General features: G+C 40.5%; 2 protein-coding genes across 2 annotated transcripts; one reads left to right on the top strand and one right to left on the bottom strand.

Annotated features, from left to right (window-relative positions):
- Positions 1–6,263: 6,263 nt before the first annotated feature.
- Positions 6,264–6,806, top strand: LOC115149600 (zinc finger protein 436-like; the record flags this gene model as incomplete). Its single annotated transcript, XM_029692554.1, has 1 exon — positions 6,264–6,806. A coding segment is annotated over one exon (543 nt), but the record flags the coding sequence as incomplete, so codon positions are not given.
- Positions 6,807–28,306: 21,500 nt separating this feature from the next.
- Positions 28,307–70,334, bottom strand: LOC115148380 (zinc finger protein 239; the record flags this gene model as incomplete). Its single annotated transcript, XM_029690281.1, has 3 exons — positions 28,307–29,175; positions 46,930–46,938; positions 69,956–70,334. Coding segments are annotated over 3 exons (1,122 nt in total), but the record flags the coding sequence as incomplete, so codon positions are not given.
- Positions 70,335–72,089: the final 1,755 nt, after the last annotated feature.

The following is a 72,089-nucleotide window of genomic DNA, read 5'->3' as shown; positions in this document are numbered from 1 at the left end:
TCCTGATCTGCTCCGCCACACGCGCCGAGCATGTGTCCCTGGTGCGTAAAGTGCTTGGGCGGCTGCTGGAGCATAACCTATACGTCAAGGCTGAGAAATGTGAGTTCTTCAAAAGAGCCGTCTCATTTCTAGGATATCGCATTTCCACCTCGGGGGTGGAGGTGGAGTGTGACCGCGTGACGGCTGTGCGTAATTGGCCAACCCCAGCCACTGTGAAGGAGGTGCAGCGGTTCTTGGGGTTCGCTAATTATTATCGGAGGTTTATCCGGGGTTTTGGCCAGGTAGCAGCTCCCATTACCTCACTGATGAAGGGGGGGGCCGGTGCGACTACGATGGTCAGCAGAGGCGGACAGAGCCTTTCATCGTCTGAAGGTTCTGTTTACCAATGCACCTGTCCTGGCGCATCCGGACCCCTCTTTGCCATTCATAGTGGAGGTGGACGCGTCCGAGGCTGGGGTAGGAGCTGTGCTATCGCAGCGTTCGGGCGTTCCTCCGAAGCTCCGCCCATGCGCGTTCTTTTCTAAGAAGCTGAGCCCGGCGGAGCGCAATTATGATGTGGGGGACCGGGAGCTGTTAGCCGTGGTCAGGGCTTTGACGGTGTGGAGACATTGGCTTGAGGGGGCACGTCACCCTTTTCTCATCTGGACCGACCACCGTAACCTGGAGTATATTCGGGCAGCGAGGAGGCTTAATCCCCGTCAGGCGAGGTGGGCCATGTTTTTCACGAGGTTTAACTTCACTCTCTCGTACATTCCAGGTTCCCGGAACCGGAAGGCTGACGCACTGTCGCGTCTCTACGACACCGAGGAGCGGACCATCGATCCTACTCCCATACTTCCCGCCTCCTGTCTGGTGGCACCGGTGGTATGGGAGGTGGATGCGGACATCGAGCGGGCGGTTCGGTCAGAACCTACTCCGTCGCAGTGTCCCGTGGGCCTGAAATACGTTCCGCTTGGTGTTCGCGATCGCCTGATCCGATGGTCCCATACTCTACCCTCCTCGGGTCATCCTGGGGTGGAACGGACAGTGCGGGGCCTGAAGGGGAGGTACTGGTGGCCCACCTTGGCTGAGGATGTCCGGCGTTATGTCTCGTCCTGTTCAGTATGCGCTCAGTGTAAGGCTCCTAGGCACCTACCTCGAGGGAAATTACAGCCCCTCCCTGTTCCACAGCGGCCATGGACTCACCTCTCGGTGGATTTCCTTACGGATCTCCCGCCGTCTCAGGGGAACACGGCGATCCTGGTCGTTGTGGACAGGTTCTCTAAGTCCTGCCGTCTGCTCCCTTTGCCCGGTCTTCCTACGGCCCTGCAGACCGCGGAGGCCCTGTTCACTCACGTCTTCCGGCACTATGGGGTGCCCGAGGACATCGTATCTGATCGAGGTCCCCAGTTTACGTCCAGGGTATGGAAATCGTTTATGGAGAGGCTGGGGGTCTCGGTCAGCCTGACCTCGGGGTTCCACCCCGAGAGTAATGGGCAGGTAGAGCGCATCAACCAGGATGTGGGCAGGTTCCTGCGGTCATATTGCCAGGACCGGCCAGGGGAGTGGGCGCAGTTCGTGCCATGGGCCGAAATGGCCCAGAACTCTCAGCGCCACTCCTCCACTAATCTGTCACCCTTCCAGGTGGTGCTGGGGTATCAGCCGGTCCTGGTGCCATGGCAACAGAGCCAGACGGAGGCTCCTGCGGTGGAGGCATGGGTCAAGCGCTCTCAGGAGACCTGGAACGCGGTCCAGGAATGTTTAAGGAGGGCGAGCGAACGACACAAAGAGAGCGCTGACCGCCACCGCAGTGACGCCCCCGTGTTTAACCCGGGGGATAGAGTCTGGCTCTCGACCCGGAACCTGCCTCTCCGCCTGCCCTGCCGGAAGCTGGGTCCGCGGTTTGTGGGGCCGTTTAAAGTCCTGAGGAGGATAAACGAGGTGTGTTACAGGTTACAACTTCCTTCGTATTACCGTATTAACCCCTCGTTTCATGTGTCTCTCCTCAGGCCGGTGGTAGCTGGTCCGCTGCAGGACAGTGAGGTGCTGGAGGCCCCCCCGCCCCCCCTGGACATCGGGGGGAGCCCGGCGTACACAGTCCGAGCCATCCTGGACTCCCGACGTCGGGTAGGGGGCCTGCAGTACCTCGTGGACTGGGAGGGGTACGGTCCGGAGGAGAGGTGCTGGGTTCCGGCGGCGGACGTTCTGGACCCCCCTATGCTGTTGGACTTCCACCGTCGCCGACCGGATCGGCCGGCGCCTCGCCCTCCGGGCCGTCCCCGAGGCCGGCGTCGGCGCGCGGCTGGAGCCGCGCGTCAGGGGAGGGGTACTGTCACAGGATCCAACGAAAGTGGCGCCCCTCCTCGGTCGGGCGGCGCTCGGCGGTCGTCGTCGCCGGCCTATTAGCTGCCACCGATCGTTGTTTCAGTTTCGTTTAGTTTTGTCTGTCTGTTCCGCACCTGTTTTATGTATGTCATTAGTGGGGACTTATTTAATGTGTGTTTTCAGTTGGGGATTTTGTGCGGGATTGTTTGATTGTCCGTTCAGGACGGTGGTCAGTGTTTCATTACGGTTTTTTTCCCTAACAGTCTATTGAAGAGAGGATTTACCGGGCTGCGCCCCGTGCCTTTTGTGCCGCTTATATATATTGTTTGTTCGCAATATTGGGAGTGTGTTTTTCCCAGGCAGTCTGTCTGTAGCGCCCTGTGCCTCGCGTTTTTGTTTTGTGTGTCGAATTATTAAAAGGACACTCAACTCCAGCACCTGTCTCCTGCATCTGATTCCACCTTGCACCAGTCCAAGTCAACTCTGACACTATCTAAATCTAAATGAAAATTATACAAGTCTAAAAGTAACTTTTATTGCCATTGCCAACTATGTAAAACATTGCCAACAAATAAAAACATTGCAAATAAATATCCTCTAAATCACATGGCCTGTCTACAACGAACTTGAAACATTGTATTAATAATTCAGGGCCCTCAGTTTCCCGCCAGTGAGTTCTGGACAGACACAGCTGTAGGCTATTTGTTAAAGGGATAAGAAGTAATCAGGTATTTTATGACATTTCCACTGGATCAGTGCATTACATTTTTCCCTTTTATGCTGAGTGATTATCGAAAGGGCGAGAGCTGGAAATGTTTTTCAAATACTTTGAGGAACTATTGTCATTTACAATTGATTTTGATTAGACTTTGTTTACTTGCTGTTTGAGGTGAAGAGAAATTTGCTTTGAGAAGCTCCACAACTCATTAGTGGTGGTGCATTAAGACAATCAGAAATACTATCAGACATCCCCAAATGGGCACATTTATAGGCCTACATTTGCACACAGGACAGGTAGACTAGTCCTACTTCTATATGCGTAATTAGGTGTGTGTCCTTACTCAACATCGACAGGAGTGTTTCAAACAAAAGACAGTGAATAAATTGACAAAACTGACATATCTTGCGGGGTAAGGTCTGGGTGGTCTGCCAGGGGCCGTTTCATTTAGTATCCATTTGGGTCAGTTGGGGAATGATTGTATTTCCCCATAGTATGTTGTCCCGAAGTTGACCGACTGAAAGGGAGTGTAACTTTATGACTATAATTACTGTTCCCTGAAGGAGGGAAATGAGGTACAACACTTGTTTGGCCTCAGTCTCATCACCTGTGGAAGGCGGGGCTTCCAGCGAGGCGTGGATTTAATAGTATGTTGTACCTAGTTTCCCTCCTTCAGGGAACAGTAGTTATAGCATAACATGTGGATTTAATAGTATGTTGTACCTAGTTTCCCTCCTTCAGGGAACAGTAGTTATAGCATAACATGTGGATTTAATAGTATGTTGTACATAGTTTCCCTCCTTCAGGGAACAGTAGTTATAGTCATAACGTGTGGATATAATAGTATGTTGTACAGTTTTCATGGGCACAGAAATCCTATATCATTTCAGAGTTTGCTAAATCCAATGGTTCTAACCTAGAGTCACCTTAACTTTATTGACAACACCCAAATGGATACTGTCATTAATGCGGTTCTTCAATAATTACACATAATACTTAATACTGTAGCTGTTTAGTTACAGTCACATGTTCAACTATCATCAGCTGATCCAGGAAATCATTTTCTGAATGACAGTCACATGACAAACGTCACGACATGCAACAACAACCAAAGTGCTTCTTCATTCATTACTCTGGTAAAGACAGTTATGCTGTGCTCCATGTTGGATCCAACATCCCTAACAAATGTATGTTTATAATGTGTTATTGTCTGGTTGATTTACAGTAGGGTCTCGTTAGTCTGTTTGCACACAGATACTTTGCTCATAATGTGTAGAGAACTATTCCTTGATGGATAGGCTATTGTTCAACACACAGAGCTATTTTCCTATATTTGTTATTAGGTGAAGTTATGGGTCCTACAGTAGGTCTATGTTGTTGTTAGGTGAAGTTATGGGTCCTACAGTAGGTCTATGTTATTGTTAGGTGAAGTTATGGGTCCTACAGTAGGTCTATGTTGTTGTTAGGTGAAGTTATGGGTCCTACAGTAGGTATATGTTGTTGTTAGGTGAAGTTATGGGTCCTACAGTAGGTCTATGTTGTTATTAGGGGAAGTTATGGGTCCTACGGTGGGTCTATGTTGTTGTTTGTTGAAATTATGGGTCCTACAGTAGGTCTATGTTATTGTTAGGTGAAGTTATGGGTCCTACAGTAGGTCTATGTTATTGTTAGGTGAAGTTATGGGTCCTACAGTAGGTCTATGTTATTGTTAGGTGAAGTTATGGGTCCAACAGTAGGTCTATGTTATTGTTAGGTGATGTTATGGGTCCTACAGTAGGTCTATGTTATTGTTATGGGTCCTACAGTAGGTCTATGTTATTGTTATGGGTCCTAGAGGACACTATGTGTCTCATGCAACAACAACCAAAGTGCTTCTTCGTTCATTACATAGGTATGTTTGTTGTTTGGTGAAGTTATGGGCCAATTTGGCAAACAGTGTACAAACCCTCATTGTCAGGCTGATGGAAAAGCTAGACAAAGAGCATTTTACTGTTTGAAGTGTTTTTTAAGTACAAAGCGGTTGATTTGCGATGATGACACAACCATTATATTAAGCAGGACATTCAAACGAGCCTTACAACTTTAATCCAAAGTAGTGTGAAATGTACTCATAAGCAACCTGGAAATGGAGGTTACTCCCCTGAGTTTTCCCCTATTCACATTCAGAATACATTGTGAAAAACTAAAATCTTTGCTCACCATTTTTGCTCCAGGCAGATATACTACATCCATAACTAGTGGTTTCCTCATTACCAGATATACTACATCCATAACTAGTGGTTTCCTCATTGCCAGATATACTACATCCATAACTAGTGGTTTCCTTATTACCAGATATACTACATCCATAACTAGTGGTTTCCTCATTAGCAGATATACTACATCCATAACTAGTGGTTTCTTCATTAGCAGATATACTACATCCATAACTAGTGGTTTCCTCATTACCAGATATACTACATCCATAACTAGCGGTTTCCTCATTAGCAGATATACTACATCCATAACTAGTGGTTTCCTCATTACCAGATATACTACATCCATAACTAGTGGTTACCTCATTACCAGATATACTACATCCATAACTATCGGTTTCCTCATTAGCAGGGAGGAGTTTCTACAACCAAATTGCCCTCGTGTCGCAATTTTAGCAAACACAGAAAGGGGCCTGTATTGGAGACCAAAAGTCGTTTGGCACACTGCTTAGGATTTCAACAACTTTAATAATTTATTTCTAGCCTACAATCATCAGTTTTACTACTAATGTGAAAACAAGACTAAATATTACTATTCTTGCTCATTTTAAGACAATTAAATAATTGTAACATTCATTACAGACGTCAATTGTTGTATATCATGGCTCCGCTGTTGGAATCACCTTTTACAGTGGATTCTGCTGTTTTGGGCCTTTAATCATCTGTCTGACTTTGTTATTCACACAGGAGAGAGACGTGACTATCGTGGATCCTCTGGGGAGCCTCAACAACCTCATGATGCTGAAGAGGCAGAGAAGAGTGTCTCCACATTCGAACACCTCAAGAAACACCCGCAGAGATCCACAGGGAAGAAACCTCACTGCTGCTCTGACTGTGGGAAGAGATTCAACTCGACAGCAGGCATTATAATTCATCAGAGAATCCACACTGTAGAGAAACCTTATAGCTGTACTCAATGTGGGAAGAGTTTTACTCATTCAACCAGCCTGATATCACACCAGAGATCACACACAGGAGATAAACCATATAGCTGTGATGAATGTGGGAAGAGTTTTACTGCATTTAGAAATCTGACTCTACACCAGAGAATACACACAGGAGAGAAACCTTATAGCTGTACTCAATGTGGGAAGAGTTTTACTCAGCTAAGCAACCTGATATCACACCAGAGAACACACACAGGAGAGAAACCCTTTGGCTGTGATGAATGTGGGAAGAGTTTTACTCGTTCAACCAGCCTGATATCACACCAGAGAACACACACTGGAGAGAAACCCTATAGCTGTGATGAATGTGCGAAGAGTTTTACTGGTTCTAGCAATCTGATTCGACACCAGAGAACACACAGAGGAGAGAAACCTTATAGCTGTGCTCAATGTGGGAAGAGTTTTTCTATGTCTAGCAAGTTGACTACACACCAGAGAACACACACAGGAGAGAAACCTTATAGCTGTACTCAATGCGGGAAGCGTTTTACTCAGTTAAGCAACCTGATATCACACCAGAGAACACACACAGGAGAGAAACCCTATGGCTGTGATGAATGTGGGAAGAGTTTTACTGGTTCTTTTAATCTGACTCGACACCAAAGAACACACACAGAAGAGAAACCGTATAGCTGTAATCAATGTGGGAAGAGTTTTACTCAGTCAAACAGCCTGGTACAACACCAGAGAACACACACACAAGAGAAACATCGTAGCTGTGACCAGTGATATTCTGATAAAAGATCTCTGATCAAATATTAGAAAATACATGCATGAAGGAGTTGTTTCATGATATCAATGAATTAATGTCACAATGTAGAATGTATTTTAATGATGTCACAATGTACAATAAACGTTTGTCCCCTGTTCAATTGATTTCAACATGATATGAATATTAGCCTCAGGGGGAAAATCCAGGCTCTGAATTGAACGAGTTACTACATTTACATTTACATTTGAGTCATTTAGCAGACGCTCTTATCCAGAGCGACTTACAGTAGTGAATTCATACATTTCATTTCATGCATTTTTTGTGTGTGTTTATGTGATTTAACAAAAAGTGACTAACAAAAAAAGAGTTGTGTTATACTTACGACGTTGGTGACCCACTGGAATCAAAATGCAACACTTCAAAATGTAGCTAGATGTTTTCTACAAATTGTCCTCTAACCAGGGATGTACACATTTTTCCCAGATTCCGTGTGGTTTTTGAGCTGTTAGTTTTAACAGGACGTGCAACCTCATCTCCCTCCTCTTGCACAAATGATTTTAGCATGATATTGATGAGTTATGACAAATAAGTTTTGCATTCCTTTGTTAAGCGACCCCTAAATTTAAATGCATCACTCCAAAATGTAGCTGACTGTCTTCTGCAGATTGTCCTCTAATCAGTGGGATAAAATATATCTCCCATTTCCATGTGTTTTTTTAGTTATGCTAGTTTCAACAGCACGTACAACCTGATTTCCCCCCTAATCGATATCAGTGATTTATTGCTACTTGTCAAAACAACAGTGTTTTTGGTTGTTGTGTCCATGGTGAGGACAATTTGGTTTGTAACTGTCTCAAGGTTGGGTAGTCAAAAAGTTTTGTGTTTTGCGTTTAGCCAGTGCGTTGCCATGGATCTTATTTTGACTGCACGTTTTTCCGCATTGGAGATGAGTTTTGTTTGGGCTCGTTCCAAGGGGACGAGAGTTCTAGAAGCTAGTGAGTTTTAGGAAGACGGGAGTTCTAGAAGCTAGTGAGTTTTAGGAAGACGAGAGTTCTAGAAGCTAGTGAGTTTTAGGAAGACGAGAGTTCTAGAAGCTAGTGGAGAAAAGATATGTTTTTTTTTCTTGTTTTTAATTGTTGACGCCATGTTTATATTGGTGAAGGTGAAGCATTGTAGTTGATTATAATGTGAAATGGATTTTTGCACGTATAGCTCGTTAGTACGTCTAGCTCGTTAGCACGTCTAGCCTCTTACATCTAGACGTTCCGCTAGCGGAACACCTGCTCCAATATCCAATAATGGGTGTGGCGCGAAATACAAAGTCCTCGATAATCCGAAAACTTCAATTTTTCAAACATGACTATTTTACAGCATTTTAAAGACAAGACTCTCCTTTATCTAACCACACTGTCCGATTTCAAAAAGGCTTTACAACGAAAGTAAAACATTAGATTATGTCAGCAGAGTACCCAGCCAGAAATAATCAGACACCCATTTTTCAAGCTAGCATATAATGTTATAAAAACCAAAACCACAGCTAAATGCAGCACTAACCTTTGATGATCTTCATCAGATGACACTCCTAGGACATTATGTTATACAATACATGCATGTTTTGTTCAATCAAGTTCATATTTATATCAAAAACCAGCTTTTTACATTAGCATGTGACGTTCAGAACTAGCATTCCCACCGAACACTTCCGGTGAATTTACAAAATTACTCACGATAAACGTTCACAAAAACATAACAATTATTTTAAGAATTATAGATACAGAACTCCTTTATGCAATCGCGGTGTCCGATTTTAAAATAGCTTTTCGGTGAAAGCACATTTTGCAATATTCTGAGTAGATAGCCCAGCCATCACAAGCTAGCTATTTTGACACCCACCAAGTTTGGTACTAACCAAACTCACATTTACTATAAGAAAAATTGGATTACCTTTGCTGTTCTTCGTCAGAATGCACTCCCAGGACTTCTACTTCAATAACAAATGTTGGTTTGGTTCCAAATAATCCATAGTTATATCCAAATAGTGGCATTTTGTTCGTGGGTTCAAGACACTATCCGAAGGGTAAAGAAGGGTGACGCGCCCGGCATGTTTCGTGACAAAACATTTCAAAATATTCCATTACCGTACTTCGAAGCATGTCAAACGCTGTTTAAAATCAATTTTTATGCGATTTTTCTCGTAAAAAAAGCGATAATATTCCGACCGGGAAACCCTGTTTTTCGTTCAAAGACGAAAAAATAAAACATGGTGTCGGCTCGTGCACGCACCCCCAGTCTCATTGTTCTCAGATCGACCACTATCCAAATGCGCTACTGTTTTTCAGCCATGTCCTGCAAAGTCATCATTCAAAGTTCTGGCGCCTTCTGAGAGCCAATGGGAGCGTTAGAAAATGTCACGTTATGCCAGAGATCCCCAGTTTTGGATAGAGATGATCAAGAAGGCAAAGAAATAGTCAGAGAGGGCGCTTCCTGTTTGGAATCTTCTCAGGTTTTGGCCTGCCAAATGAGTTCTGTTGTACTCACAGACACCATTCAAACAGTTTTAGAAACTTTGGAGTGTTTTCTATCCAAAGCTAATAATTGTATGCATATTCTAGTTTCTGGGCAGGAGTAATAATCAGATTAAATCGGGTACGTTTTTTATCCGGCCGTGAAAATACTGCCCCCTATCCATAACAAGCTAGCTCGTTAGCACGTAGGACGCACTGATTGGTGTCACCTCATTAGTCAGTATGTGTTACACCTGTGTGCTGGGTTGTCCATCTCATTAGTGGGAAGATGTTTCACCTGAGCTGGTCCAGGTTCTATTTAAGAGTGTCTGGCCCAGTGCTTCAGTTGTCTTGATAGATGTGGAGAGTCAACACCTTTAGTTGCTCCACTTCCTGTCTTTAAGTTTGGTGTGGGTTTTTCTTTTGTTTGCCTCTTCTTGGGAAGATTTAGCGGGTCTCATGGTGGGTGTCTTTTAGGTCCCAGTTGTTGTTACAAGTCAACTTTCAGTTTACACTGTGAGAGCAAATCTGCAAGATTGTTGTAATACTTTTATTGCATCAAATGGTTGTTTTATGCAACAGAATTGAGGGTTCTTAGAACTATTGTGTCTGTGTGTTCTACTGAGGATGGGCCTCTGGGAGAAAACACTGACAGGAGATTTACAATGTATTTTGGGTGATAAAACCTAAAGAGACCGCATTCCAGAGCATGAGTTAATGTTTCTGTTCTATATGGTACCAGGGAGAGATGACCCCAGGGCCAGACCCTGGTCTCTACACAAAGAGTACTGTTTTTACAGCAGATACTGTCTGCTGAGAATTATAAGTATCTTTCATACAAATCTTAACCTTGTGACCCGTTCTATACATCTGTTGTTCATCATGTAGGTTGAAAGGGCTGTAAAAGAACTTTGTACTTTTGTCCCGTGGGTCCACCAGCCATCATTATCGTAGAGCACTCAATTGATTCACTTTATATGTGTACGTTGTATTGACCTGCTCCCTTATAAGTGAATAAAGATTTAGTTTAAGAATAACTCTGACTTGTGTGATAAGTTTGTCTCTTCGCATTTGATATTAAAGAAAATAACCACATTTGGCGATGGGGATGTGAATCTTCACTTGGTGACCGCTCCTGGTGACCTGGACCTCATGGTGCACCAGGGATCCCTCTAACTTGGGATCTCAGGGAGACCACACTGCGGGAACGGAGCAAATGGACCCACCTTTGATCTGAGAGGCAGCGAGCCGAGTGGATACCACATCTCCAACGTAGTTTTAAAAAAAAGAAAGTGAGCGAAACATGCAATGTGGAGTTTTTAGAAAAGCCTCGTAGGCTCTGAGTGTGTATTCCTGTGTGGAGGTGTAAACAGGGCCCAGTCAGGAGGCTCTGAGTGTGTATTCCTGTGGGGGGGGGCACCTTGGCGGTGTAAACAGGGCCGAGTCGGTGGAGGATGATCTGAGAGTCAGTCGACTCAGACACCTATCATTGGTCGGTTGCGGGCGACCTAGAGCTGTCCTGACACTGAATTGATCACAGTGGGGATTGGTCTGTAGGGGTGAGGGGCCAGGGTGACTGTGGGTTCTGTGTGAAACACGGTACCTGGTGAAACTCTATTGGAAGAAGGACCTCATTCTGAAAAGTGTCTGTGTGACCCTCAGAAGTGGTGAATTCCAATGATTTTAAATGTGCTGCCAGGTATGCCCTGGGTTCAGTCATTTAGTGTTAAATATCTAGAATCTGTGTGAACTAGATGACAACTAGAATCTGTGTGAACTAGATGACAACTAGAATCTGTGTGAACTAGATGACAACTAGAATCTGGGTGAACTAGTTTTGGCCATTTAACGTTAAAACATCCGGAATCTGTGTGAACTGGATGAAAACTAGAATCTGTGTTTACTATTTAAGACTATTTATGATATAGTATAAGCTAGTAAGGTGCACCTGTAATTATTTTAAACATATACTTGTTTTAAACCTGTAATTGTTTTAAACCTGGACCCCATTTTAGAAGTATTGAGAGATGTAAATGTATGAGTTTCATTATCCTAGGAACTAACCATGAGATAGAAATGAGAAAATACTCCTGCAGGTTAAAATATTGTTGAAAAACAACTGTTACGGATACAGGTATCCTGTGCATGTATTTTCTTTCCTTCTGCCCTATTCACAGGTGCCGCAAATCAGAAGACACCTGCTCCTTTTCTCTTACCCAATCACATCCCCTTTCCCTTGGTTTAAAAGTATCCCAATCAGTTCTCTCTTTTGTTTTTGCAACTACATGTCACTTTGTCCGTTATCCTGTGAGTGTTGTTTTGTTATGGTGTTTGACTGTTTGTTTGTTGGTGGGAAAAGGGGTACCAAGACAAGTCGCCCATGGGCATACATTACCCCTGGGGTAAATATTATACATACATACACTATAAATATTGTCTAAAGAACACTAGTTAGAACTGGCCAACCACCCACTGTATTTTATCGGTTAGTGAGCTAGCTGTTGTTGAAGCAGGTAGACTAGCTTAGGGGTGTTTTTGAATACTTATTATTTCTTTCCTTGGGTCCAGCTCAGCCCCTTTTCCCACCCCCCTTTAAAAATAAACCTGAAGTGTTTGACAATACATTTAAGTTGTCTGTGGTTTTTGTTCTCACTGTTCCTTTTCACTGTTATAATTTGCGTGAGATATGTTACGGGTCTCGTTTCCATCCCCCCCTAGACTGCAGGGACAAAGGGATTCGTAACAACAACTAATTGATTAGTTATGTTTGGGAATAGCACTGTGGTATGAGAGTTGTGTGACTGTGATATGAGAGTTGTGTGACTGTGATATGAGAGTTGTGTGACTGTGATATGAGAGTTGTGTGACTGCAATATGGGAGTTGTGTCTTAATCTGAAGTTTGGATAGAAACATAGAGATCTGTAGTTCCTCTCAGAGATCTGGACTGTCAAAATAGCAGGATGATGTCCTCACCCCTGCCTCGCCTCTCTACCTCTGATAGTCCTTGGATTATCTTGTCTATATCCATTCCATGGACTTGATTCATTTCTGACAAGATAATTTGCACACATTTGAATGCTAATAGATTTCAGTTTGTATTGACTGCTATGTAGGTTAAATGTACACTTCAAATGCAGCTGTCCTACAACATATCTGTACCTTCTTCTTGATCCCAATTGCATTGTGTCCATGTTCTGTCCTATAAAAATGTAGCAAAGGAAGAGAGAATGTGTCAAAGAATAGTCTTACAAGCATTAATATATATTAAATAAATATTGAAAGATAAATGGCATCGACATATAATGTAAAATAGAAGAACATATTGGAGAAAGCACTAGCCAATACAGTACTGCCATACAGTAACAGTACTGTCATACAGGCCTAATATCACATTTCAAGATATCTTTGTACACAAATTGTTCAATCATTTCTCAGGCTGACTTGAAAGATTATACGCAACATTTTGCTGCGTGGCAATACTGTGTTTGGATTCTGAAGGGCATTAATACAAAAGAGGTAGTCTAGACACTGTATTAATACCAAATCAAATGTATTTATAGAGCCCTTCTTACATCAGCTGATATCTCAAAGTGCTGTACAGAAACCCAGCCTAAAACCCCAAACAGCAAGCAATGCAGGTGTAGAAGCACGGTGGCTAGGGAAAAACTCCCTAGAAAGGACAAAACCTAGGAAGAAACCTAGAGAGGAACCAGGCTATGAGGGGTGGCCAGTACTCTTCTGGCTGTGCCAGGTAGAGATTATAACAGCACATGGCCAAGATGTTCAAATGTTCATAAATGACCAGCATGGTCAAATAATAATAATCATAGTAGTTGTCGAGGGTGCAACAAGTAAGCAACTCAAGAGTAAGTGACAGTTGGCTTATTCATAGCCGATCTTTGAGAGTATCTCTACCGCTCCTGCTGTCTCTAGAGAGTTGAAAACAGCAGGTCTGGGACAGGTAGCACGTCCGGTGAACAGGTCAGGGTTCCAGCAGGTCTGGGACAGCAGGTCTGGGACAGGTAGCATGTCCGGTGAACAGGTCAGGGTTCCATAGCCGCAGGCAGAACAGTTGAAACCGGAGCAGCAGCACGGCCAGGTGGACTGGGGACAGCAAGGAGTCATCATGCCAGGTAGTCCTGAGGCATGGTCGTGAGGCATGGTCCTAGGGCTCAGGTCCTCCGAGAGAGAGAAAGAGAGAAAGAGAGAATTAGAGAGAGCATATTTAAATTCACACAGGACACCAGATAAGACAAGAAAAATACTCCAGATGTAACAGACTGACCCTAGCCCCCCGACACATAAACTACTGCAGCATAAATACTGGAGGCTGAGACAGGAGGGGTCAGGAGACACTGTGGCCCCATCCGATGAAACCCCTGGACAGGGCCAAACAGGCAGGATATAACCCCACCCACTTTGCCAAAGCACCCCTCCCAGGGACGTCATGGAAGAACACCAGTAAGCCAGTGACTCAGCCCCTGTATTAGGGTTAGAGGCATAATACCATTATGCATTTGAATCCCATCTACAGCTACCGTCTAAGATATTAATTTCCTTCCACAAGGGGGCGTACATGTAACGTTTCCTAAATGGGATAGTATTGTACATGTAACGTTTCCAAAATGGGATAGTATTGTCCATGTAACGTTTCCAAAATGGGATAGTATTGTCCAAGTAACGTTTCCAAAATGGGATAGTATTGTACATGTAACGTTTCTAAAATGGGATAGTATTGTCATGTAACGTTTCCTAAATGGGATAGTATTGTACATGTAACGTTATGCCCCCTTGTGAGTTAAAAGTATTGCATGCTGTAGCAGGTTATATAAAGAGAAAGACCTCCATTGACGATTCAGTTCGTTGTAACATCTCGTCTGGACAGGTCACCGTCCTTAGTTAGTTAGTTAGTTAGTTAACGAAGCTAACGTTAGCTAGTTCATTATCACAAAAGTGAGAACTGCTCTAGATTGGAAACTTACGTTAATGAGTGTAAAGCCATATTGGGTTTATGGAAACGATATACAATATATGGTAAAGAATATAGTTGAGGAAATAATCCAAACCTAGTTGTGCCTAGTTAGGACATAACGTTAGCTAGCTAGCTAACGGTACTGTACTGTAGCTCATACAACGCCGACGGTCAAACCCGGCTTTCTAATATTTACGTTAATTAACTATAGTAACGTTATGGAAGATATTCACAGAAAACCATCATTGTCTTCGTTATTCATTATTAGTATGTTATATTATTATAATAAATGATTTCGAGACATATTCAGAGCCAAACATCAACCCAACTTAACCTTTTTAACTGTTGTCGCATCCAAACTTGTCACCATCGTTTTCAGTTGTAATTGCGAAGTTCCCGGAAGAAGTCCAGCAACAACGGAGGTTCCTCGATGAACCCACCTTCTAACAAGTTCTTTGAAGAACCTTTTGGGGCTGTTTTTCATTGACCAAGAACCCTACGGTTCTTAGGGGATCTGAGAACAACTCCAGTTGAACGCTTCATTTTTAGAGTGTAGTTGGTAAACACGTGATCTTGGTATGTGTACGTGTGTGGAGAACGAGACATAGACTAACTGTGAATTGGTCATCTCGTTCTGTAGCAACAGCTAGTTATTCTAGTTTTCCAGTGAGGTGTCAAAACAACAGGAAATCACTCTAGACACAGTTCCTCTGAAGTAGATCAACAGTTCCCTGAATTGGGGCAAGCGCCTTTGGCCTGTCTGCCCAGAGGGTGTGTGGTTGCAGACCCACATAAACATACACATAAACTTCTCAACCTTAAAGAGATCCTTCAACACAATAGAAGTCATATCAACTTAAAGAGGTTAACATAGATTTTTCCCTCACAACATTGCTCTAGAGATAAATCAGACCCAGCCTGAACTGTGTGACGTAGTAGGGAGTTGTAGTTTCTCTAGAGATAAATCAGACCCAGCCTGAACTGTGTGATGTAGTAGGGAGTTGTAGTTTCTCTAGAGATAAATCAGATCCAGACTGAACTGTGTGATGTAGTAGGGAGTTGTAGTTTCTCTAGAGATAAATCAGACCCAGCCTGAACTGTGTGATGTAGTAGGGAGTTGTAGTTTCTCTAGAGATAAATCAGACCCAGGCTGAACTGTGTGATGTAGTAGGGAGTTGTAGTTTCTCTAGAGATAAATCAGGTCCAGGCTGAACTGTGTGATGTAGTAGGGAGTTGTAGTTTCTCTAGAGATAAATCAGATCCAGACTGAACTGTGTGATGTAGTAGGGAGTTGTAGTTTCTCTAGAGATAAATCAGATCCAGACTGAACTATGTGTTGTAGTAGGGAGTTGTAGTTTCCAACAGGCCAGTATTCCACATAGTTTAGCGCATAAAACGTAATTAACTACAATGACCATAATCCATTGCCTTGTCTGTTTCTTTTACACCTGCTATGTAAAAGAGACAGAAGAATGCACAATGGTCAATGCTATCTGGGATCCTTGGGACATCCCTACCCTAAACCCTAACCTTAACCCCTACCTTAACCATTTTAAATGTCAACTAAAATGGCCTAGGGACGTCCCAAGGATATATCTCTACCTGAAAATACAGTATCTAAGTGATTGATAGTTGGTATTCAGCAGTCATAAAGCCTTATTTACTTTAATGAACTACTAAAATAGTGATTTTTGTCAGACAGCATAGACAGCAGCTCTACACTTTATTGACTGACTGATCCATTCATCCTTCCATCCCTCCTCAGCCTTCCTCTCCTCTGAAGACCCAGTGAGGGTGGAGCTCAGTCAGAGAGCTGTTGAGGGACTGGTTAGGAAGAACACTTCTACAGCCAGAGAGGTGAGAGGTCACACATGGTTTAGATGGTGAATATTTATGTCCCCTTAGTGGTTCATCACGTCAGCAAAAGGGAATATGTTCCATCATCCACGTTTATTTACATTAGTGCAAATTGTCCACTGATATTGGTGTAATTTCTCACCCCTTTCGGCTGTATGAAAGTTCATTTCCCCTCAGACACACACATTTGTTCTTTGATATTATGAAGGTCATTTGTGTCAAATGTACCTTTCCCCACTCATTCACCCCATCTCTTTACATTGCAGATGCATATTTGGTGGCCTGGCTGCATCCAGACGATGTCAAAGGCCCATCCTGGTAGATCTGAACCTAATGCAGCTTGGAGTGATCAGATGACAGAAGTCACATTTAGGTGCAAGGTGTAACTGAGGCCATAGATGCTCCATATCCATTACTTTGAGTGTTTTATATAATATGACTAAATGTGTTTCTGTGTTGCAGGGGCAGTCAGAAATGGAACAGCAAGGCCACAGAACATGACATAAGCAGAGCTGTGGGAGACCACCTCAAGCCCCTGGTAGAGCCGCGGGTGGTGTTTACCACTCCACCACGCCTTCAGCAGGCTGGAAAAGTGGGATTGATCTGGTTGATCCATTTGTTTGTTTCGGTTTGCAGTAGTTGAATCCTTTGACGTAATGTTGATTTAAACATGTATCTCCAACAAATGCACTGGGTGATACTAAACGTACATACCAGCACTATCCCTTCCAGACTCCCTCTGCCTACCCAAGGACGTCAGAGGACAAGAATCAGTTAACCACCTAACCGAGGAACTCAATTCAACCTTGCGCAATACCCTAGATGCAGTTGCACCCCTAAAAATTAAAAACATCTGTCATAAGAAACTAGCTCCCTGGTATACAGAAAATACACGAGCTCTGAAGCAAGCTTCCAGAAAATTGGAACGGAAATGGCGCCACACTAAGCTGGAAGTCTTCCGACTAGCTTGGAAAGACAGTACCGTGCAGTATCGAAGAGCCCTCACTGCTGCACGATCATCCTATTTTTCCAACTTAATTGAGGAAAATAAGAACAATCCGAAATTTCTTTTTGACACTGTCGCAAAGCTAACTAAAAAGCAGCATTCGCAAATGGAGGATGGCTTTCACTTCAGCAGTAATAAATTTATGAACTTTTTTGAGGAAAAGATCATGATCATTAGAAAGCAAATTACGGACTCATCTTTAAATCTGGGTATTCCTCCAGGGCTTCATTGTCCAGAGTCTGCACAACTCTGCCAGGACCCTGGCTCAAGGGAGATACTAAAGTGTTTTAGTACTATATCTCTTGACACAATGATGAAAATAATCATGGCCTCCAAACCCTCAAGCTGCATACTGGACCCTATTCCAACTAAACTACTGAAAGAGCTGCTTCCTGTGCTTGGCCCTCCTATGTTGAACATAATAAACGGCTCTCTATCCACCGGATGTGTACCAAGCTCACTAAAAATGGCAGTAATAAAGCCTCTCTTGAAAAAGCCGAATCTTGACCCAGAAATTATAAAAAACTATCGGCCTATATCGAATCTTCCATTCCTCTCAAAAATTTTAGAAAAAGTTGTTGCGCAGCAACTCACTGCCTTCCTGAAGACAAACAATGTATACGAAACGCTTCAGTCTGGTTTTAGACCCCATCATAGCACTGAGACTGCACTTGTGAAGGTGGTAAATGACCTTTTAATGACGTCAGACCGAGGCTCTGCATCTGTCCTCGTGCTCCTAGATCTTAGTGCCGCTTTTGATACCATCGATCACCACATTCTTTTGGAGAGATTGGAAACCCAAATTGGTCTACATGGACATGTTCTGGCCTGGTTTAGATCTTATCTGTCGGAAAGATATCAGTTTGTCTCTGTGAATGGTTCGTCCTCTGACAAATCAATTGTAAATTTCGGTGTTCCTCAAGGTTCCGTTCTAGGACCACTATTGTTTTCACTATATATTTTACCTCTTGGGGATGTCATTCGAAAACATAATGTTAAATTTCACTGCTATGCGGACGACACACAGCTGTACATTTCAATGAAACATGGTGAAGCCCCAAAATTGCCCTCGCTAGAAGCCTGTGTTTCAGACATAAGGAAGTGGATGGCTGCAAATTTTCTACTTTTAAACTCGGACAAAACAGAGATGCTTGTCCTAGGTCCCAAGAAACAAAGAGATCTTCTGTTGAATCTGACAATTAATCTGGATGGTTGTACAGTCGTCTCAAATAAAACTGTGAAGGACCTCGGCGTTACTCTGGACCCTGATCTCTCTTTTGAAGAACATATCAAGACTGCTTCAAGGACAGCTTTTTTCCATCTACGTAACATTGCAAAAATCAGAAACTTTCTGTCCAAAAATGACGCAGAAAAATTAATCCATGCTTTTGTTACTTCTAGGCTCGACTACTGCAATGCTCTACTTTCCGGCTACCCGGATAAAGCACTAAACAAACTTCAGTTAGTGCTAAATACGGCTGCTAGAATCCTGACTAGAACCAAAAAATTTGATCATATTACTCCAGTGCTAGCTTCCCTACACTGGCTTCCTGTTAAGGCAAGGGCTGATTTCAAGGTTTTACTGCTAACCTACAAAGCATTACATGGGCTTGCTCCTACCTATCTTTCCGATTTGGTCCTGCCGTACATACCTACACGTACGCTACGGTCACAAGACGCAGGCCTCCTAATTGTCCCTAGAATTTCTAAGCAAACGGCTGGAGGTAGGGCTTTCTCCTATAGAGCTCCATTTTTATGGAATGGTCTGCCTACCCATGTGAGAGACGCAGACTCAGTCTCAACCTTTAAGTCTTTACTGAAGACTTATCTCTTCAGTAGGTCCTATGATTAAGTATAGTCTGGCCCAGGAGTGTGAAGGTGAACGGAAAGGCTGGAGCAACGAACCGCCCTTGCTGTCTCTGCCTTGTCGGTTCCCCTCTTCCCACTGGGATTCTCTGCCTCTAACCCTTTTACAGGGGCTGAGTCACTGACTTACTGGTGTTCTTCCATGCCGTCCATGGGAGGGGTGCGTCACTTGAGTAGGTTGAGCCACTGACGTGGTCTTCCTGTCTGGGTTGGCGCCCCCCCCTTGGGTTGTGCCGTGGCAGACATCTTTGTGGGCTATACTCGGCCTTGTCTTCGGACGGTAAGTTGGTGGTTGTAGATATCCCTCTAGTGGTGTGGGGGCTGTGCTTTGGCAAAGTGGGTGGGGTTATATCCTGCCTGTTTGGCCCTGTCCGGGGGTATCATCGGATGGGGCCACAGTGTCTTCTGATCCCTCCTGTCTCAGCCTCCAGTATTTATGCTGCAGTAGTTTATGTGTCGGGGGGCTAGGGTCAGTCTGTTACATCTGGAGTATTCTCTTGTCTTATCCAGTGTCCTGTGTGAATGTAAATATGCTCTCTCTAATTCTCTCTTTCTTTCTTTCTTTCTTTCTCTCGGAGGACCTGAGCCCTAGGACTACCTGGCATGATGACTCCTTGCTGTCCCCAGTCCACCTGGCCATGCTGCTGCTCCAGTTTCAACTGTTCTGCCTGCGGCTACGGAACCCTGACCTGTTCACCGGACGTGCTTGTTGCACCCTCGACAATTACTATGATTATTATTATTTGACCATGCTGGTCATTTACGAACATTTTAACATCTTGACCATGTTCTGTTATAATATCCACCCGGCACAGCCAGAAGAGGACTGGCCACCCCTCATAGCCTGGTTCCTCTCTAGGTTTCTTCCTAGGTTTTTGGCCTTTCTCAGGAGTTTTTCCTAGGGAGTTTTTCCCAGCCACCGTGCTTCTTTCACATGCATTGCTTGCTGTTTGGGGTTTTAGGCTGGGTTTCTGTACAGCACTTTGAGATTTCAGCTGATGTACGAAGGGCTATATAAATAAATTTGATTTGATTTGATTTGATATTTTGACATAGTGGGAGATATACTGAATTTATACTTTTTTCATAATAAGATGGACCAAGATACGTATTGGTTTTGCAAGAGTCTGTTGATTGTCAGTCATTGGGTTAATTTCTTTTGCAATATGTTCAAATCAAGCTTTATTTATACAGCACATTTCAGACATGGATGATTCACAGGAAAAAAAATAAAACAATGAAAATAAACAGAAATATTTACCACAACAAACATAAGATTAACAACTGAAAGACTAATGAGCATTCTAAGGAAAATCCATTGATTCAAATATTAATTGGATGCAACATCCAACCCAAAATATAAGCATGTTTTTAGGAGGGGCTCTGAAAGACACTATGGGGGTGTCCACTGGAAGTTGACTAGTAACAACAACTGGGACCTAAAAGACACCCACCATGAGACCCACTAAATCTGCCCAAGAAGAGGCAAACAAAAGAAAAACCCACACCAAACTTAAAGACAGGAAGCAAACCAAAAAGGTGGAGCAACTAAAGGTGTTGACTCTCCACATGTATCAAGACAACTGGAGCACTGGGCCAGACACTCTTAAATAGAACCTGGACCAGCTCAGGTGAAACACCTTCCCACTAACGAGATGGACAAGCCAGCACAGGTGTAACACATACTGACTAACGAGGTGACACCAATCAGTGCGTCCTACGTGCTAACGAGCTAGACGTGCTAACGAGCTATTAGCTAGACGTGCTAACGAGCTATTAGCTAGACGGGCTAACGAGCTAGACGTGCTAACGAGCTAGACGTGCTAACGGGCTAGACGTGCTAACGGGCTAGACGTGCTAAAGGGCTAAAATCCAAACCTCAAAACATAAATGGAAAAACCAAAGCCTGTAACACCTTTCCCCCTTAAGACAACAAATATATCCTATATTTTTGTTGGAAAAGTTTGCTCACCACCAACAGAAAACAACTTCCATTTCACATGATAATCAACTACAATGCTTCACCATCACCAATATAAACATGGTGTCTACTGGATGTCAACAATTAAAAACAAGAAAAAAACACGTATTTCTAAATAATAATATACAATAGTATTATTTTCTCTCCATTTTCTTTCTATAGAATCCTAAATCCCACTAGCTTCTAGAATACTCGTCTTCCTAAATCCCACTAGCTTCTAGAACTCTCGTCTTCCTAAATCCCACTAGCTTCTAGAACTCTCGTCCCCTTGGAACGAGCCCAAACAAAAGTCATCTCCAATACAGAAAAACGTGCAGTCAAAATAAATTGTGATCCATGGCAATGCACTGGCTAAATGCTAAACACAAATCTTTTTAACTGCCCACCCTTGAGACAATCAGCAACCAAGTTGTCCTCACCACGGACATGTCTGATTTCAAGAGGAAACTCCTGCAATATCTGTAGTAACTTTCCACCTCACTGCGGAGCTTCTCTCTCTTTTCAGGGTTCACTAGATAGGCATGTTGTTGGATCTGGGCCCAGTCCCCAATGTCATGCTCTAGTACATTTGGGTTGGCACATCTGAGAATGTACCCAGACATTCTAAAAGCAGGGCAACAGTACCAAAAAATTGTCAGTTGGTTGCATGAATAATTTTCATTACTAAATGTTACATGAAATATTTGATTGCATGTCTTATTTTCAACGGCTTTTCAATGACATTTTGCTAGGTGGGATAGCCCCAATGTCAAAACACAGTTTTAACGTGTCTAAATCAATAACCAATATGTAGAAACAGTTTGTGATATATTGAAAACCTAAACATAAATTGTACTATCTACACAAACATCTGCCACAATAATCATTTTACTTGTCTTTTTTAAAACAAGCTCCTTATAAACTGCACAAACAGCAAAAAACGCTGTTGTTTTGACAAGTAGCAATAAATCACTGATATCAATTAGGGGGGACATTAGGTTGCACTTCCTGTTAAAGCTAACAGCTCAAAAACCACAAAGAATCTGGGAATAATGTGTACATCACTGGTTAGAGGACAATTTGTAGAAAACAGCTAGTTACATTTTGAAGTGATGCATTTTGATTCAAGCGGGTCACCAACGTGGTAAGTGTAAGACGACTCTATTTTTGTTAGTCACTTTTTGTTAAACCTCATAAATAGTACTCTTTCATTTCAGAGCCTGGATTTTCCCCCCGAGGATATTATCCATATCATGTTGAAATCAATAGAACAGGGGACAAACGTTTAGGGTTCTACATTGTGACATCATTAAAATACTCCTACTACAATGTTAAAACATTCTACATTGTGACATTATTTTATTGATATCATGAAACAACTCCTTCATGTATGTTTTTTCTGATGTTTGATCAGAGATCTTTTACTAGAGTATCTCTTGTCACATTGATCACAGCTATAACGTTTCTCTCCTGTGTGTGTTCTCTGGTGTATAGTCAGACTGCTAGAAGTAACAAAACTCTTCCCACATTGATCACAGCTATAAGGCTTCTCTCCTGTGTGCGTTCTCTGGTGTGATATCAGGCTGAATGACTGACTAAAAGTCTTCCCACATTGTTTACAGTTATATGGTTTCTCTCCTGTGTGTGTTCTCTGGTGTTTAGTCAGACTGCTAGATGTAACATACCTCTTCCCACATTGATCACAGCTATAAGGTTTCTCTCCTGTGTGTGTTCTCTGGTGTGATTCTAAACATCCTGAAGAAACAAAACTCTTTCCACAGTCACAGCAGCTTAAAAGTTTCTCTCCTGTGTGTGTTCTCTGGTGTTTAGTCAGACTGCTACATGTAAGATATCTCTTCCCACATTGATCACAGCTATAAGGTTTCTCTCCTGTGTGGATTCTCTGATGAATTGTAATGCCTGCTGAGGAGGTGAATCTCTTCCCACAGTCAGAGCAGCAATGAGATTTTTTCCCTGTGGGTCTCTGCTGGTGTTTCTTGAGGAGTTCTGAGCTGGAGAGTCTCTTCTCTGCCTCATCAGTATCATGATGTTGTTGAAGCTCCCCAGAGGATCCAATATAGTCACGTCTCTTTCCTGTGTGCACAGAGTCAGACAGATGGTTAAAGGCCCACAACAGCGGACATCCACTGCAAAAGGTGATACCAACAGCGTAGGCATGTTGTACAACAATTGACGTCTGTAATGAATGTTAAAATTATTTGACAATTGTCTTAAGACAGTCAAGTGAGAAAGTTCTATTTTGTCTTGTTTTCACATTAGTAGTAACATCGATCGATGATTGTGGGCTAGAAATAAGTTAATAAAGTTGTTGAAATCCTAAGCACTGTGCCAGACGACTTTTGGTCTCCAATATACAGTGAGAGAAAAAAGTATTCGATCCCCTGCTGATTTTGTACGTTTGCCCACTGACAAAGAAATGATCAGTCTATAATTTTAATGGTAGGTTTATTTGAACAGTGAGAGACAGAATAAGAACAAAAAAATCCAGAAAAACGCATGTCAAAAATTTTATAAAATGATTTGCATTTTAATGAGGGAAATAAGTATTTGACCCCTCTGCAAAACATTACTTAGTACTTGGTGGCAAAACCCTTGTTGGCAATCATAGAGGTCAGACGTTTCTTGTAGTTGGCCACCAGGTTTGCACACATCTCAGGAGGGATTTTGTCCCACTCCTCTTTGCAGATCTTCTCCAAGTCATTAAGGTTTCGAGGCTGACGTTTGGCAACTCGAACCTTCAGCTCCCTCCACAGATTTTCAATGGGATTAAGGTCTGGAGACTGGCTAGGCCACTCCAGGACCTTAATGTGCTTCTTCTTGAGCCACTTCTTTGTTGCCTTGGCCGTGTGTTTTGGGTCATTGCCACCCATCCACGACCCATTTTCAATGCCCTGGCTGAGGGAAGGAGGTTCTCACCCAAGATTTGACGGTACATGGTCCATGTACATGGTCCATGGTCCATCATCCCTTTGATGCAGTGAAGTTATCCTGTCCCCTTAGCAGAAAAACACCCCCAAAGCATAATGTTTCCACCTCCATGTTTGACAGTGGGGATAGTGTTCTTGGGGTCATAGGCAGCATTCCTCCTCCTCCAAACATGGCGAGTTGAGTTGATGCCAAAGAGCTACATTTTGGTCTCATCTGACCACAACACTTTCACCAGTTGTCCTCTGAATCATTCAGATGTTCATTGGAAAACTTCAGACGGGCATGTATATGTGCTATCTTGAGCAGGGGGACCTTGCGGGCACTGCAGGATTTCAGTCCTTCACGGCGTAGTGTGTTACCAATTGTTTTCTTGGTGACTATGGTCCCAGCTGCCTTGAGATCATTGACAAGATCCTCCCGTGTAGTTCTGGGCTGATTCCTCACCGTTCTCATGATCATTGCAACTCCACGAGGTGAGATCTTGCATGGAGCCCCAGGCCGAGGGAGATTGACAGTTCTTTTGTGTTTCTTCCATTTGTGAATAATCGCACCAACTGTTGTCACCTTCTCTCCAAGCTGCTTGGCGATGGTCTTGTAGCCCATTCCAGCCTTGTGTAGGTCTACAATCTTGTCCCTTACATCCTTGGAGAGCTCTTTGGTCTTGGCCATGGTGGAGAGTTTGGAATCTGATTGATTGATTGCTTCTGTGGAAAGGTGTCTTTAATACAGGTAACAAACTGAGATTAGGAGCACTGCCTTTAAGAGTGTGCTCCTAATCTCAGCTCGTTACCTGTATAAAAGACACCTGGGAGACAGAAGCAATCAATCAATCAGATTCCAAACTCTCCACCATGGCCAAGACCAAAGAGCTCTCCAAGGATGTAAGGGACAAGATTGTTAAAATGCAAATCAATTTATAACATTTTTGACATGACTTATCCTGGATTTTTTTGTTGTTATTCTGTCTCTCACTGATCAAATAAGCCTACCATTAAAATTATAGACTGATAATTTCTTTGTCAGTGGGCAAACATACAAAATCAGCAGGGGATCAAATACTATTTTCCCTCACTGTAGGCCCCTTTCTGTGTTTAGACTATAAGGGCGATGCGCACACAATTTGGTTGCAGAAACTCCTCCCTACTAATGAGGAAACCACTAGTTATGGATGTAGTATATCTGGTAATGAGGAAACCACTAGTTATGGATGTAGTATATCTGCATGGAGCAAAAATGGTGAGCAAAGATTTTAGTTTTTCACAATGTGTTCTGAATATTACAGCGCAAGATCAGGTGTGCAACTCAAGGAAACTCACATTAAGTTCTGTGTCTATTCACTAATTCACCACCGTGGGGGAAAACTCAGGGGAGTTCTCATAGGCTGACAGCAAATATAGCCTCCATTTATATGTTGCTTATGAGTGCATTTCACACAACGTATGGATAATAATTGTAAGGGTCGTTTGAATGTCCTGTGTGTTATTGTTGCAAATCAACTGCTTTATAAAAAAAAAAAAACACTTCAACCTGTAAAATGCTCTTCGGCTAGCTTTGCCACCAGCCTGAAACAGGGTTTGTATACTAAGTGTTTGCCAAATTGGCCCATAACTTCACCAAACAATAACATAGACCTACTGTAGGACCCATAACTTCACCTAACAACATAGACCAACTGTAGGACCCATAACTTCACCTAACAATAACATAGACCTACAATAACCCACAATAACACAGAACTTGTTTTTTAATAATTAAGGAAAAAAGAAGGCCAATTTTATTGCTTCTTTAATCAGCACAACAGTTTTAAACATAATTGCAAAAGGGTTTTCTAATGATTAATTAGCCTTTTAAAATGATAAACTTGGATTAGCTAACACAACGTGCCATTGGAACACAGGAGTGATGGTTGCTGATAATGGGCCTCTGTACGCCTATGTAGATATTCCATAAAAAATCTGCCGTTTCCAGCTACAATAGTCATTTACATACAGTTAAAGTCGTAAATTTACATAAACTGAGTTTAAATGTATTTGGCTAAAGTGTTTCACAATTCTTGACATTTAATCCTCAAAAAAATTCCCTGTCTTAGGTCAGTTAGGATCACCACTTTATTTTAAGAATGTGAAATGTCAGAATAATAGCAGAGAGAATGATTTATTTCAGCTTTAATTTCTTTCATCACATTCCCAGTTGAGTCAGAAGTTTACAAACACACAATTAGTATTTGGTAGCATTGCCTTTAAATTGTTTAACTTGGGTCAAACGTTTCGTGCAGCCTTCCACAAGCTTCCCAAAATAAGTTGGGTGAATTTTGGCCCATTCCTACTGACATAGCTTGTGGAACTGAGTTAGGTTTGTATGCCTCCTTGCTCATACACACTTTTTCAGTTCTGCCCACAAATGTTCTATATCATGTAGATGTATATAATTAACAGACTAGGTCCATACTGCTCCTACATGGTGTAACAATACATCATGTAGATGTATATAATGAACAGACTAGGTCTATACTGCTCCTACATGGTGTAACAATACATCATGTAGATGTATATAATGAACAGACTAGGTCTATACTGCTCCTACATGGTGTAACAATACATCATGTAGATGTGTATAATGAACAGACTAGGTCTATACTGCTCCTACATGGTGTAACAATACATCATGTAGATGTATATAATGAACAGACTAGGTCTATACTGTTCCTACATGGTGTAACAATACATCATGTAGATGTATATAATGAACAGACTAGGTCTATACTGCTGCTACATGGTGTAACAATACATCATGTAGATGTATATAATGAACAGACTAGGTCTATACTGCTCCTACATGATGTAACAACACAGTGCATTTGGAAAGTATTCAAACCCCTTCACTTTTTACACATTTTGTTACGTTACAGCCTTATTCTAAAATGGATAAAAAATTTAAATACTCAATCAATGCATAACCCATAATGACATCACAATACCCCATAATGACATCACAATACCCCATAATGACAAACCAAAAAACGGTTTTAGATTTTTTTTGCTAATTTATTAAAATAAACTGAAGTATTCAGACCGTTTACTGCGTACTTTGTTGAAACACCTTTGGCAGCGATTACAGCTTCCAGTCTTCTGGAGTATGACGCTACAAGCTTGGCACACCTGTATTTGGGGAGTTTCTCCCATTCTTCTCTGCAGATCCTCTCAAGCTTTGTCAGGTTGGATGGGGAGCGACGCTGCACAGCTATTTTCAGGTCTCCGATCGGGTTCAAGTCCAGGCTCTGGCTGGGCCACTCAAGGTTATTCAGAGACTTGTCCCGAAGCAACTCTGGTATTGTTGGCTGTGGGCTTAAGGTCATTGTCCTTTTGGTAGGTGAACCTTCACCCCAGTCTGAGGTCCTGAGCTCTCTGTAGCAGGTTTTCATCAAGGATCTCTCTGCACTCTGTTCATCTTTCCCTTGATCCTGTCTAGTCTCCCAGTCCCTGCCGCTGAAAAACATCCCCACAGCATGATGCTGCCACCACCACGCTTTACGCCAGGCGAGCCGCTTGGCATTCAGGCCAAAGAGTTCAATCTGGGTTTCATCAGACCAGAGAATCTTGTTTCTCATGGTCTGAGAGTCTTTAGGTGCCTTTTGGTAAACTCCAAGCAGGCTGTCATGTGCCTTTTACTGAGGAGTGGCCTCCGTCTGGCCACTCTACCATAAAGGCCTGATTGTTGGAGTGCTGCAGAGATGATTGTCCTTCTGGAAGGTTCTCCCATCTCCACAGAGGAACTCTGGAACTTTGTCAGAGTGAACATCGGGTTCTTGGTCACCTCCCTGACCAAGGTCCTTCTCCCCCGATTGCTCAGTTTGGCCGTGCGGCCAGCTCTAGGAAGAGTCTTGGTGGTTCCAAACTTCTTCTATTTAAGAATGATGGCGGCCACTGTGTTTTTGGGGACCTTCAAATCTGCAGATATTTTTTGGTACCTTTCCCCAGATCTGTGCATCGACACTATCCTGTCTCAGAGCTCTATGGACAATTTCTTCGACCTTATGGCTTGGAATTTGCTCTGACATGCATTGCCAACTGTGGGACCTTATATGGACAGGTATAATCATAAACAATATGATTTAATGTGGCACAAAACAAAAACACAGATTTTCAGTCAAAAATATAAGTCAGAATACAGCCTTTCTATTCTCTCATGTGATTTCAGGTTCTCTGACTGGGAAAATGTCCTTCCACACAGAGAGAGAGCATTGACTGGACTTTTATCGTGTGTGTACTCTTATGCTCCTTCAGGCTCCCTAACCAGGTAAAACCCTTTCGAAACTGGGAACATTGGAAAGGCTTTTCTCCTCTCTATCCCCTCATGAGCTTTTAGGTCCGCCATTCGAGAAAATCAATTTTTACACTGGGAGCAGAAAATGCTTTTCTCCTGTGTGTATTCTTTCATGCCTTTTCAGGTTAGTTAACATGGTAAAACACTTTTCACACTGGGAACATTGGTAAGGCTTTTCTCCTGTGTGTATCCTCTCATGAGCTTTCAGGTGACCGATCTGAGTAAAACTCTTTCCACACTGGGAACATTCGAAAGGCTTTTCTCCTGTGTGTATCCTCTCATGAGCTTGTAGGTCCCATAACTGAATAAAACTCATTCCACAGTGGGAACAGTGATAAGGCTTTTCTCCTGTGTGTATTCTCTCATGCCTTTTCAGGTTAGCTAACACGGCAAAACTCTTTCCACACTGGGAACATTGGTAAGGCTTTTCTCCGGTGTGTAGTCTCGCATGCTTTTTTAGGTTTCCTATCCGGGTAAAACTCTTTCCACAATGGGAACATTGGAATGGCTTTTCTCCTTTGTGTATTCTCTCATGTTCTTTTAATTGCCCTATCTTAGTAAAACTCTTTCCACACTGGGAACATTGGAAAGGCTTTTCTCCTGTGTGTTTCCTCTTATGAGCTTTTAGGTCCCCATCCTGATTAAAACTCATTCCACATTGGGAACAGTGATAAGGCCTTTCTCCAGTGTGTATTCTCTCATGCCTCTTCAGGTTAGCTAACACAGCAAAACTCTTTCCACACTGGGAGCATTGGAAAGGCTTTTCTCCCGTGTGTGTCCTCTCATGCAGTTTCAGGTTCCCTAACCAGCGAAAACTCTTTTCACAGTGGGAGCAGTGGTGTTGTCTCGCTGTTTTGGGCGTCTCTGGGTCTGGTTCCCCTGAAGGACTCTTCCCGCTGTCAGAGTGAGAGTCTGGTATCTCTCCTGCCAAAAGACAAACAGAGGATCTCGTTAAACAGAGACCTGAATGAAACCTCCACATGATAAAACTGTCTTCCTATGAGGTTTAATCTAGACTAGATCCCTCAAAAAGAGCAGAACTGGTCATCACAGAGTGGCTGTAGTGCTTTGTAGGCTGGGTAAATCCATTTGAATTCAATACATTTTTGGCAGCATCCCTTTTGATTTAAAAAAAGAAGCTTTCCTTACATGTTTGCCTATGGAAGAAGTGGTAAGAAAGTGACTTCATGTAACTGAATGTAAAAACATTCATGAGATATACAGTACCAGTCAAAAGTTGGGACACACCTACTCATTCCAGGGGTTTTCTTTATTTTTACTATTTTCTACATTGTAGAATAACAGTGAAGACATGAAAACCATGAAATAACACATATGGAATCATGTAGTAACCAAAAAAGTGGCAAACAAATCAAAATATATTTTAGATTCTTCAAAGTAGCCACCCTTTGCCAGCTTTGCACACTCTTGGCAGTGTCTCAACCAGCTTCACCTGGAATGCTTTTCCAACAGTCTTGAAGGAGTTCCCACATATGCTGAGCACTTGTTGGCTGCTTTACCTTCACTCTGCGGTCCAACTCATCCCAAACCGTCGCAATTGGGCCGGCAGCGTAGCCTAGTGGTTAGAGTAACCGAAAGGTTGCAAGTTCAAATCCCCGAGCTGACAAGGTATAAATCTGTTGTTCTGCCCCTGAACAAGGCAGTTAACCCACTGTTCCTAGGCCGTCATTGAAAATAAGAATTTGTTCGTAACTGACTTGCCTAGTTAAATAAAGGTAAAAATAAATAATAAAATAAATAAAAATTGGGTTGAGGTCGGGTGATTGTGGAGGCCGGGTCATCTGATGCAGCACTCCATCACTCTCCTTTTTGGTCAAATAGCCCTTACACAGCCTGGAGGTGTGTTGGGTCATTGTCCTGCTGAAAAACAAATGATAGTCCCACTAAGCGCAAACCAGATGGGATGGCGTATCGCTTCAGAATGCTGTGGTAGCCAGACAGGTGTGTGCCTTTCCAAATCATGTCCAATCAATTGAATTTACCACAGGTGGACTCCAATCAAGTTGTATAAACATCTCAACAATGATCAATGGAAACAGTATGCACCTGAGATCAATTTCAAGTCTCATAGCAAAGGGTCTGAATACTTATGTACATAAGGTATCTGTTTTTTCTTATTAATAAATGTGACATGTTTTCTACAAACCTATTTGAGCTTTTTCATTATGAGGTATTGTGTGTACAGTCGTGGCCAAAGGTTTTGAGAATGACACAAATATACATTTTCACAAAGTCTGCTGCCTCAGATTGTATGATGGCAATTTGCATATACTCCAGAATGTTATGAAGAGTGAGCAGATGAATTGCAATTAATTGCAAAGTCCCTCTTTGCCATGCAAATTAACTGAATCCCAAAAAAACATTTCCACTGCATTTCAGCCCTGCCACAAAAGGACCAGCTGACATCATGTCAGTGATTCTCTCGTTAACCTCTTACATCTAGATGTGCCGCTAGAGGAACGCCTCGCCAATATCCAATGATAGAGCGTGGCGCGAATTACAAACACCTCAGAAATCCCAAAACGTCCATTTTTCAAACCTATGACTATTTTACACCATTTTAAAGACAAGACTCTCCTTTATCTAACCACATCATCCGATTTCAAAAAGGCTTTACAACGAAAGCAAAATATTAGATTATGTCAGGAGAGTACCCAGCCAGAAATAATCACACACCCATTTTTCAAGTTAGCATATAATGTCACAAAAACCAAAACCCCAGCTAAACGCAGCACTAACCTTTGATGATCTTCATCAGATGACACTCCTAGGACATTATGTTATACAATACATGCATGTTTTGTTCAATCAAGTTCATATTTATATCAAAAAACAGCTTTTTACATTAGCATGTGACGTTCAGAACTAGCATACCCACCGAAAACTTCCGGTGAATTTACTAAATTACTCACGATAAACATTCACAAAAAAACGTAACAATTATTTTAAGAATTATAGATACAGAACTCCTTTATGCAATCGCGGTGTCCGATTTTAAATAGCTTTTCGGTGAAAGCACATTTTGCAATATTCTGAGTAGATAGCCCAGCCATCATGGCTAGCTATTTTGACACCCACCAAGTTTGGCACTCACCAAACTCAGATTTACTATAAGAAAAATTGGATTACCTTTGCTGTTCTTCGTCAGAATGCACTCCCAGGACTTCTACTTCAACACCCAATGTAGTTTTGGTTCCAAATAATCCATAGTTATATCCAAATAGCTGCATTTTGTTCTTGCGTTCAAGACACTATCCGAAGGGTGACGCGCCGGCGCATATCGTGACAAAAAAATTCAAAATATTCCATTACCGTACTTCGAAGCTGTTTAAAATCAATTTTTATGCGATTTTTCTCGTAAAATAGCGATAACATTCCGACCGGGAGACCTTGTTTTCGTTCAAACACTGAAAATAGAAAACGGAGTCTTCACATGCACGCGCGCACCCGTGTCATTGTTCTCAGAACGACCACTTTCCAAAAGCCCTACTGTTTTTCGCCCAGGGACTGCAGCGAAAAAGTTCTGAGTTCTGTTATACTCACAGACACCATTCAAACAGTTTAAGAAACTTTAGGGTCTTTTCTATCCAAATCAAATAATTATATGCATATTCTAGTTTCTGGGCAGGAGTAATAACAAGATTAAATCGGGTACATTTTTTTATCCGGCCGTGAAAATACTGCCCCCTATCCTAAACAGGTTAACACAGGTGTGAGTGTTGACAAGGACAAGGCTGGAGATCACTCTGTCATGCTGATTGAGTTCGAATAACAGACTGGAAGCTTCAAAAGGAGGGTGGTGCTTGGAATCATTGTTCTTCCTTTGTCATCCATGGTTACCTGCAAGGAAACATGTTCTGTCATCATTGCTTTACACAAAAAAGGGCTTCACAGGCAAGGATATTGCTGCCAGTAAGGTTGCACCTAAATCAACCATTTATCAGATCATCAAGAACTTCAAGGAGAGCGGTTCAATTGTTGTGAAGAAGGCTTCAGGGCACGCAAGAAAGTCCAGCAAGCGCCAGGACCGTCTCCTAAAGTTGATTCAGCTGCGGGATCGGGGCACCACCAGTACAGAGCTTGCTCAGGAATGGCAGCAGGCAGGTGTGAGTGCATCTGCACGCACAGTGAAGTGAAGACTTTTGGAGGATGGCCTGGTGTCAAGAAGGGCAGCAAAGAAGCCACTTCTCTCCAGGAAAAACATCAGGGACAGACTGATATTCTGCAAAAGGTACAGGGGTTGGACTGCTGAGGACTGGGGTTAAGTCATTTTCTCTGATGAATCCCCTTTCCGATTGTTTGGGGCATCTGGAAAAAAGCTTGTCCGGAGAAGACAAGGTGAGTGCTACCATCAGTCATGTGTCATGCCAACAGTAAAGCATCCGGAGACCATTCATGTGTGGGGTTGCTTCTCAGCCAAGGGAGTGGGCTCACTCACAATTATGCCTAAGAACACAGCCATGAATAAAGAATGGTACCAACACATCCTCCGAGAGCAACTTCCCCCAACAATCCAGGAACAGTTTGGTGACGAACAATGCCTTTTCCAGCATGATGGGGCACCTTGCCATAACGCAAAAGTGATAACCAAGTGGCTCGGGGAACAAAACATCAATATTTTGGGTCCATGGCCAGGAAACTCCCCAGACCTTAATCCCATTGAGAACTTGTGGTCAATCCTCAAGAGGCGGGTGGACAAACAAAACCCCACAAATTCTGACAAACTCCAAGCATTGATTATGCATGAATGGGCTGCCATCAGTCAGGATGTGGCCCAGAAGTTAATTGACAGCATGCCAGGGCGGATTGCAAAGGTCTTGAAAAAGAAGGGTCAACACTGGAAATATTGAAATATTGACTCTTTGCATCAACTTCATGTAATTGTCAATACAAGCCTTTGACACTTATGAAATGCTTGTAATTGTACGTCAGTATTCCATAGTAACATCTGACAAAAATATGTAAAAGACACTGAAGCAGCAAACTTTGTGGAAATTAATATTTGTGTCACTCAAAACTTTTGGCCACGACTGTAGATTGATATTTAATCCATAGTAGAATAAGGCTGTAACGTAACAAAATGTGGAAAGACTTTAGTGACATAAATAAGGAGTTAAAGACGTGCACGTTCTATTTTGTATATATCTCAGATACATTTTATCTCTCAGATTCAGGACAGACACTTCAGAACAAACTTCCTTTAGATGTTCTGGGGGAAACAATGTTACTATGGTTACTGTTGTTCCATGTTGTGAATGTTATCCAATGTGTTACTATGGTTACTGTTGTTCCATGTTGTGAATGTTACGCAATGTGTTACTATGGTTACTGTTGTTCCATGTTGTGAATGTTATGCAATGTGTTACTATGGGTTACAGCAGTATGGCCTAATCATTTTTTTACATGAATTAACTTTTGAATATTTTTTGTTGATATTTCAAGGTATCTTACAACTCAAAATCAGAACGCCAAATTATCCTTGGTATAACCTTAAAACAGTACTATACTCGGGAAGCCCTTCATGTTGGAGGGTGTTTCTACAGTACTATACTGGGGAAGCCCTTCATGTTGGAGGGTGTTTCTACAGTACTATACTGGGGAAGCCCTTCATGTTGGAGGGTGTTTCTACAGTACTATACTGGGGAAGCCCTTCATGTTGGAGGGTGTTTTGCCTTTGACACTTAAGCAACTGGTTCCAGTGTGTCAGTACAAGGCGTGAAGATGGTTGCATGGAAGTTCCGTTTATAATGTGGAACTGGAATCTGATCTCATGTCTCATTCCGTTGTCGTTGGAGTGAGGCCTTGCCTACCGGTGAAGGGGGTCTCATTCATATTGGGAAATTATTTGGCTGGAGGGAAGGTTGTGCCAAATCCTGTTGTTTGTAAGGAACCCAGTATGAATGAGGGTGCGCGCTCCCTCAACATGATCAGGACAGAGAAACCAGACACGCGCTCCCTCAACATGATCAGGACAGAGAAACCAGACACGCGCTCCCTCAACATGATCAGGACAGAGAAACCAGACACGCGCTCCCTCAACATGATCAGGACAGAGAAACCAGACACGCGCTCCCTCAACATGATCAGGACAGAGAAACCAGACACGCGCTCCCTCAACATGATCAGGACAGAGAAACCAGACACGCGCTCCCTCAACATGATCAGGATAGAGAAACCAGACACGCGCTCCCTCAACATGATCAGGACAGAGAAACCAGACATGCTCATTGCTCACATGGAGAACTCCAAACAAAAAGACATTGAAAAAAATGGACAAATCTTGTAAATGATGGTTCTGAAATAAACCAAAACTGGGTTCTCACAAGTGTAGCAGGTTTTAAACAGACAACGTTTCCACTCCGAGAATGACAACGGTAAATGACTGTAATTAATACATTAACAGAAAAGAATGTAACCAAATGACAGGAAGTAACAGTACATTTACTACTGGTGACATTTGTTAACTGAAACACAGCTATTTTTTTTCTTCACTCCAGTGTTAATTGCTAAATAGTAATTACCTCTGTAGTTACCCATTTATTGCCATCCCTCCTTACTTCATTTGCACATGACGGCGATGATAGATTTATCTATTGTGTTATTGACTGTACGTTTGTTTATCACACGTGTAACTCTGTAATTTCTCTCCTGTTCTACTGGACCCACCACTATGTCATTTCTCTCCTGTTCTATTAGACCCACCACTATGTCATTTCTCTCCTGTTCTACTGGACCCACCACTATGTCATTTCTCTCCTGTTCTATTAGACCCACCACTATGTCATTTCTCTCCTGTTCTATTAGACCCACCACTATGTCATTTCTCTCCTGTTCTATAGGACCCACCACTATGTCATTTCTCTCCTGTTCTATTAGACCCACCACTATGTCATTTCTCTCCTGTTCTACTGGACCCACCACTATGTCATTTCTCTCCTGTTCTATAGGACCCACCACTATGTCATTTCTCTCCTGTTCTATTAGACCCATCACTATGTCATTTCTCTCCTGTTCTATTAGACCCATCACTATGTCATTTCTCTCCTGTTCTATTAGACCCACCACTATGTCATTTCTCTCCTGTTCTATTAGACCCACCACTATGTCATTTCTCTCCTGTTCTATTAGACCCACCACTATGTCATTTCTCTCCTGTTCTATTAGACCCACCACTATGTCATTTCTCTCCTGTTCTATTAGACCCACCACTATGTCATTTCTCTCCTGTTCTATTAGACCCACCACTATGTCATTTCTCTCCTGTTCTATTAAACCCACCACTATGTCCTTTCTCTCCTGTTCTATTAGACCCACCACTATGTCATTTCTCTCCTGTTCTATTAGACCCACCACTATGTCATTTCTCTCCTGTTCTATTAGACCCACCACTATGTCATTTCTCTCCTGTTCTATTAGACCCACCACTATGTCATTTCTCTCCTGTTCTATTAGACCCACCACTATGTCATTTCTCTCCTGTTCTATTAGACCCACCACTATGTCATGTCTCTCCTGTTCTATTAGACCCACCACTATGTCATTTCTCTCCTGTTCTATAGTACCCACCACTATGTCATTTCTCTCCTGTTCTATTAGACCCAACACTATGTCATTTCTCTCCTGTTCTATTAGACCCACCACTATGTCATTTCTCTCCTGTTCTATAGGACCCACCACTATGTCATTTCTCTCCTGTTCTATTAGACCCACCACTATGTCATTTCTCTCCTGTTCTATTAGACTCACCACTATGTCATTTCTCTCCTGTTCTATTAGACCCACCACTATGTCATTTCTCTCCTGTTCTATTAGACCCACCACTATGTCATTTCTCTCCTGTTCTATTAGACCCACCACTATGTCATTTCTCTCCTGTTCTATTAGACCCACCACTGTGTCATTTCTCTCCTGTTCTATTAGACCCACCACTATGTCATTTCTCTCCTGTTCTATTAGACCCACCACTATGTCATTTCTCTGCTGTTCTATTAGAGACACCACTATGTCATTTCTCTCCTGTTCTACTGGACCCATCACTATGTCATTTCTCTCCTGTTCTATAGGACCCACCACTATGTCATTTCTCTCCTGTTCTATTAGACCCACCACTATGTCATGTCTCTCCTGTTCTATTAGACCCACCACTATGTCATTTCTCTCCTGTTCTATTAGACCCACCACTATGTCATTTCTCTCCTGTTCTATTAAACCCACCACTATGTCATTTCTCTCCTGTTCTATTAGACCCACCACTATGTCATTTCTCTCCTGTTCTATTAGACCCACCACTATGTCATTTCTCTCCTGTTCTATTAGACCCACCACTATGTCATTTCTCTCCTGTTCTATTAGACCCACCACTGTGTCATTTCTCTCCTGTTCTATTAGACCCACCACTATGTCATTTCTCTACTATGTCATTTCTCTGCTGTTCAATTAGAGACACCACTATGTCATTTCTCTCCTGTTCTACTGGACCCACCACTATGTCATTTCTCTCCTGTTCTATAGGACCCACCACTATGTCATTTCTCTCCTGTTCTATTAGACCCATCACTATGTCATTTCTCTCCTGTTCTATTGGACCCACCACTATGTCATTTCCCTCCTGTTCTATTAGACCCACCACTATGTCATTTCTCTCCTGTTCTATTAGACCCACCACTATGTCATTTCTCTCCTGTTCTATAGGACCCACCACTATGTCATTTCTCTCCTGTTCTATTGGACCCACCACTATGTCATTTCTCTCCTGTTCTATTGGACCCCACCACTATGTCATTTCTCTCCTGTTCTATTAGACCCACCACTATGCCATTTCTCTCCTGTTCTATTAGACCCACCACTATGTCATTTCTCTCCTGTTCTATTAGACCCACCACTATGTCCATTTCTCTCCTGTTCTATTAGACCCACCACTATGTCATTTCTCTCCTGTTCTATTAGACCCACCACTATGTCATTTCTCTCCTGTTCTATTAGACCCACCACTATGTCATTTCTCTCCTGTTCTATTGGACCCACCACTATGTCATTTCTCTCCTGTTCTATTAGACCCACCACTATGTCATTTCTCTCCTGTTCTATTAGACCCACCACTATGTCATTTCTCTCCTGTTCTATTAGACCCACCACTATGTCATTTCTCTCCTGTTCTATTAGACCCACCACTATGTCATTTCTCTCCTGTTCTATTAGACCCACCACTATGTCATTTCTCTCCTGTTCTATTAGACCCACCACTATGTCATTTCTCTCCTGTTCTATTAGACCCACCACTATGTCATTTCTCTCCTGTTCTATTAGACCCACCACTATGTCATTTCTCTCCTGTTCTATTAGACCCACCACTATGTCATTTCTCTCCTGTTCTATATTAGACCCACCACTATGTCATTTCTCTCCTGTTCTATTAGACCCACCACTATGTCATTTCTCTCCTGTTCTATTAGACCCACCACTATGTCATTTCTCTCCTGTTCTATTAGACCCACCACTATGTCATTTCTCTCCTGTTCTATTAGACCCACCACTATGTCATTTCTCTCCTGTTCTATTAGACCCACCACTATGTCATTTCTCTCCTGTTCTATTAAACCACCACCAATGTCATTTCTCTCCTGTTCTATTAGACCCACCACTATGTCATTTCTCTCCTGTTCTATTAGACCCACCACTATGTCATTTCTCTCCTGTTCTATTAGACCCACCACTATGTCATTTCTCTCCTGTTCTATGAGACCCACCACTATGTCATTTCTCTCCTGTTCTATTAGACCCACCACTATGTCATTTCTCTCCTGTTCTATTAGACCCACCACTATGTCATTTCTCTCCTGTTCTATTAGACCCACCACTATGTCATTTCTCTCCTGTTCTATTAGACCCACCACTATGTCATTTCTCTCCTGTTCTATTAGACCCACCACTATGTCATTCTCTCCTGTTCTATTAGACCCACCACTATGTCATTTCTCTCCTGTTCTATTAGACCCACCACTATGTCATGTCTCTCCTGTTCTATTAGACCCACCACTATGTCATTTCTCTCCTGTTCTATTAGACCCACCACTATGTCATTTCTCTCCTGTTCTATTAGACCCACCACTATGTCATTTCTCTCCTGTTCTACTGGACCCACCACTATGTCATTTCTCTCCTGTTCTATTAGACCCACCACTATGTCATTTCTCTCCTGTTCTATTAGACCCACCACTATGTCATTTCTCTCCTGTTCTATTAGACCCACCACTATGTCATTTCTCTGCTGTTCTATTAGAGACACCACTATGTCATTTCTCTCCTGTTCTACTGGACCCATCACTATGTCATTTCTCTCCTGTTCTATAGGACCCACCACTATGTCATTTCTCTCCTGTTCTATTAGACCCACCACTATGTCATGTCTCTCCTGTTCTATTAGACCCACCACTATGTCATTTCTCTCCTGTTCTATTAGACCCACCACTATGTCATTTCTCTCCTGTTCTATTAAACCCACCACTATGTCATTTCTCTCCTGTTCTATTAGACCCACCACTATGTCATTTCTCTCCTGTTCTATTAGACCCACCACTATGTCATTTCTCTCCTGTTCTATTAGACCCACCACTATGTCATTTCTCTCCTGTTCTATTAGACCCACCACTGTGTCATTTCTCTCCTGTTCTATTAGACCCACCACTATGTCATTTCTCTCCTGTTCTATTAGACCCACCACTATGTCATTTCTCTGCTGTTCAATTAGAGACACCACTATGTCATTTCTCTCCTGTTCTACTGGACCCACCACTATGTCATTTCTCTCCTGTTCTATAGGACCCACCACTATGTCATTTCTCTCCTGTTCTATTAGACCCATCACTATGTCATTTCTCTCCTGTTCTATTGGACCCACCACTATGTCATTTCCCTCCTGTTCTATTAGACCCACCACTATGTCATTTCTCTCCTGTTCTATTAGACCCACCACTATGTCATTTCTCTCCTGTTCTATAGGACCCACCACTATGTCATTTCTCTCCTGTTCTATTGGACCCACCACTATGTCATTTCTCTCCTGTTCTATTGGACCCACCACTATGTCATTTCTCTCCTGTTCTATTAGACCCACCACTATGCCATTTCTCTCCTGTTCTATTAGACCCACCACTATGTCATTTCTCTCCTGTTCTATTAGACCCACCACTATGCCATTTCTCTCCTGTTCTATTAGACCCACCACTATGTCATTTCTCTCCTGTTCTATTAGACCCACCACTATGTCATTTCTCTCCTGTTCTATTAGACCCACCACTATGTCATTTCTCTCCTGTTCTATTGGACCCACCACTATGTCATTTCTCTCCTGTTCTATTAGACCCACCACTATGTCACTTCTCTCCTGTTCTATTGGACCCACCACTATGTCATTTCTCTCCTGTTCTATTAGACCCACCACTATGTCATTTCTCTCCTGTTCTATTAGACCCACCACTATGTCATTTCTCTCCTGTTCTATTAGACCCACCACTATGTCATTTCTCTCCTGTTCTATTAGACCCACCACTATGTCATTTCTCTCCTGTTCTATTAGACCCACCACTATGTCATTTCTCTCCTGTTCTATTAACCCACCACTATGTCATTTCTCTCCTGTTCTATTAGACCCACCACTATGTCATTTCTCTCCTGTTCTATTATTAGACCCACCACTATGTCATTTCTCTCCTGTTCTATGAGACCCACCACTATGTCATTTCTCTCCTGTTCTATTAGACCCACCACTATGTCATTTCTCTCCTGTTCTATTAGACCCACCACTATGTCATTTCTCTCCTGTTCTATTGGACCCACCACTATGTCATTTCTCTCCTGTTCTATTAGACCCACCACTATGTCATTTCTCTCCTGTTCTATTAAACCCACCACTAAGTCATTTCTCTCCTGTTCTATTAGACCCACCACTATGTCATTTCTCTCCTGTTCTATTAGACCCACCACTATGTCATTTCTCTCCTGTTCTATTAGACCCACCACTATGTCATTTCTCTCCTGTTCTATTAGACCCACCACTATGTCATTTCTCTCCTGTTCTATTAGACCCACCACTATGTCATTTCTCTCCTGTTCTATTAGACCCACCACTATGTCATTTCTCTCCTGTTCTATTAGACCCACCACTATGTCATTTCTCTCCTGTTCTATTAGACCCACCACTATGTCATTTCTCTCCTGTTCTATTAGACCCACCACTATGTCATTTCTCTCCTGTTCTATTAGACCCACCACTATGTCATGTCTCTCCTGTTCTATTAGACCCACCACTATGTCATTTCTCTCCTGTTCTATTAGACCCACCACTATGTCATTTCTCTCCTGTTCTATTAGACCCACCACTATGTCATTTCTCTCCTGTTCTACTGGACCCACCACTATGTCATTTCTCTCCTGTTCTATTAGACCCACCACTATGTCATTTCTCTCCTGTTCTATTAGACCCACCACTATGTCATTTCTCTCCTGTTCTATTAGACCCACCACTATGTCATTTCTCTCCTGTTCTATTAGACCCACCACTATGTCATTTCTCTCCTGTTCTATTGGACCCACCACTATGTCATTTCTCTCCTGTTCTACTGGACCCACCACTATGTCATTTCTCTCCTGTTCTATAGGACCCACCACTATGTCATTTCTCTCCTGTTCTATTAGACCCACCACTATGTCATTTCTCTCCTGTTCTATTGGACCCACCACTATGTCATTTCTCTCCTGTTCTATAGGACCCACCACTATGTCATTTCTCTCCTGTTCTATTGGACCCACCACTATGTCATTTCTCTCCTGTTCTACTGGACCCACCACTATGTCATTTCTCTCCTGTTCTATAGGACCCACCACTATGTCATTTCTCTCCTGTTCTATTGGACCCACCACTATGTCATTTCTCTCCTGTTCTATTGGACCCACCACTATGTCATTTCTCTCCTGTTCTATTAGACCCACCACTATGTCATTTCTCTCCTGTTCTATTGGACCCACCACTATGTCATTTCTCTCCTGTTCTATTGGACCCACCACTATGTCATTTCTCTCCTGTTCTATTAGACCCACCACTATGTCATTTCTCTCCTGTTCTATTGGACCCACCACTATGTCATTTCTCTCCTGTTCTATTAGACCCACCACTATGTCATTTCTCTCCTGTTCTATTAGACCCACCACTATGTCATTTCTCTCCTGTTCTATAGGACCCACCACTATGTCATTTCTCTCCTGTTCTATTAGACCCACCACTATGTCATTTCTCTCCTGTTCTATTAGACCCACCACTATGTCATTTCTCTCCTGTTCTATTAGACCCACCACTATGTCATTTCTCTCCTGTTCTATTGGACCCACCACTATGTCATTTCTCTGCTGTTCTATTAGACCCACCACTATGTCATTTCTCTCCTGTTCTATTAGACCCACCACTATGTCATTTCTCTCCTGTTCTATTAGACCCACCACTATGTCATTTCTCTCCTGTTCTATTAGACCCACCACTATGTCATTTCTCTCCTGTTCTATTAGACCCACCACTATGTCATTTCTCTCCTGTTCTATTAGACCCACCACTATGTCATTTCTCTCCTGTTCTATTAGACCCACCACTATGTCATTTCTCTCCTGTTCTATTAGACCCACCACTATGTCATTTCTCTCCTGTTCTATTAGACCCACCACTATGTCATTTCTCTCCTGTTCTATTAGACCCACCACTATGTCATTTCTCTCCTGTTCTATTAGACCCACCACTATGTCATTTCTCTCCTGTTCCATTTGACCCACCACTATGTCATTTCTCTCCTGTTCTATTAGACCCACCACTATGTCATTTCTCTCCTGTTCTATTAGACCCACCACTATGTCATTTCTCTCCTGTTCTATTAGACCCACCACTATGTCATTTCTCTCCTGTTCTATTAGACCCATCACTATGTCATGTCTCTCCTGTTCTATTAGACCCACCACTATGTCATTTCTCTCCTGTTCTATTAGACCCACCACTATGTCATTTCTCTCCTGTTCTATTAGACCCACCACTATGTCATTTCTCTCCTGTTCTATTAGACCCACCACTATGTCATTTCTCTCCTGTTCTATTGGACCCACCACTATGTCATTTCTCTCCTGTTCTATTAGACCCACCACTATGTCATTTCTCTCCTGTTCTATTAGACCCACCACTATGTCATTTCTCTCCTGTTCTATTGGACCCACCACTATGTCATTTCTCTCCTGTTCTATTAGACCCACCACTATGTAATTTCTCTCCTGTTCTATTAGACCCACCACTATGTCATTTCTCTCCTGTTCTATTAGACCCACCACTATGTCATTTCTCTCCTGTTCTATAGGACCCACCACTATGTCATTTCTCTCCTGTTCTATTGGACCCACCACTATGTCATGTCTCTCCTGTTCTATTAGACCCACCACTATGTCATTTCTCTCCTGTTCTATTAGACCCACCACTTTCACATCTGACTCCTGATGATCATCCTCCTCCTTCACATCTGACTCCTGATGATCATCCTCCTCCTTCACATCCGACTCCTGATGATCAACCTCCTCCTTCACTCTGTCAGATATGAACCTCTACCAGGTGGACTGTATAGAACGGTGTGTTCATCTCTGTCAGATATGAACCTCTACCAGGTGGACTGTTTAGAATGGTGAGTTCTAGTAAAACACTATAGGATTTGTCTCCAGATCACTATGCATATTCATGCTAGTAGCTTAGCATCTCTCTCCATTGAATACAGGAGGTTGACGTCAACAACCCTCATAGAATATAAATAATAGATTACAATAATAAAATGTATCCACCAAGCCAAAGACAGGGTAGGCGGGAGATAGACAACCCACAGTGCAGCTTTGTGGACAACGACTCCCCTTGTCAGGACGGAGAGACATCTTGTCAGTATATCCATAATCTTTGGTGTAGCCAACCCAACTCTCACATGGCTCTATTGGGGGTCACGGTGTGTAGTAAAACATCACTACATTAAAATCACCACATGCCGTGGCCCCCCAGTCTGCGGTCAGCAGATAGACCCTTCTCAAATATATATGTTAAGTCACTTTTTGGAAACGGAACGGAGAAAACAAGGGGTAGCTTGTTCTCTACGTCGTCTGATTCTAGACATATCAGTCATCATCCCAGGACCCTCCGTTGAAGAGGTATTGACAAGCCAACTCCGAATATCCAAAGTTAAAAACTTATTGAAGGCGGTACTTACTGGTGTTACTCAGATCTCCTGTCTCCTCCTCTTCATCTTTCAATGTGACAGTAATCTCTCCTTCCTTCTTCACTCCAAAAACGGCATCCACCTCTTTCTCATCCTCCTCCTCTTTCACTCTGAACGCGTCTTCCTCCTCTTTCACTGAAACAGCCTCACCCTCTACTTCTTGTTTTACTGTAACATCCTCCTCTTCCTTCTCCTCTTTCACGACAATGTTCAGTCCCAGAGCTTCTTTCTCCGTCCAGCAGACCTCCTCTTCTTTAACAGGAGGGGAGTAGTTTAGGGAGCTCATGTTCGGGGATGTTAGCTAGCTAGCTATCATTAGCGACTAGGCTAATGCTAACTTAACCAGCCAGCTACTATAGCTGACTAATACAAAATAACGTAATATTAAATTAAATAGGTTAACAAGTAGATACGACAGAAGTGTGTCTGAAACACAGTAGCTAATATAGACCGAAAGCGTCTAAATAGCTTGAATCTTTCGGCTATGTTGGCTAGCAAGCTACCGAGGTGGTTGACGAGCTGTTTATGAAGAACCGTCCACTAGATTATACGTCACGCTGCAGCATCGCCTGAAAGACGCACATCGCCGTCTGCTGACTGGAGGGAAACGCAGTTGAGGATCACATTTTATTTTCAGACAAAGATTATTTTTAAATTAATTTAATGAAATATTACTATTATATTGAGATATACAAATACCTGAATGTGTTGATTGATTAGTGCGATTAAAAAATGTTTACTACAGCACATTTAAGGCAGTTTCATTAAGTCAAACAACATCTAAATAAGTAGCCAGCTACTGTAGGTCTATACTGCTGCTACATGGTGTAACAATACATCATGTAGATGTATATAATGAACAGACTAGGTCTATACTGCTCCTACATGGTGTAACAATACATCATGTAGATGTATATAATGAACAGACTAGGTCTATACTGCTCCTACATGGTGTAACAATACATCATGTAGATGTATATAATGGACAGACTAGGTCTATGCTGCTCCTACATGGTGTGACAATACATCATGTAGATGTATATAATGAACAGACTAGGTCTATACTGCTCCTACATGGTGTAACAATACATCATGTGGGGCTTTAAGGTAATGCTGTTGGTGTGACGTATAATGTAGTGGACGGAACTCTTCTTTCAACAACAGCAACAGTTATTCAGCCTCCTCGGTAGCTTGCTAGACAAAATAGCCGAACCAATAAAGCTCTTTAGACGCTTTAGTGTATATTAGCCTCTGTGTTTTAAACCCACTTCTGTCGTCTAGTTAGTTATCCGTTGTAATATCATATTTACGGTGTTGTTGTTATTATTCAGCTAGCGGGCTGGTTAAGTTATTAGCATAGCTAGCTAACATCCCCGACCATGAGCTCACTGAGCTACTCTCCTCCTGCTAAAGAAGAGGTCTCCTGGACGGAGGAAGAGGGTCTATGGCTGAACGTTGTCGTGAAAGAGGAGGAAGAAGAGGATGTCACAATACAAAAACAAGTAAAGGGTGAGGCAGTTACAGTGAAAGAAGAAGAGAAAGACGTTTCAGTTAAAGAAGAGGAAGACGCATTCAGAGTGAAAGAGGAAGAGGATGTTACTGTTAAAGAAGAGGAGGATGGGAAGATGACTGTTACATCGAGAAAGGAGGAGGAGGAAACTGGATATCTGGGCCCGGTTTCCCAAAGGCATGTTAAGGCATCAAATGGTTCTAACGATGAACGGACCCTGATTAACACTAGTAAGTACTGTCTTAAATACAGAGGCACAAACTCTGCAGTTGTTGAACTGATGTTTGGTGTTAAAGGGTAAATATGCAATAGCTACATCCATATTGTGACTTTTAAATTATTTATTTATAGCCATTGATTCTTGAAGAATATAACACATGCCTCATGAGCTTAGTTCAACTGTTGTACCCCATCAGAACCCCAAATAAGCTTTTTTTTTACTCCAATGTTTAGAAACAATGTAAACCAACACTGTATAGCCTCAACATAGTTAAAACTATAATGTTGATATCATGGATGGTCAGTGCTTGCATCCGTAGGTCTGTCTATGAATTTGAGAGTAGTTACATTTCTCCAGACCCATCATCATCTTATAACCAAACTAGTGGTGGAATGACAGCTTTGTTATTGTATGAACTGCAGATTGGTTGATAGATGTGTGGTTATTTTATAGGGGTAACCTAGGATTTAAATAGCTAAAAATTGTCAGCCCTGAGTCTTGGTTTGGTAATCAGCTGAGGAATGGGGTCTGGAGAAATGTAACCACTCTTCATAGAGAAAGCTATTGTAGCAACCGTAACCCAACACCTAGCGACCTCTTCAAGAAGTTCAGACATCTTGGCGTAACAGTTATAAGGTGTTGGCTTGACAGTTGCTGGACCCAGGTTTGAGTTCAGCTCAGGGCTACCCCCTGAATTCACTACACTATGAATACAAAGACTGGCCATCCATGATGTCAAAATGATAGTTTTAACCAGATTTCAAGGCTATACAGTGCTTGTTAACAAACAGTGGCGTTATACAAGCTTATGTTTTGGTTTCTGGTGGGGTAATAAAGTTGAAACATTTGAGGCGTTTCTAAGTTATATTCTTCAAGAATCAATGGCTATATAGTAAATGGGTCTTTCTATAACTGCCAGTGTAGATTTCCTGTGGGGGTCAAATTGTTAGAGCTGTTGATAAGTCATTAGCTGTGTTAGAATACTCATACTAACCGTACTATTTGTGATGTTAACTGAGTATATAGTGTGCTTATTGGTCATAGTTTGATATAGTTAGTATGCCAAAAGTTCCCGGATGTCGTACTAAATTCGCCATAATATGACGTAAACACGCAGTACGTTAGGGCCCATAATGCAATTCTTCAGGAAATGGGCGTGGCTTCACATTGTTTTCAGATTGGTAGAAAATGGCGGAAAATATGCAGCCGAAGTCCAACGAGAGCCGATACAAATTCATTGTTTTAACTAATTATGACAAATGTTAAGAAAATGTTGAGCAATGTAATAAAGTTATGACTTTTCAAATAAGTTACTTTACACGTTATTTTGGCTGACAATTTGCTAGCATGTTATTACAGCAGTATGTACCGGTATGTTAACTAGCTAGCTGACGTTAGTTGGCTACTTATACATCAAACTTGCCAGTATATTAACTATATTCTATCTAACTACCCAACGTTTATTGACTTGATTATTCCCGTCCTTCTTAGCTTAGCTAAATGGTATAGTCGTTTTCTCAATGGACATTCGTGTGCTTTCATAAATTCACTCTTGACTATCTACTCTGATTTCAGAGCATCTCGTCTGAGTACCAGAGCGCAGAATAATGAATTTACTAGCACTCAACACCCGTTGAATATGTCCAGGTGTCAGTAAACGTAGGCAAAAAAAAACGTAATTTAAATGTTTTCCAGCAGCACAGTTACAGTCACCCTGGATAACATGAAAACTGCCTAACCAGCTCTGCTAGGGCGAGTAAAATGGTCAGTCTCATTTGTGTTTGGAAGTAGCTAGCAAGCTAAGGTCAGAACGGTCAAGTCAACCCAACTCCTCGGCCGGAGCGGCCAGTGGCTCCGAGAGCGAAACGGGCTGAATTTATAAACGGACAATCTGACAACGGTCTGAATTTATGAAGCACTCTTGTATTCAAGATTGAATTTAAAAACACACCCGAAGTCGTAAAATGTCTAACTAGTAATGTGTTATGCTAACTAGCTAGCAAGAGGTTGCATAGCAACAGCCTAAACTTCCGGTAGACAGGAGAAGAGTGCTCAACTGAAAGGAAACGGTTCAGTTACAGTTTACTACAATTAACTAATAGTATGTAGTATATACTCATTAAGTATGTAGCTACAGTATACTACAATTAACTAATAGTATGTAGTATGTACTCATTAAGTATGTAGTTACAGTATACTACAATTAACTAATAGTATGTAGTATATACTCATTAAGTATGTAGTTACAGTATACTACAATTAACTAATAGTTTGTAGTATATACTCATTAAGTATGTAGCTACAGTATACTACAATTAACTAATAGTATATACTCATTAAGTATGTAGTTACAGTATACTACAATTAACTAATAGTATGTAGTATGTACTCATTAAGTATGTAGTTACAGTATACTACAATTAACTAATAGTATGTAGTATATACTCATTAAGTATGTAGTTACAGTATACTACAATTAACTAATAGTTTGTAGTATATACTCATTAAATATGTAGTTACAGTATACTACAATTAACTAATAGTATATAGTATATACTCATTAAATATGTAATTACAGTTTACTACAATTAACTAATAGTATGTAGTATGTACTCATTAAGTATGTACTTACAGTATACTACAATTAACTAATAGTATGTAGTGTATACTCATTAAGTATGTAGTATACAGTATGTTAGTATGGGTATTCAAACACATATTCGCCTTTTTCCATTTATTTTCAATGCCATTACATTAAAGGCGAAACATACCTACATTCCATAACATTTACAAATTGTTTGAAACCTTTGTTTTAAACCCTTCTCAAAGTTGGTGCCTTGCCGGATTTATTATTATTATTTTTTAAATAAAACACTACTTGACTTTCCTTGTATTTATGGCAGTTTAGTTCCCTTAAGGGTCAGTCAACTTTGGTACAACATACTATGGGGAGTCACGACTTCGGTTGAAGGATCTAAAATCACACCTGAAATGGCCAATGAAATCCGTGCCTGACTGGAAGTCCCGCCTTCCATAGGTGATGAAAGTCAGGCTGGGATTCATTCCTTCCATTATTCCGCCCTTCACCTCGGTGTGAACAGGAACAATTCATGCTACTAAAACATACAATTGGAACATGAGACTGTCTTACGTTGCTCCAACTAAACTGACCCTTAGTGGTAGAGTGTGATCACCCCCTGGACTTTGTGTGGTTCTCATAGTTTCCTAATCACAATGGCCTGGTTATAGCAATGAGTAAGATGGCTAAAAATGAGACCTAGACAATGAAAGTTCAGACCGAGGTAAAGTTGGATTTATATTCACACATTCAGATATTCAACAGACATTGGCCAAAAGCCATTTAAAATGGTATAAATCAATAACTAATTCATTGATTGTCACAGAAACATCAAACTAGATGTATTATATACATGTCTAGCATACTTTTACAACCTTTTTTAAACATAAATTCCAGTTTTGATTTTATAGAAATATATAAATCTATAAAATGCCATTTAAAAGTGGTATAAATCAATAACTAATTCACCATTTGTCACAGAACAAATAATAATTAAAAGTTAATTTGTGAAATGTCTTTCCTTAATGCATTTGAGCCAATCAGTTGTGTTGTGACAAGGTAGGGTTTTCTCACTTTCTAGTAGGCTTATATTGAACATATGGCAAATAGGAGTGGCAATGTCGTCCTCTATTATCCTCAGTCATTTTCCATCCAAGTTGTCAGACCCCAGTGGCCTGAAAAAGAAAACCTCACACTCTAGGAGCTCAGATGCAATAATTTAATAACCTAATAACCAACGTTTCCACAGACAAGCTGTCTTCATCAGGGTATAATGACAAACACTGTGGGTAACTGGTTTATACAGACAAGCTGTCTTCATCACGGTATAATGACAAACACTGTGGGTCACTAGTTTATACAGACAAGCTGTCTTCATCAGGGTATAATGACAAACACTGCAGGTAACTGGTTTATACAGACAAGCTGTCTTCATCAGGGTATAATGACAAACACTGTGGGTCACTAGTTTATACAGACAAGCTGTCTTCATCAGGGTATAATGACAAACACTGTGGGTAACTAGTTTATACAGACAAGCTGTCTTCATCAGGGTATAATGACAAACACTGTGGGTCACTAGTTTATATTGTGTCAAAGGACACACACAGGTGTCTGTAATCATGTCTGAGTGTGGCCTGATATCATTGGTTAATTTACAGATATAAATAGAACATATGAAAACATAAATGGATAGCATACGATCATAGATACAATTTGGCTACCTAGACCTACAAACATTTACAATGAATAGCAATATTACAATAATGGATACATAGACCTCCAAACATTTACAATGAAAAGCAATATTACAATAATGGATACATAGACCTCCAAACATTTACAATGAATAGCAATATTACAATAATGGATACATAGACCTCCAAACATTTACAATGAATAGCAATATTACAATAATGGATACATAGACCTACAAACATTTACAATGAATAGCAATATTACAATAATGGATACATGGACCTACAAACATTTACAATGAATAGCAATATTACAATAATGGATACATAGACCTACAAACATTTACAATGAATAGCAATATTACAATAATGGATACATAGACCTACAAACATTTACAATGAATAGCAATATTACAATAATGGATACATAGACCTACAAACATTTACAATGAATAGCAATATTACAATAATGGATACATAGACCTACAAACATTTACAATGAATAGCAATATTACAATAATGGATACATAGACCTACAAACATTTACAATGAATAGCAATATTACAATAATGGATACATGGACCTACAAACATTTACAATGAATAGCAATATTACAATAATGGATACATAGACCTCCAAACATTTACAATGAATAGCAATATTACAATAATGGATACATAGACCTCCAAACATTTACAATGAATAGCAATATTACAATAATGGATACATAGACCTACAAACATTTACAATGAATAGCAATATTACAATAACGGATACATAGACCTACAAACATTTACAATGAATAGCAATATTACAATAATGGATACATAGACCTACAAACATTTACAATGAATAGCAATATTACAATAATGGATACATAGACCTACAAACATTTACAATGAATAGCAATATTACAATAATGGATACATAGACCGACAAACATTTACAATGAATAGCAATATTACAATAATGGATACATAGACCTACAAACATTTACAATGAATAGCAATATTACAATAATGGATACATGGACCTACAAACATTTACAATGAATAGCAATATTACAATAATGGATACATAGACCTACAAACATTTACAATGAATAGCAATATTACAATAATGGATACATAGACCTCCAAACATTTACAATGAATAGCAATATTACAATAATGGACACATAGACCTCCAAACATTTACAATGAATAGCAATATTACAGTAATGGATACATAGACCTCCAAACATCTACAATGAATAGCAATATTACAATAATGGATACATAGACCTCCAAACATTTACAATGAATAGCAATATTACAATAATGGATACATAGACCTCCAAACATTTACAATGAATAGCAATATTACAATAATGGATACATAGACCTCCAAACATTTACAATGAATAGCAATATTACAATAATGGATACATAGACCGCCAAACATTTACAATGAATAGCAATATTACAATAATGGATACGTTGAGACCGACAGGAGCAAAGGTCTTTAAATTAAAGATCCAGACAGCCTCTTGTTTTTAACAATAAATTGTCGAGGTCACCCCCTCTCCTAGGGAGGGTGACGTGTTCGATGCCGATATAATGTAGGGACGAAATCAAGGGGTTCGCTTCCAAAAAGATTTTACCACAAGGACAAATTAAAAGATAAATAACTGCCTTAGTGGTGCACCTGATAACACCTGTGATTGGGATCTGTTTCCCTGTTTGGGGGTGTTTGAAGGATCTACATTTGTAAGTGCCATTGCATTGAGCGCAGTGACCAAATTAATTAATGAATATGAAACTGCCTTAAATACAGATGTGAATGATAGTATGTTTTAAATTCTCACTTAAAATATGCACTGCTCTATTTGAACGTCTCAATATAATATTATTGTTTCATGAAAGGAATGAAAAATAAATTTGTGTGCAACAAAAAAAACAATCATAACTGCGTTTCCCTCCAGTCAGCAGACGGCGATGTGCGTCTTTCAGGCGATGCTGCAGCGTGACGTATAATCTAGTGGACGGTTCTTCATAAACAGCTCGTCAACCACCTCGGTAGCTTGCTAGCCAACATACTTATTTATATGTTGTTTGACTGAATGAAACTGTCTTAAATGTGCTGTAGTAAAAATCAATCAACACATGCAGGTCTTTGTATGTCTCAATATAAAAGTATTATTTAGTTAAATCCATTTAAAATAATCTTTGTCTGAAAATAAAATGTGATCCTCAACTGCGTTTCCCTCCAGTCAGCAGACGGCGATGTGCGTCTTTCAGGCGATGCTGCAGCGTGACGTATAATCTAGTGGACGGAACGGATCAACAACAACGAGTCAGCCTCCTTGGTAGCCAACAGCCGAAACATTTAGACTGTTTCTGTGCATATTTGCTTCTGTGTTTTAAATATACTTCTGACGTCTAGTTAATTGCCCCCGTTTAAATGTTATAGGTACATTGTTAGTCAACTAGCTGGCTTGATAAATTAGCCTAGCACTAAACTAGTCGCTCATGCTAACTAGCTAGCTAGCTAACATCCCCGAACATGAGCTCCCTAAACTACTCCCCTCCTGTTAAAGAAGAGGAGGTCTGCTGGACGGAGAAAGAAGCTCTGGGGCTGAACATTGTCGTGAAAGAGGAGAAGGAAGAGGAGAATGTCACAGTAAAACAAGAAGTAGAGGGTGAGGCTGTTACAGTGAAAGAAGAAGAGAAAGACGTTTCAGTGAAACAAGAGGAAGATGCGTTCAGAGTGAAAGAGGAGGATGTTACAGTAAAAGAAGAGGAGGAAGAGAAAGACGTTTCAGTGAAACAAGAGGCAGACGCGTTCAGAGTGAAAGAGGAGGATGTTACAGTAAAAGAAGAGGAGGAAGAGAAAGAGGAGGATGTAGTTTTTGGGGTGAAGGAGGAGAAAGAGGGAGAGATAACGGTCATATTGACAGAGGAGTCAGGAGATCTGATTACCATCAGTAAGTACTGTCTTAAAAACGGGCTCTAACTGTCCAAAGGTTTTGAACGAATTTGTTGTTTTAAAGCAGCATGCTACTGAAATTCTATACTTGAAAATGTTGTTCTGTACTATAGGAATTTATGTTATAATATAATGTTAAAGCTACATTTTAAAATGGGTGATTAAAGCCCTGAATGCTGATTGGCTGACAGCCGTGGTATATCAGGCCGTATACCACGGGTATGACAAAACATGTATTTTTACTGTTCTGATTACGTTGGTAACCAGTTTATAATTGCAATAAGCCACCTCGGGTTTGTGATATATGGCCAATATACCACGGCTAAGTTCTGTATCCGGGCACTCTGTGTTGAGTCGTGCGTAAAGAACAGTCTTTAACCATGCTATATTGGCCATATACCACACTTCCTTGGGTCTTATTGCTTAACCCTGACATGTGTATACCATCACAGTCCCCCCCACCACAAAATCACAACTTAATTGTCTCACAGAATGGCAAACATGTTATAAATGAAATTTTTTACGTGTGTTGTAGGCCTTGCGTAGAGTGTGTATACCCGCAAAAAGCAGATTTCTAAATAATGTTGGAGAAATACATAAAATAAGTGTCACGTCCTGACCATAGTAACTGGTTATTTTCTATGGTAGAGTAGGTCAGGGCGTGACAGGGGTGTTTTGTGTTTTTCTATGTTTTCTATTGCTATGTGTTAGTTCTAGGTTTTCTATTTCTATGTTGTTGTTTTTGGGTTGATCTCCAATTGGAGACAGCTGGTCCTCGTTGCCTCTGAATGGAGATCATATTTAAGTAGGGGTTTTTCTTCCTGGGTTTTTGTGGGCAGTTGCATTCTGTTTAGTCTCTGTACCTGACAGAACTGTAAGTTGATCATTTCCTTTTGTTATTTTGTCATTAGTGTTTTGAGTAAATAAATATAATAATGAACACTCAACACGCTGCGTTTTGGTCCCCTCTATACGACGCCCTTTACAATAAGAAGCATTATTGAAATGAAATGGACACGTGTTATGGGGAGACTGAACATATTAGCAAAAGGACAAGCGTTTTGGGGAGACTGAACATATTAGCAAAAGGACAAGCGTTTTGGGGAGATTGAACATATTAGCAAAAGGACAAGCGTTTTGGGGAGACTGAACATATTAGCAAAAGGACAAGTGTTTTGGGGAGACTGAACATAATAGCAAAAGGACAGTTTGTAAGTCTTCAAAATAACAATTTTGAAGGAAAGGTGTGGCTAAACAAAAATATATAATTTAGAGAAGATAGTAATGTCCATTATTACTTTAGAGATGAAGTGGGACACCAACAAAACGTTATTAACAATGGAGCAACTGCAGCCTTTAACACTGACTGGAATAGTAATATATGTTATTATAGAGCTCTGATCAGCCAATAAACATGTCATTATCTATTATTATAGATCTCTGCTCAGCCTATAAACATGACATTATCTATTATTGTAGAGCTCTGCTCAGCCTATAAACATGACATTATCTCTTATTATAGAGCTCTGATCAGCCTATAAACATGGCATTGTCTATTATTATAGAGCTCTGCTCAGCCTATAAACATGACATTATCTATTATTATAGATCTCTGCTCAGCCTATAAACATTATCTATTATTATAGAGCTCTGCTCAGCCTGTAAACATGACATTATCTATTATTATAGAGCTCTGCTCAGCCTAAAACATGACATTATCTATTATTATAGAGCTCTGCTCAGCCTATAAACATTATCTATTATTATAGAGCTCTGCTCAGCCTATAAACATGGCATTATCTATTATTGTAGAGCTCTGTTCAGCCTATAAACATGATCTATTATTGTAGAGCTCTGCTCAGCCTATAAACATGATCTATTATTATAGAGCTCTGCTCAGCCTATAAACATGACATTATCTATTATTATAGAGCTCTGATCAGCCTGTAAACATGACATTATCTATTATTATAGAGCTCTGCTCAGCCTATAAACATGACATTATCTATTATTATAGAGCTCTGATCAGCCTATAAACATGACATTATCTATTATTATACAGCTCTGATCAGCCTAAAATACGACATTATGTAGACTGGCAGGTAGGAGCGTTGGGCCAGTAACCGAAAGGTTGCTGGATCAAATCCCCGAGCTGAAAAGGTAAAAACGCTGTCATTCTGCCCCTGAGCAAGTCAGTTAACCCACTGTTCCCTGGCTGCCGATGACGTGGATGTCTATTAAGGCAGCCCCCCACACCTCTCTGATTCAGAGGGGTTGGGTTAAATACGGGACACACATTTCAGTTGAATCCATTCAGTTGACTAGGCATCCCCCTTTCCCTTTCCCTATTATAGAGCTCTGCTCAGCCTATAAACATGAGAGAAAGATTAGATTTTATGTTCTACATTATTATTATTATTAGGGCAGCCACCAAGTTTTTATTAAATGATGGAATGTTCTGAAAACTGACTTCAGGTTTTTGAGGAATCTAGCCTCACAGGAAGACAGTTTTATTTTATGGAGGTTTAATTCAGTTCTCTGTTTAATATTTAACTAAATACTCTGTTTGTCTTTGGTAGGAGAGGTACCAGACTCTCACTCTGACAGCAGGGAGACTCCTTCAGGGGAACCAGACCCAGAGACGCCCAAACCAGCGAGACAACACCACTGTTCCCAGTGTGGAAAGAGTTTTAAGTGGTTAAGAAACCTGAAAGTACATGACAGAACGCATACAGGAGAAAACCCTTATGATTGCTCCCACTGTGGAAAGAGTTTTACCAAGTTAGGGAACCTAAAAGAGCATGAGAGGACACACACAAGAGAAAAGCATTTCCAATGTTCACAGTGTGGAAAGAGGTTTACCCAGTTACGGTACCTGAAACAACATGAAGAAATACACACAGAAGATAGGAAGACCTACCACTGCTCTCAGTGTGGAAAGATATTTGCTGGGTTAGGGAACCTGAAAATACATATGAGAATACACTCTGGAGAGAAGCCGTACCACTGTTCCCACTGTGTAAAGAGTTTTACTCAGTTAGGGAGCCTGAAAACATGAGAGGGGACACACTGGAGAGAAGCCTTATCACTGTTCCCACTGTGGAAGGAATTTTAGGTGGTATGTGAGCCTGAAGGAGCATGAGAGAATACACACAGGAGAAAAGCCTTACCACTGTTCCAATTGTGAAAAGAGTTTTACCCATCAAGGGAGCCTGAAAGCGCATGAGAGAATACACTCAGGAGAAAAACCTTACCAATGTTCCCGATGTGAAAAGAGTTTTACCCGGTTAGGGAGCTTGAAAATGCATGAGAGAACACACACAGGAGAAAAGCCTTTCCAACATACTAATACACAGGAGGAGAAGACATACCACTGTTCTCATTGTGAAAAGACATTTTCCCAGTCAGAGGACCTGAAATCACACGAGAGAATAGAGAGGCTGTGTTCTGACTTATGTTTTTGATTGAGAAATTGTGTTTTTGTTCATGCTACATAAAATCAAATTGTATGAATGAAATCATACTGAAAAATAGGTCTACATTTTTTTTCAGCTCAAGACATGATCATGTCAAAAATCAGATTAAAATAGTTTAAAAAATATTATGTTTTGATTATGAATTTAAGATTGATTGAATGCAAGTGTAAACCCCTACATGTTGTTCACTATATAATTGGGATATTTCAAATATGTTAATTATTAAATAGATTTATATTAGTATTTCTTCATTCAGATTGTCATTGTAAATGTGAATTGGTTCTCAATTGACATATCTGATTAAATAAAGGTGAAATAAAGTAAATGCCATATTATTTTTGGGAAGTCTATTTGGTTCTATGTTTGGACTATAAGAATATTTTGAAGATAAATACACAAGGCAGAGTACGAGAGAGACAGAGGACGAGAGGTCAGTACAGTACTAACAACCAATGGAAATAGTGTTTTTTCCTGTAATAGGGAGTTATTGATCAGTGGATCAGCGACATGGGAGGATGTAGATGTACACTACCGTTCAACAGTTTAGGGTCACTTAGAAATAACTTTTTTTTAAAAAGAAAGCAATTTTTTGTCCATTAAAATAACATCAAATTGATCAGAAATACAGTGTAGACATTGTTAATGTTGTAAATGACTATTGTAGCTGGAAACGGCTGATTGTTTATGGAATATCTGCATAGGCTTACAGAGGCCCATTATCAGTGACCATCACTCCTGTGTTCCAATGGCACGTTGTGTTAGCTAATCCAAGTTTATCATTTTAAAAGGCTAATTGATCATTAGAAAACCCTTTTGCAATTATGTTAGCACAGCTGAAAACTGTTGTCCTGATTAAAGAAGCAATAAAACTGGTCTGCTTTAGACTAGTTGAGTATCTGGAGCATCAATGTAACCTCTCAAATTCATAGACAGGTGTCGCGTCTTTTTTTACCCAAAAGTAGTTTTTTTACCCGGAGACTGTAGTGCTACTTTCTCAAAATGAACATAAATGCTGTAGGAGGAGGGTTCTGGTGCTTTACCAGGAGACTGGGGCCGATCCCCATTTAGGAATGTATGCCTTGCTTACGCACACTCTGCATGTGTTGATACCTTGCTGAAAACCCTCACAATTGTTGGCCAACAGATTTTGTCATGGAGTTTTCATTCAATAGGGTTTAGAGTACATTTCATCTTAAGCCATTCTTTTAAATACGGTAATACCTTTAATTAGAATGTTGTACCTTTAAATACCTTTTCATTCTAATTTTGTTGACGGACTCAATAGAATACACGGAGTCAAAATCTAGGGATCAATTCAAGAAAGTCATCATTCGTCTCTGTTTCAGCACCAACTGGTAGATTTAAAAATACTCTGATCTTGTAGATTATTTAGGTACATTTTAGGGTTAGGAAAGTATGTATGAATCATAAAAAACAATAGTCCTATAAATCTACCCTAATTCTTACTAATCATCGAAGTTTGATGACAATGGCCCAATCCTACATTTACATAAGTGTTCAGACCCTTAACTTAGTACTTTGCTGAAACACCTTTGGCAGCGATTACAGCCTTGAGTCTTCTTGGGTATGACACTAGAAGCTTGGCACACCTGTATTTGGGTAGTTTCTTCCATTCTTCTCTGCAGATCCTCTCAAGCTCTGTCAGGTTGGATGGGGAGCATCACTGCACAACTATTTTCAGGTCTCTCCAGAGATGTTTGATCGGGTTCAAGTCCGGGCTCTGGCTGGACCACTCAAGGACAACAGTGCAATAATATGTAACAACTTCACAACAAATACACACATCTAAAGTAAAGGAATGGAATTAAGAATATATAAATATTTGGATGAGCAATGTCCGAGTGGCATAGACTATAATACAGTAGAATAGTATAGAATACAGTATATACATATGAGATGAGTAATACATAGACAGATACAGTAGAATAGTGTAGAATACAGTATATACATATGAGATGAGTAATACATAGACTAAGATACAGTAGAATAGAATACAGTATATACATATGAGATGAGTAATACATAGACAGATACAGTAGAATAGTGTAGAATACAGTATATACATATGAGATGAGTAATACATAGACAGATACAGTAGAATAGAATACAGTATATACATATGAGATGAGTAATACATAGACTGACACAGTAGAATAGGATACAGTATATACATATGAGATGAGTAATACATAGACAGATACAGTAGAATAGTATAGAATACAGTATATACATATGAGATGAGTAATAAATAGACTAAGATACAGTAGAATAGAATAGAACCTAGTCTGTTCATTATATACATCTACATGATGTATTGTTACACCATGTAGGAGCAGTATAGACCTAGTCTGTTCATTATATACATCTACATGATGTATTGTTACACCATGTAGGAGCAGTATAGACCTAGTCTGTTCATTATATACATCTACATGATGTATTGTTACACCATGTAGGAGCAGTATAGACCTAGTCTGTTCATTATATACATCTACGTGATGTATTGTTACACCATGTAGGAGCAGTACAGACCTAGTCTGTTCATTATATACATCTACATGATGTATTGTTACACCATGTAGGAGCAGTATAGACCTAGTCTGTTCATTATATACATCTACATGATGTATTGTTACACCATGTAGGAGCAGTATAGACCTAGTCTGTTCATTATATACATCTACATGATGTATTGTTACATCATGTAGGAGCAGTATAGACCTAGTCTGTTCATTATATACATCTACATGATGTATTGTTACACCATGTAGGAGCAGTATAGACCTAGTCTGTTCATTATATACATCTACATGATGTATTGTTACACCATGTAGCAGCAGTATAGACCTAGTCTGTTCATTATATACATCTACATGATGTATTGTTACACCATGTAGCAGCAGTATAGACCTAGTCTGTTCATTATATACATCTACATGATGTATTGTTACACCATGTAGGAGCAGTATAGACCTAGTCTGTTCATTATATACATCTACATGATGTATTGTTACACCATGTAGGAGCAGTATAGACCTAGTATGTTCATTATATACATCTACATGATGTATTGTTACACCATGTAGGAGCAGTATGGACCTAGTCTGTTCATTATATACATTTACATGATGTAATGTTACACCATGTAGGAGCAATATAGACCTAATCTGTTCATTATATACATCTACATGATGTATTGTTACACCATGTAGCAGCAGTATGGAGGTAAGTGGGGGACAAAATTGTTGACACCCTTGATAAAGATGAGCAAAAACGACTATAAAATAAAGAAATCAAATACTGAGGTATATTGTATGTAAAAAATAAAGGGAAATTATATTATTTTATACTAATAGAATTGCTCAGAGAAAGAGATTTATTTTAACGTGTAATTCTCAAAAGGTAGGGGTCTGAATTATTACCACCCATGTTTTCAATACTCCAGCACTCTCCCCTTGGGAGGATAATGACACTGAAATGTTTTATGAGATTAGAGAACACATTGGGTGGGATCTTAGACCATTCCTCCAGACAGAATCTCTCCAGGTCCTTGATTTCTTTTGTCTGCGCTTGTGGACACACTTATTGCCAAGTCTCAGCCTCCTAGCAGAGAGGTAACCAGGTTTTGGGCTAAAATATCCTGGCAGAGGGTAAAGTTTATTTATTTATTTTATACAGTCATTTTTTCTCGTCTTTATCAAGGGTATCAATAACTAGGTGCTTATTTTGATATCTAGTTATTTGACTGAGTTAGAAATACAGATGTGGAGTAGATGTAGTTTGTTTTAAATTCTCATAAAAAAAATGAACTAATCAAACAACACTTGTTGCTCTTTGTACGTGTTCATATAATATTAATATTTAATGGAGAGAAAAAAAACGTTTCCCTAAACTGCTTTATAATATTATAATTCAATGAAGAGGAAAAATAGTTGTCCCTCCTCAACTGCGTTTCGTCCCCCCAGACAGCAGATGGCGATATGTGTCTTTCAGGCGATGTTTCTAGTGTGACGTATAATCTAGTGGACGGAACTCTTCTTCAACAACTGCAGCCACCTCGGTAGCTCGCTAGCCGACAAAGTCTGAACATTCAAGCTCTTTAGACAATTTCGTGGTTTATTTTCTACTATGATTTAAACATACTTATGTGTAAACAACTAGCTACCCCATTAAATATAATATTTACGTTGTAAGTCAGCTAGCTGGCTGGTTAAGTTAGCACTAGTCTAGCTAGCTAACATCCCCGACCATGCGCTCACTAAGCTACTATCCTCCTGCTAAAGAAGAGGTCTGCTGGACGGAGAAAGATGGTCTGTGGCTGAACGTTGTCGTGAAAGAGGAAGAAAAGGATGTCACATTACAAAGACAAGTAGAAGGTGAGGCTGTTACCGTGAAAGAAGAAGAGAAAGACGTTACAGTGAAAGAAGAGGAAGACGCGTTCAGAGTGAAAGAGGAGAAGGATGTTACAGTAAAAGAAGAGGAGGAAGTCAAAGAAAATGAAGACGTTTTTGGAATGAAGGATGAAGAGGGGGAGATTACTGTCACATTAGAGGAGGACGAAGAAGAGAAGACTGGAGATCTGATTAACACCAGTAAATACAGTGAGTACTATCTTATAAAACAGGGACATTGATCTGATTAACACCAGTAAATACAGTGAGTACTATCTTATAAAACAGGGACATTGATCTGATTAACACCAGTAAATACAGTGAGTACTATCTTATAAAACAGGGACATTGATCTGTTTAACACCAGTAAATACAGTGAGTACTATCTTATAAAACAGGGACATTGATCTGATTAACACCAGTAAATACAGTGAGTACTATCTAATAAAACAGGGACATTGATCTGATTAACACCAGTAAATACAGTGAGTACTATCTTATAAAACAGGGACATTGATCTGATTAACACCAGTAAATACAGTGAGTACTATCTAATAAAACAGGGACATTGATCTGATTAACACCAGTAAATACAGTGAGTACTATCTAATAAAACAGGGACATTGATCTGATTAACACCAGTAAATACAGTGAGTACTATCTTATAAAACAGGAACATTGATCTGATTAACACCAGTAAATACAGTGAGTACTATCTAATAAAACAGGGACATTGATCTGATTAACACCAGTAAATACAGTGAGTACTATCTTATAAAACAGGGACATTGATCTGATTAACACCAGTAAATACAGTGAGTACTATCAAATAAAACAGGGACATTGATCTGATTAACACCAGTAAATACAGTGAGTACTATCTTATAAAACAGGGACATTGATCTGATTAACACCAGTAAATACAGTGAGTACTATCTTATAAAACAGGGACATTGATCTGATTAACACCAGTAAATACAGTGAGTACTATCTAATAAAACAGGGACATTGATCTGATTAACACCAGTAAATACAGTGAGTACTATCTAATAAAACAGGGACATTGATCTGATTAACACCAGTAAATACAGTGAGTACTATCTTATAAAACAGGGACGCAAACTCTGCAGTTGTTGAACTAATGTGTGATTTTTAAAAGGGCATTCTACACTCAAATATGTTTTTGTACTGTCGGAATTGTTCATGACGTCCTCCAGGGATTTTTAAACTTTTCCTGTTGAAAAGTGATATAAATACAGTAAAGTATAAACACACTAAAGGGAAACAAATAAATATTTTGAGCAAAATAGTGTTTTTTTGGACAACTGCAAACTAGAAGGAGTGAGTGATGTCATAGTAAGGCCTCCAAGGAGTTGGCTTGATGGGAAGTCGTGATGTCATCCAATAGGCGACTGATCTTCATGTGAATATTCATTATTATTTTTAAAATCCTTCCTGTTCTGTCAAGTAGGTTGTTGATCATTGCTAGAAAGCCGTTTTCTCGTCTTGCATTGACTTTCAAGACGATTTAAGTCCAAACTGTAACTAGGCCACTCAGGAACATTCAATGTCATCTTGGTAAGTTCCTCCAGTGTAGAATTGGCCTTGTGGTTTAGGTTATTGTCCTGTTAGGACAGTTTTTTGTATTCAGATCTCTGAAATGTTCTCTAACTACGTAACATTTAGTGTCTCCTTATGTTACGCTGGGAAAACAGTTTTCATGGGCACAGAAATCCTAAATCATTTCAGTTTACTAAATCCAATGGTTCTAACCTAGAGTCACCTTAACTTTATTGACAACACCCAAATGGATACTGTCATTAACGCAGTTCTTCAATAATTACACATAATACTTAATACTGTAGCTGTTTAGTTACAGTCACATGTTCAACTATCATCAGCTGATCCAGGAAATCATTTTCTGAATGACAGTCACATGACAAACATCACGACATGCAACAACAACCAAAGTGCTTCTTCATTCATTACTCTGGTAAAGACAGTTATGTTGTGCTCCACGTTGGATCCAACATCCCAAACAAATCGATGTTTATAATGTGTTACTGTCTGGCTGATTTACAGTAGGGTCTCGTTAGTCTGTTTGTGCACAGAGATACGCTCCACGTTGGATCCAACATCCCTACTTTGCTCATAATGTGTAGAGAACTGTTCCTTGATGGATAGGCTATTGTTCAACACACAGAGCTATTTTCCTTTATTCAGGACATTTAGAATGACAACACATTACAGAGTAGCCTAGTGGGATTATTGACAAAATTATCTGGTGATCAGGTTATGAAATGTCATGACAAAGACATTTTAATTTCCATGTTTCACCTGAAATATTAAATGATTTATAGTCCTACGTCTATGTTGTTGTTAGATAAAGTTATGGGTCCTACAGTAGGTCTATGTTATTGTTAGGTGAAGTTATGGGTCCAACAGTAGGTCTATGTTATTGTTAGGTGAAGTTATGGGTCCTACAGTAGGTCTATGTTATTGTTAGGTGAAGTTATGGGCCAATTTGTTAAACACTTAGTGTACAAACCCTCATTGTCAGGCTGATGTTAAAGCTAGCCAAAGAGCATTTTACTGGTTGAAGTGTTTTTTAAGTGTAAAGCAGTTGATTTGCGACAATAACACAAACATATTAAGCAGGAGATTCAAACGAGCCCTACATTTATAATCCAAAGTAATGTGAAATACACTCATATGCAACCTGTAAATGGAGGCTATTTTTGCTGTCAGCCTATGAGAACTCCCCTGAGTTTTCCCCCATGGTGGTGAATTAGTGAATAGACACATAACTTAATGTGAGTTTCCTTGACTAGTACTCCAGATCTTGTCCTAATAGTGCGCTGTAATATTCAGAATATATTGTGAAAAACTAAAATCTTCTCTCACCATTTTTGCTCCAAGCAGATATACTACTGTAACAGGGGTCGTCTAAAGGGGACCAAGGCGCAGCGTGTAGAGAGCTCATATTTACTTTATTAAGGAAACACTTAACAAAACGACCACCAACAGTTCCGTCAGGTAACCCATACAAAATGGAAAAAAACTACCCACAAACACGCTAGAAAAAAAAACCCATCTTAAATATGATCTCCAATTAGAGGTAACGAGGACCAGCTGCCGCCAATTGGAGATCAACCCCAAAAACAACAACATAGAAATAGAAAAACTAGAACTTAAACATAGACATAGAAAACCACCCCAAAACACCCCAGTCACGCTCTGCCCACACTACTATAGAAAATGACATCTTACAAGAGTCAGGACGTGACAACTACATCCATAACTAGTGGTTTCCTCAATACCAGATATACTACATCCATAACTAGTGGTTTCCTCAATACCAGATATACTACATCCATAACTAGTGGTTTCCTCATTAGCAGATATACTACATCCATAACTAGTGGTTTCCTCATTACCAGATATACTACATCCATAACTAGTGGTTTCCTCATTACCAGATATACTACATCCATAACTAGTGGTTTCCTCATTAGCAGATATACTACATCCATAACTAGGGGTTTCCTCATTACCAGATATACTACATCCATAACTAGTGGTTTCCTCATTACCAGATATACTACATCCATAACTAGTGGTTTCCTCATTACCAGATATAGTACATCCATAAATATCGGTTTCCTCATTAGTGGGGAGGAGTTTCTACAATCAAATTGCCCTGATGCCGCAATTTTAGCTTACACAGAAAGGGGCCTATATTGGAGACCAAAAGTCGTCTGGCACACTGCTTAGAGTTTCAACAACATGAATAACGTATTTCTAGCCTACAATCATCGATGTTACTACTAATGTGAAAACAAGACAAAATATGACTATTCTTGCTCATTTTAAGACAAATGTCAAGTAATCGTTACATTCATTACAGATGTCAATTGTTGTACAACATCATGGCTACGCTGTTGGCATCACCTTTTACAGTGGATTACTGCTGTTGTGGGCCTTTTAACCATCTGTCTGACTTTGTTGTTCACACAGGAGAGAGACGGGACTATCGTGGATCCTCTGGGGAGCCTCAACAACCTCGTGATGCTGAAGAGGCAGAGAAGAGTCTCTCCAGATCAGAACACCTCAATAATCACCTGCAGAGATCCACAGGGAAGAGAACTCACTGCTCCTCTGACTGTGGGAAGAGATGCACCTCATCAGGCATTAAAATTAATCAGAGAATCCACACAGGAGAGAAACCTTATAGCTGTGATCAATGTGGGAAGAGTTTTACTCAGTCAAGCAGCCTGATATCACACCAGAGAACACACACTGGAGAGAAACCTTTTAGCTGTGATCAATGTGGGAAGAGTTTTACTGCATCTGATCATCTGACAGTACACCAGAGAACACACACAGGAGAGAAACCTTATAGCTGTGATCAATGTGGGAAGAGTTTCACTACATCAAGCATTCTGACTGTACACCAGAGAAAACACACAGGAGAGAAACCTTATAGCTGTGATCAATGTGGGAAGAGTTTTGGTCAATCTGGACATCTGACAGTGCACCAGAGAATACACACAGGAGAGAAACCTTATAGCTGTGGTAAATGTGGGAAGAGTTTTGGTCAATCTGGAGATCTGACAGTGCACCAGAGAACACACACAGGAGAGAAACCTTATAGCTGTGATCAATGTGGGAAGAGATACTCTGATAAAAGGCCTCTGATCAAACATCAGAAAATACATAAAGGAGTTGTTTCATGATATCAATGATATAATGTCACAATGTAGAATGTTTTAACATTGTAGTAGGAGTATATTAATGATGTCACAATGTAGAACCCTAAACGTGTGTCCCCTGTTCTATTGATTTCAACATGATATGGATATTAGCCTCAGGGGGGAAATCCAGGCTCTGAAATGGAAGAGTTACTATTTATGAGATTTAACAAAAAGTGACTAACAAAAAAGGAGTTGTGTTACACTTACCACGTTGGTGACCCACTGGAATCAAAATGCATCACTTCAAAATGTATCTAGCTGTTTTCTACAAATTGTCCTCTAACCAGGGATGTACACATTATTCCCAGATTCCGTGTGGTTTTTGAGCTGTTAGTTTTAACAGGACGTGCAACTTCATCTCCCTTCTCTCACACAATTGATTTCAACACGTTATCGATGAGTTATGACAAATAAGTGTTGTGTTCCTTTGTTTAGCGACCCCTACATTTAAATGTATCACTCCAAAATGTGGCTGACTGTCTTCTGCAGGTTGTCCTCTAATCAGTGAGGTAAAATATATCCCATTTCCATGTGTTTTTTTTAGTTGTGTTAGTTTCAACATCACGTACAACCTGATTTCCCCCCCAAATCGATATAAGATGTGTGTTTTGCGTTTAGCTAGTGCGTTGCTATGGATCTTTATTTATTTTGACTGCACGTTTTTCCGTATTGGAGATGAGTTTTGTTTGGGCTCGTTCCAAGGAGACGAGAGTTCTAGAAGCTAGTGGGATTTAGGAAGACGAGTGTTCTAGAATCTAGTGAGTTTTAGGAAGACGAGAGTTCTAGAATCTAGTGAGTTTTAGGAAGACGAGAGTTCTAGAAGCTAGTGAGTTTTAGGAAGACGAGTGTTCTAGAAGCTAGTGAGTTTTAGGAAGACGAGTGTTCTAGAAGCTAGTGAGTTTTAGGATTCTATAGAAAGAAAAAGGAGAAACAAATAATCCTATTGTATATTATTATTTAGAAATACGTGTTTTTTTCTTGTTTTTAATTGTTGACAGCCAGTAGACACCATGTTTATATTGTAGAAGGTGAAGCATTGTAGTTGATTATAATGTGAAATGGAAGTTGTTTTCTGTTGGTGGTGAGCAAACTTTTCCAACAAAAATGTAGGATATATTTGTTGTCTTAAGGGGGAAGGTGTTACAGGCTTTGGTTTTTCCATTTATGTTTTGAGGTTGGACTTTAGCTCGTTAGCACGTCCAGCTCGTCAGCACGTCTAGCTCGTTAGCCCGTCTAGCTCGTTAGCACGTCTAGCTCGTTAGCAGGTCTAGCTCGTTAGCACGTCTAGCTCGTTAGCACGTCTAACTCGTTAGCCCGTCTAGCCCGTTAGCACGTCTAGCTCGTTAGCACGTCTAGCTCGTTAGCACGTAGGACGCACTGATTGGTGTCACCTCGTTAGTCAGTATGTGTTACACCTGTGCTGGCTTCTATCTCAAGGCCATCAGACTGTTAAACAGCACAGAGAGACTGCAGCCTACATATAGACTTGACATCATTGGCCACTTTAATAAATGGAACACTAGTCACTTTAATAATGTTTACATATCATTTCTCATCTCATATGTATAAACTGTATCTCAGTCTATGCTGCTCTGACATTGTTTATCCATATATTTATATATTCCTAATTCCATTCCTTTACTTAGATTTGTGTGTATTAGGTATTTGTTGTGAAATTGTTAGATATTAATTGTTAGATATTGCTGTACTGTGGGAACTAGAAGGACAAGCATTTCACTACACCTGCAATAACATCTGCTGAACACCTGTATGTGACCAACAACATTTGATTTGATTTATGAAGGTAATTTGTGTCAAATTTACTTTTCCCCTCATTCACCCCATCTCTTTACATTGCTGATGCATAATCAGTGGCCTGACTGCATCCAGACTATGTCAAAATCCCATCCTGGTAGATCTGAACCTAATGCAGCTTGGAGTGATCAGATGACAGAAGTCACATTTAGATGCCAAGTGTATGTGAGGCCATAGATGCTACATATCTATTACATTGAGTGTTTTATTTAATATGACTAAATGTATTTATTTCTTTCTGTGTTGCAGGGGCAGTAAAGAAATGGAACAGCAAGGCCACAGAACATGACATAAGCAGAGCTGTGGGAGACCACCTCAAGCCCCTGGTAGAGCCGGGGGTGGTGTTTACCACTCCACCACGCCTTCAGCAGGCTGGAAAGGTGGGAATGATCCATTTGTTTGTTTCAGTTTTCAGTAGTTGAATCATTTTCAACATAATATCCTCTGATGTATTGTTGAGTTCAACATTTTTCATTTTCAACAAATGAACTGGGTTGGTTGAAAAGTGATACTAAACTTACATAAGTAACATGCATACCATTTGCACTATTTTGACAGTGGAAGATATACTGAATTTATACTGTTTTTCATACTAAGATGGACCAATATGTGTTGCTTTTGCACATATTTGTTAATTGGTTTTGCAAGAGTATGTTGATTGTCGGTCATAGGGTTAATTTGTTTTGCAATATGTTCAAATCAAATCAAGCTTTATTTATACAGCACATTTCAGACATGGATGCAACACAATGGCTTCACAGGGGAGAAAAACAAATATTTAGTACACAACAAACATAAGAGGATAAAAAAGTAAATTAACATCTTAAAGACTAATTGGCACCCTAAGGAAATTCCGTTGATTAAAATATTAATTGGATGCAATGTCCAACCCAAACTACAAGCTTGTTTTTTAGGAGGGGCTCTGATAGACACTATGGGGGTGTTTACTGAAAGTTGACAAGAAACAACAACTGGGACCTAAAAGACACCCACCATGAGACCCACTAAATCTGCCCAAGAAGAGGCAAACAAAAGAAAAACCCACACCAAACTTAAAGACAGGAAGTAAACCAAAAAGGTGGATCAACTAAAGGTGTTGACTCTCCACATGTATCAAGACAACTGGAGCACTGGGCCAGACACTCTTAAATAGAACCTGGACCAGCTCAGGTGAAACACCTTCCCACTAACGAGATGGACAAGCCGGTGTAACACATACTGACTAACAGAAATGGAAAAACCAAAGACTATAACAACTTAAGAGAATGCTTACCACCAACAGAAAACAACTCACATTTCACATTATAATCAACTACAATGCTTCACCTTCACCAATATAAACATGGTGTCTACTGGCTGACAACAATAAAACATTTTTTTTTTTCCTCACTAGCTTCTAGAACTCTCGTCTTCCTAAAACTCACGAGCTTCTAGAACTCTCGTCCCCTTGGAACGAGTCCAAATAAAACTCATCTCCAATACTGAAGAACGTGCAGTCAAAATAAATTCTGATCCATGGCAACTCACTGCCTAAACGCAAAACTTTTTGACTGCCCACCCTTGAGACAATCAGCAACCAAGTTGTCCTTAACACAGACATTTGACAATGAGAATTAACCCTGATATTCTAAAAGCAGGGCAACAATGTCAATATAATTGTACCCAAAAATGGTCAGTTGGTTGCATTAATAATAATCATTACCAACTCTTACATGAAATGTAAATATTAAATATTTGGTTGCATAATCTTATTTTCAATGGCTTTTCAATGACATGTTGCTAGGTGGGATAGCCCCACTGTCAAAACAAAGTTTTATCGTGTCTAAATCAATAACCAATATGCAGAGTTTGTGATACATTGAAAACCTAAACCAAAAATGTGCTATATACACAAACATCTGCTACAATAATCATATTACTTGTATTTTTTTTAAAACAAGCTCCTTATAAACTGCACAAGCACCAAAAACACTGTTGTTTTGACAAGTAGCAATAAATCACTGATATCGATTAGGGGGGAAATCAGGTTGTACGTGATGTTGAAACTAACACAACTAAAAAAACACATGGAAATGGGATATATTTTACCTCACTGATTAGAGGACAACCTGCAGAAGACAGTCAGCCACATTTTGGAGTGATACATTTAAATGTAGGGGTCGCTAAACAAAGGAACACAACACTTATTTGTCATAACTCATCGATAACGTGTTGAAATCAATTGTGCCTAGAGGAGGGAGATGAGATTGCACGTCCTGTTAAAACTAACAGCTCAAAAACCACACGGAATCTGGGAATAATGTGTACATCCCTGGTTAGAGGACAATTTGTAGAAAACAGCTAGATACATTTTGAAGTGATGCATTTTGATTCCTGTGCGTCACCAACATGGTAAGTGTAACAGAACTCCTTTTTTGTTAGTCACTTTTTGTTAAATCTCATAAATAGTAACTCTTCCATTTCAGAGCCTGGATTTTCCCCCTGAGGCTAATATCCATATCATGTTGAAATCAATAGAACAGGGGACAAACGTTTAGGGTTCTACATTGTGACATCATTAAAATACTCCTACTACAATGTTAAAACATTCTACATTGTGACATCATTAATATACTCCTTCTACAATGTTAAACATTCTACATTGTGACATCATTAATATACTGCTACTACAATGTTAAAACATTCTACATTGTGACATTATTTCATTGATATCATGAAACAACTCCTTCATGTATTTTCTGATGTTTGATCAGAGGCCTTTTATCAGAGTATCTCTTCCCACATTGATTACACAGCCAAAATATTTCTCTCCTGTGTGTGTTCTCTTGTGTTGAGTCAGATGTGCAGATCGACCAAAACTCTTCCCACATTTACCACAGCTATAAGGTTTCTCTCCTGTGTGTGTTCTCTGGTGCACTGTCAGATCTCCAGATTGACCAAAACTCTTCCCACATTTACCACAGCTATAAGGTTTCTCTCCTGTGTGTGTTCTCTGGTGCACTGTCAGATGTCCAGATTGACCAAAACTCTTCCCACATTGATCACAGCTATAAGGTTTCTCTCCTGTGTGTTTTCTCTGGTGTACAGTCAGAATGCTTGATGTAGTGAAACTCTTCCCACATTGATCACAGCTATAAGGTTTCTCTCCTGTGTGTGTTCTCTGGTGTACTGTCAGATGATCAGATGCAGTAAAACTCTTCCCACATTGATCACAGCTAAAAGGTTTCTCTCCAGTGTGTGTTCTCTGGTGTGATATCAGGCTGCTTGACTGAGTAAAACTCTTCCCACATTGATCACAGCTATAAGGTTTCTCTCCTGTGTGGATTCTCTGATTAATTTTAATGCCTGATGAGGTGCATCTCTTCCCACAGTCAGAGGAGCAGTGAGTTCTCTTCCCTGTGGATCTCTGCAGGTGATTATTGAGGTGTTCTGATCTGGAGAGACTCTTCTCTGCCTCTTCAGCATCACGAGGTTGTTGAGGCTCCCCAGAGGATCCACGATAGTCCCGTCTCTCTCCTGTGTGAACAACAAAGTCAGACAGATGGTTAAAGGCCCACAACAGCGAAAATCCACTGTAAGGTCCAAGGTGATGCCAACAGCGTAGCCATGATGTTGTACAACAATTGACATCTGTAATGAATGTAACGATTACTTGACATTTGTCTTAAAATGAGCAAGAATAGTCATATTTTGTCTTGTTTTCACATTAGTAGTAACATCGATGATTGTAGGCTAGAAATACGTTATTCATGTTGTTGAAACTCTAAGCAGTGTGCCAGACGACTTTTGGTCTCCAATATAGGCCCCTTTCTGTGTAAGCTAAAATTGCGGCATCAGGGCGATGCACATGCAATTTGATTGTAGAAACTCCTCCCCACTAATGAGGAAACCGATATTTATGGATGTACTATATCTGGTAATGAGGAAACCACTAGTTATGGATGTAGTATATCTGGTAATGAGGAAACCACTAGTTATGGATGTAGTATATCTGGTAATGAGGAAACCACTAGTTATGGATGTAGTATATCTGGTAATGAGGAAACCACTAGTTATGGATGTAGTATATCTGGTAATGAGGAAACCGATAGTTATGGATGTAGTATATCTGGTAATGAGGAAACCACTAGTTATGGATGTAGTATATCTGGTAATGAGGAAACCACTAGTTATGGATGTAGTATATCTGGTAATGAGGAAACAACTAGTTATGGATGTAGTATATCTGGTAATGAGGAAACCCCTAGTTATGGATGTAGTATATCTGGTAATGAGGAAACCACTAGTTATGGATGTAGTATATCTGGTAATGAGGAAACCCCTAGTTATGGATGTAGTATATCTGGTAATGAGGAAACCACTAGTTATGGATGTAGTATATCTGCTAATGAGGAAACCACTCGTTATGGATGTAGTATATCTGGTATTGAGGAAACCACTAGTTATGGATGTAGTATATCTGGTATTGAGGAAACCACTAGTTATGGATGTAGTTGTCACGTCCTGACTCTTGTAAGATGTCATTTTCTATAGTAGTGTGGGCAGAGCGTGACTGGGGTGTTTTGGGGTGGTTTTCTATGTTTATGTTTAAGTTCTAGTTTTTCTATTTCTATGTTGTTGTTTTTGGGGTTGATCTCCAATTGGCGGCAGCTGGTCCTCGTTACCTCTAATTGGAGATCATATTTAAGATGGGGTTTTTTTTCTAGCGTGTTTGTGGGTAGTTGTTTTCCATTTTGTATGGGTTACCTGACGGAACTGTTGGTGGTCGTTTTGTTAAGTGTTTCCTTAATAAAGTAAATATGAGCTCTCTACACGCTGCGCCTTGGTCCCCTTTAGACGACCCCTGTTACAGTAGTATATCTGCTTGGAGCAAAAATGGTGAGAGAAGATTTTAGTTTTTCACAATATATTCTGAATATTACAGCGCACTATTAGGACAAGATCAGGAGTACTAGTCAAGGAAACTCACATTAAGTTATGTGTCTAT

Source organism: Salmo trutta, chromosome 15, assembly GCF_901001165.1.
Source record: "Salmo trutta chromosome 15, fSalTru1.1, whole genome shotgun sequence".
Lineage (NCBI taxonomy): Eukaryota > Metazoa > Chordata > Actinopteri > Salmoniformes > Salmonidae > Salmo > Salmo trutta.
This window is presented reverse-complemented; position numbering and strand designations above follow the sequence as displayed.